Source organism: Elaeis guineensis, chromosome 11 (assembly GCF_000442705.2).
Source record: "Elaeis guineensis isolate ETL-2024a chromosome 11, EG11, whole genome shotgun sequence".
Lineage (NCBI taxonomy): Eukaryota > Viridiplantae > Streptophyta > Magnoliopsida > Arecales > Arecaceae > Elaeis > Elaeis guineensis.
This window is the reverse complement of record NC_026003.2, coordinates 119,321,414-119,393,502: the sequence shown is the minus strand read 5'-3', so window position 1 is coordinate 119,393,502 and position 72,089 is coordinate 119,321,414. Positions and strand designations below refer to the sequence as shown.

The window sequence follows — 72,089 nt, the reverse complement described above, 5'->3', positions numbered from 1 at the left end:
GATCTGGTTATTTGCAACCAGGCTCGTGTATAAATCAATGTCCCATGTACCATCTTCAGGGGCCTGTGTTGTTTATTATTTTTTGCCTGCCTTTCTTTGAGATCATAAAAATTTAGATAATATTGATGTCTGCTTGTTTAAAATATGCAGTTGATCCATGTCATCATTATTCTACATTATTGCATTGATTAAAAATTAATGACATGACCATATAGTTTTCTGGATGTTGTCGTGTATAACATCAGATGTGATTGCTTCTCTTGGACATAGCTATTTTTCTATTTATCAGTTTATACCTTTATACTGTTCTTTATGGATTTGTGTTACATTCAGTTGTTTTATTGGTGCTACCATCTACTTTTGGTATCATATAAAATATGGGTGTATTGTATGATAGTGTTCTAGTACACAGCAATTTTTGCCTATGTAGGAATAGAGTTTATGTTCAGAGAGCTCATATTTATAATCAAGAAATCTAAGCATTTGATTCTTGCTAGAGTTATAAAGCATATATAAAGTTATAAAAGATGGGATAATAAAACTGATTGTCGAACTCTTGTGACCTGCTGAAGCTCTCTATATGCCATTAACTGTTCCCGATTTCCTGCATTTGTTTTTGCATGAAAGTATGCGTACAAATTTTGTCGTCAACTAAGCTCTCTGGCCAGATTCATACAGGATCACATCATGTTTTACAGAACGCCACCTTTTTGTCTCACCTTGGATAAATGTGGTGCATGTTTTGCAAAATCCTTTTTGCTATTGATTCAATAAGAGCAGGAAATTTTGGTCTTTCTCATGTTAACCATATAATTGTCTCTTTGCTGTCTGCTAGTGCATACTCACATTTTTTTTTAGTTATTGCATTAGCTTATTTGTTCACCAATTATATGTCACATATTCTTTATTCTTGTTTGGCATTAGTTCAAGGCAGTCTATTGCTGTTCAACACCAACTAGCTTTGTTTGGTAATGTATGTTTCATTTGAAAGCAGATCATTTTCTCCCAATATAAGCTGAAACTACCACAGAAATTGGACATTTCAAGCAAGATGTGGGATTTGAGTTTGACAACATTTGGTGATTAAGTGCTCCTTACTTTGATTGCACAGATGAGCATGCTTTTTTTTTTTTTTGAATGCTAAACTGGCAATGGAAAAAAAGAAAGTACTCTATTTTTAGCAATAATTATCTGTTATCCATATTGTACAAATAAATGCCAATCATCCAACTCCCAGTGTCTAAACTTATGCCCTCTAATTTCATATGCTAAAAGGTTATTATATCAAATACTATCTCAGTGGAGATGGTGTTACATGATTTTATAATGCTTATAGTGGACTGGCTTGCAGAGTTCCTACATTGCATCTTTCAAATATTTAGCCCACAAAGTAGTCAATAATTCCTTTAAAAATGTTCAAATTACAATATCTGTTGGGAGAGGTTGATATCCTGATTGATAGCTCTCAGAATCGGTGAAAATACCCAAACAATATTATACCCAATACCTTGCTAAACATGGTCTTGGTTCATATGCCTTAATTTGGAGCCACATTGAATTTAGTCTCTCATGAAGCCTCTGAAGGACCTCAAAGGTCCCCAATTTAGCAGACACTAACAGAAACAGGGATGGTGAACAATCCATGTATCTATCATGTCAGCTGATGTGAAGACTAGCATCCTAAAAGCAGCCTCGTTATTATTAAGACTAGCATGGTATTTACCATAGATTTTCAAACTCGAAGGCTTTAGTAACCTGATAAAATTTGAAAGTTCCCTGCATTCTTGCTTTTCTGCCTAGTTGATTTGTCTTTAGTGAATTCACTATTTTGGTGATATTGGAAAACTTGTAGACCTACCATCTTTGCCAAGAATGGATATAACTGCTCTTATGGATGACCAATATCAGGATGGAAGAATATGGAAGGAGCGAATGTCGTCTGCGAGTGCAAGAATGAGAACCAACTTACCGGTTGTAAAGGAAGGATCGCATCTTGAATCCGAAGCTGGTGGAACGAAGCCCCACTCTAACCCCCCACCTAAACGGACCATATTGCCATCCATAAGTGCCCCTGAACATAAGATCGTCACTCTGCTGGAAGAATGCAATGCAGCTGAAAATCTGACTGCTCGCGAATAAGCTTACAAGCGTTAAAACTTGTATTTCTTCATGCACACTTTTATCTTTTCCCTCTTATTCTTGACATTGTTTTATATTTCTCCTTCCCTCCTGTGTTCACTTGACTATAAGCTATATTATAGTAGAAGATGAATACATGAGAAATGTATAATACAGTTGCCTTGTTGAAGTTTTTTAACTACAAGAGATATATGGATTGCAGAAATTTCCAAGATTCTTGTCTTGATGCTCTTACAATGGAGATTTTAGGATTCTTGTGCTATGGAATTGTGACATTAGTATATGCATTATACTGAATTTGTTGTGGGCAAAAAAAAAAAAAGCATGGTCCATTTGCTGTCGATATCATTTCTGCATGCTGCAGCATGCCTTGCGATAAGACCTGGGGACTGTTCCGAAGGTGCAGAACCTGTGGTCTTCGCCTGGCTACTCTGCTTGAGCTGCCTGGAGAAATTGGTGGTGGCTGAACATTTAGCGTGAAAATTTAATTCATAAATGAGTCCTACTTCAACTTGAAGAGGGAGGCTATAGCATCCTGCCATGTGGACGGAATTCCATCTCGACTTCAGAAACAATGAAACCAAACCCCCACAAAACCGAGGTCAGGCTCGTGGTCGCGTTCATCGCCGCACTTGGTCTTCTTCCTGCGAGTGGAGAGGTCGAGGGATTTGTCAATGTCCTCGATGATGGTGACAGACTTGGAGGTGGTGGAGACGGGAAGGCGGCGGAAGTGGGAGTAGGAAGGGTGGCGGTGAGCTCGAGGTCGTTGAGTTGGACTTAGCGGGTTGGCAATGCTGGCTGCTAGGCAACCAAGCACGGCTGATGTAGACGTAGTGGTGGTGGTGGGATGCGAAGCGGAGGCGGCCAAAGTGAAGGCGGTTTTCGAGGGCGGAGTCAATGGCGAGGGTGTTGAAGGTGGAAGGGTGGCCAATGGGGATGGAGGGCCAAAGGCGGTGGAGGCCATTCGCCCGCTATACCGGCGCGTTTGATGTAGAAGCGGCTTTCATAGGCTCGGAGGTAAAGACACACTGTCACATCAAGATGAGTCCAGGATCGAGATGCGAGCAACGCTCAAAGAGGAGTCAAGTAGAGTTTCGCCAAGGGGACGAGATTTTTGAATATGGGCAAAGCACTCGGCTGCATTCTCCATCTTAGGTTGTATTTGAGGCATTATCAGGTAGTAATAATTTAGATTATTTGATAATTTAAATTATTTATAATTTGAATAAATTATCAATTATATTAATTATTATATTTAATACATATAGAAAATATTATAGTAAAATTATTAGAAATTTTAATTGACTTATTTAGTATGACATCAAATTTTTAAAGTTTCTTTATTATTAATTTAGTATTTTAAAATATTTATTTAATTTTTTAATGATAAAAATTATTGTATGAAAAAAATTATTTTTGATTAAATAATTAAATTATTTAATTTTTATTATTTTTTAATATTTATTATTATTTTTATTTTTATTATTTTTTATATTTTTTTCCTTCCTTCTTCTTCTCCTGCACTTCACACCTTCTCCTTCTCCCGCACTTCACACCTCGACCCCCTCACCCCACCTCCGGTCATCGCGCCTCCGGCACCACCTCTTGATCATCCGTGTCTCCTCCCACCCTCGTGCATTGCCCTCTGCCCCCTGACGAACGTACACCCTGCACCCCCCATGGCCGCCTCCATCGTTGCCCTCACTCACCCGCACTGGCACCCTCACCCACCCCACCAGAGATCGTGCCGATGGAAGAAGGCGGCGAGGGTCAGAAAGAGATAGCCGGCCGACTGTCTCCTCTTTCCACGCACGGTCATCCTCTTGAGACCATCGGATCTTAATAGACCGGTGGTTTTCCCTTGATTGCCGATGGCTGTCGTCAAGGAGACGACGGTAGCCCATCGATCAGTTGGTTTCTGGCTGCCGCCAGTCGGATTTTGTAGACGAAGGTGCTAGCTTTGGCCCCCCTCTTTTCGCTGCCCATCGTGAGGAAGAAGACAGTGGATGGGTGGTGGCGATGGGAAGGACGATGGCTGTTGCCCAACTATGCAACCCAAGAGGGGGGTGAATTGGGTTTCTAAAAATTTTAAATTTAACTTACAACTATGAAGATTATTTAACAATGAGCAAAAAAAATATGGAGAGTGTAATTTATGCAAGGTGTAGAAGTTGGATGCAAGAATGCAAGAGAATAAAGAAATTTAAAAGGAGAGCAAGTAAGCACAATACAAACAAGAAGATTTATAGTGGTTCGGTGCCAACCTTGCACCTACATCCACTCTTCAAGTTCCTACTTGAGAATTCAAATCCACTAAACTGTATTCAACCTGAATACAATCGTCAGAACCTCCGACTCTAGCTATCCCAAGCTAGAACACTTATTTTTCGAGTACAAGCCAACCTAATACAATCCGATTCAAGGTTCGGATCAACATTTTCACGTTTTGGAATCCTTCCAAAACAAAAACAATAACTCAAAAAGGAGTATTACAGTTAATTACACAGAAATACAGATGAAGCTCTTTTGATGAGCAAATAAAGCTTTAAATACACTTTACACAATTAGAAGGAAGCTCTTTCTGATTTTCTCAAGGTGGTTGGAGACTTGAATGAGCTCTTAAGGAGTTGGTGAACTTGAATTAAAAGCTTCTTGAACTCTTTAAGTGGGCTCTTGCTTAGGGTTAAAAAGAATGCTTGAAGAACCTTTTCAAATTTCTTTCTTATATTTGATTCCCTCCTTTAAGTCCCTTTATATAACTTTAAATAATGATGGAGAGTAATCTAGGCTGAAATAAAGCCGTTAGAGCACATTAAATGAGCATTAAATGCAATTGAAACGGGTTAAAAACTAGCCGTTGCGGAACTTTTCCGTCGCAGGGGTCGACTCATAGGGTCGACTCATGCTCATGGGTCGACTCATAGGGTCGACCTCTGTGGAAAAGAGCAGAAAATGACTGTTCTGTAATTTTGACCTGCAGAGCAGCAGAGGTCGACTCATAGGATCGACTCATGCTAAGGGGTCGACCCATGGGATCGACTCACAGAGTGTGCCAGCCAAAATTTTCGCGTGTCGTTCAGCCCTTTTAGCCATGAGTCGACTCATGAGGTCGACTCAAAAATAAAAATTTGATTTTCTTACAAAATACACTTCCAAAAATATTGAAATTGCCTCCAATAGATTGCACATCTTTTGTTCTTGCTCTTGAGGCTTCCGAATCAGGTCTTGATAAAATTATGATTTTGCCCCTGAAATGCAATAAGTCTTTTTCCAAGCCAAAATCATTAGTAACCCCCTCAAATGCTTTGTAATCATCAAAATCAATTCAAGGAGTAACAATCTCTCCCTTTTTGATGATGATAAAATACTTGAACAAAAGCATATATAAAGTATTGAACATGAATTTCAAACTTATGAAGATGCATCACTTAAATATTATAGTCAAGTATTTGAACGAAATGCAACATAAGCAGTTTGAAGACAGATTTGAAATTTGCTTATAAGTGCATTTGTCTGGAAAGAAAAAGCTGATTTTGATTCTTTGGCATATGACACATGTGCCTATTTGCTTAACAATTTACTTATTGCTCATTCTTTATTGCTTATTTCTCAATCTTGATTTATTGCTTATTGTTCAATCTTTATTGCTCTTATTGCTCAATCTCGATTTTGAATCTCTACTCCCCCTTTTTGACAGCATCAATTGAGATTCTCTGCTTCTTTTTTAAAAGAATATATTTTCTCTATTCCTTCTTTTTGATGGGATCAATTTTACTTCTTTAGCTTCCTTCTTTGATTGCTTGTTTCTTTATTGCTTATTATTTTACTCCTCCTCAATATAGCAAACGTAAAAGATATACCAATTTGCTCATTTAAAAGATATTGCTATTCAAATATTTCACAGCACAAATCTCAAATTAAAAGTAATTCAATTTGATCACATTCAGAAATATTCATTGAAAGTCAAAGTATATATATATATATATATATATATATATATATATATATATATATATATATATATATATATATCCAAAAGATAACTGAATACATAGATGTTTCAATACATAAGTGATAAGTGTTAACTTAGAGTACAAAAGATATGGATAGAAACTATCTAAGATATATATATATATATCCAAAAGATGACTGAATACATAGATGTTTCAATACATAAGTGTTAACTTAGAGTACAAAAGATATGGATAGAAACTATCTAATATATATATATATATATATATATATATATATATATATATATATATATATATATATATATATCCAAAAGATGACTGAATACATAGATGTTTCAATACATAAGTGTTAACTTAGAGTACAAAAGATATGGATAGAAATTATCTAAGAGTCAATCAGTCAACATTATATTATATGGCCTACAAGATAGATCCTAAACAAAAACTAAAGAAAGGACAGACTACACTGGATCTAATAGATATCATGGCTGGACGGATCGGAGTCTGATGAATCAGAGATGGGATGAGGAGATGAAGGATCATGTCCACGAGCTCGACCTCGATCGCGTCTGCCTCTGCCACAGGTAGAGGTGCCAGCACGAGTGGAGGGGTGAGAAGATCCTGAAGGCTGAGAAGCAAAGGACTGAGCTACGAGTGAGAGTCTGATGGTGTCCAGAAGGTTCAGAGCTCTTGAAACAGATTGCATCAGGGCACTGAACTGAGTAGAAGCATATTCACTAGAGCCCCTGATCTCTCTCCTCAGGAAGTCAAAACCACTCTCTAAGACTCTTCGTAGTCTGGCCGCCTTCGCAGATAGGTCTGAGACCTCAGTAATGTCCTCATGCGGCTGTGGATGGGCTAGAACTAACACTTGCCCCTGCAAGTCAAATACTCTGTCAGTCAGTCTCAATATACAACCCTCAAGCTGCTCAATGCGTACCGACTGATCAGCAATCATCTGAAAAACAGTGAAGATGTGAGGGATCAGTGTTTGATCAGATACATCGTGAGATGTCGATCTTTGTCCAAAAGCTGAAGTATCCAACTGACGAGATAGTATGGAAGCTACACGCTGAGATATCATCTCTATCTGATCATCAGCCAATCTGATCTCTGAAGGATGTACTCTACTGTCTGGCTGTTGAACTGAAGTATGCCTCTTCGCGGACTCTGACGGACCAGCCTCGTGATCAGAAATAAACTGAATATCTGGTGAAGCTGCTCTGTGATCACGGAGGGGTGAGGATGGTCCTTCCTCCTCTGCTCTATCCTCAGCTCTCTCTTCTACACCTTTTGTCCAACCACCATCAGTTTTGAAAAATCTCATGCGGTGCAAAGTATGGCGGTTGATAGTGTCGGAGTGAGATAGCCTAGCTACTGTCTCCCCCTCAAAGCTAACTCCAAACCTCCTAAATACTAAAGTGAGAGCCATACCAAAAGGCAAGTGTGCCTTGGACCTATTCAAGATCTCTCTCATAGCCTCAAACATCAATGCCGAGAGGTTCAGGGGGGTTTGAGTAATTACATGATACATAATGCAGATGTCCCGACTAGAGAGAAGATCATGTCTACCACTTCTAGAGAAAAATAACTTAGTTACCATGTGGTGTAGCAGTTTCATCTCAATAGAAAGAATCTTTGCCTCTAATTTATTCAGACTTCCAGTAAAGGTTCTCCCTAGAATAACATTTATTCCTTCCTCTTTACTTGGGAGTTCCATGTTTGTGTACCCCTCACAAGGTAAATGAAGTATCTGCCCTAAAAGCACAGGATCTAGGCTAATGTCTACACCCTTCACAGTGGATTTTACTGTTTCATTGCTGTATCCCAAATTCAGGTAAAATTCTCTAACAAGATCCACATAAGTATTTTCTTTTAAGGAGCAGTAGAATTTCCAACCTTGGTCCTTAATTTTTGATTCGATAATGAACCCTTTTCAAAAAATCTGAAATCAATATTTTTGTCGGGCTCTACCTTCCTATCAGAGAGGGGAACCTTACTAGGACTGATTGGTGACCGGGTTGTAGCCGGAGCTGAAGCAGGAGCAGGGTTTGAAGCAGAAGTGGTCTCGATTGCTGGTCTCTTTCGACGCACACTTTCCTCCAACCTGCGAACTGATTTCCTCCTCTGTGGAAGCTTCATTTTGGGAGTCATTTGCACAGGTAGGACTAGCACGAAATTTAGGAGAGCAAATGTGAGGGAGAAATGAAGGATTTTTAGTGGAAAGATAAGGATTTTGGAGAAGTGGAGTGCCGATTTAGAGAAAACGGGTTGAGTCTAGGGTAGGCTTGAATCGCTCCAAATGAAGAAGGAGAAGGGGAGGAACTTGGTTCCAAGAGGGCGATTTAGAGGGTGAGAGACAGTGGGAGAGAAATCTTGAGAGAAAACTTAGATTTGAGAAAGAAAAGAGGGAGACTTGGGTTGGCTAAGAGAAAACTTAGATTTTTGGTTTGGTGGAAGGAAGAAGGCGGAGAGTTGGGTCGGCTCAAGGAGAGATTTCCAACAAAAAGAGAGTGTCCGAAGGATTTAGTCATTATTACAAGTTTATCCTAGGGTCGATCCTAAGGGCCGACTCATGGCACAGAGAAATTCAGAAAAATAATGAAACAATTTTTAAAAAAAATTGAAACATTAGGAGAAGGATGTCTACCCAAAAATTGATTATGAGAAAGATAATTTTGGACTTTTGATCTCAAAAGAAAAGATGAGAATTAAGCTAAAAGGATTTTTAGTGGTGATACCTTGAAATTAGAGAGACACTTAAGCAGATGGATCAAGGATTCCTAGTTCTCTCCTAATTTCATAAAATCTATCTTCACTTAAGGCCTTGGTAAAGATGTCAGCTAATTATTTTTCAGTACAAATATAGTCAAGAATTATGTCTTTATTTTGGACATATTCTCTTATGAAAGGATGTCTTATTTCAATATGTTTTGACCTAGAATGTTGAATTAAATTTTTAGTGAGATTTATAGCACTAATGTTATCACATCTTATGGGAGTTTCATTAAGTTTGATATCAAAGTCTTCGAGTTATTGCTTAATCCAAAAAATTTGAGCACAACAACTTCCGGCTGCAATGTATTCGGCCTCGGCCGTAGACAGTGCTACCGAATTTTATTTCTTGCTAAACCAAGAGATTATGTTAACTCTAAGAAATTGACAAGTTTCACTAGTACTTTTTCTATCTAATCTACATCCAGCAAAATCGGCATCTGAATATCCTATTAAGTCAATTAATGAGTCCTTAGAATACCATAATCCTAGAGTTTGTGTACCATTTAAGTATCTAAGAATTTTTTTAACTGCATTCAAGTGTGATTCTTTTGGATTTGATTGAAAGCGAGCACACAGGAAAACACTAAACATAATATCAAGTCTACTAGCAGTTAAATATAATAGAGAATCAATCATATCTCTATAAAATTTTAAGTCTACACTTTTACCTTCTTCGTCCTTGTCAAGCTTACATGATGGGCTCATGGGTGTGCCAATTGCTTTGAAGTTCTCCATTCCAAATCTTTAAAGTAATTCTCTTGTGTACTTACTTTGGATGATGGAGATTCCTTCCTTTGTTTGTTTGATTTGGAGTCCGAAGAAGAATATAAGTTCTCCCATCATGCTCATCTCGAACTCCCCCTGCATGAGCTTTACAAAATCTTGACAAAGAGTTTCATTAGTAGACCCAAAAATAATGTCATCAACATATATTTGTATAACTAATATATCATCTTGATTTTTTTTAATCAAAAGGGTTGTGTCTATATTTTCTCTTAAAAAATTATTATTAAGTAAAAATTTGCTTAGCCTTTCATATCAAGCCCTGGGTGCTTATTTCAAACTATATAGAGCTTTATTTAATTTAAAAATATGATTAAAAAAAATATGATTTTTAAAATCTGAAGATTGTTCTACATAAACTTCTTCAGCAATATATTCATTTAAAAAAGTACTTTTGACATCCATTTGGAATAATTTAAATTTCATAAGAAGAGGAGTAACCAAGAAAAATCACTTCATCAAATTTTGCATCAAATTTTTCTAGTTTTTCTTTATCATTGTTTAACATAAAATATCGGCAACCAAAAATATGAAAATATGCAATGTTTGGTTTTCTTCCTTTTCAAAGCTCATAGGGAGTTTTCTTTAAAATTTGTCTACTTAAAGTACGATTTAATATGTAACATACTGTGTTAATTGCTTCCGCCCAAAAGTATCTTGAAAGGTTGCTTTCACACAGCATGGTACGGGTCATTTCTTCAAGGGTTCTATTTTTTCTTTTTACTACCCCATTTTGTTGGGGTATCCTAGGTGTCGAAAAGTTGTGGCCAATTCCTTTTTCATCACAAAATTTTTTAAAATTTTTGTTTTCAAATTTGGTTCTATGATCACTTCGAATATTTTGAATTAAAAAATCTTTCTCATTTGTGACTTTTCGATAAAATTTAGAGAAAATTTGAAAAGTTTCATCCTTGTGTGCCAAAAAAAAAATCTATGTAAAATGAGAGAAATCATCAATAATTATAAAACCATATCGTTTTTCTCCTAGACTAGTAGTTCTAGTAGGTCTAAATAAATCCATGTGCAATAGTTCTAATGGCCTAGAAGTTGAAAAAATATTTTTAGATTTGAATGAAACTCTTGTTTGTTTACCTAGTTGGCATGCATCACAAATTCTATCCTTTTCAAAGTTCAATTTGGATAAACCAATAACCAATTCCTTCTTAATGAGTTTTGAAAGTGAATGCATGCTAATATGTGCAAGCCTATGATGCCAAAGCCAACTAGTCTCATTAATCTTGGCATTCAAGGATACTAGACATTGCATGTTTATTTTGGATAGATCATTCAAATCTACCATATAAACATTATCATGTCTATGCCCAACAAATTTAATGCCTTCATTAACAGGACTAGTTACAATGCAAACAGAAGATTCAAAAATAACTTTGTATCCTTTATCACAAAATTGACTGATGCTTAATTAATTATGTTTTAAACCATCTACTAATAAAATATTTTCAATATACTTAGAGGGAGTGATACTAATGTTACCTATACCGATGATCTTTCCTTTGTCATTATCTCCAAAGGTGATCATCCCTCCATTTTTAGCATCAAGTATGATGAATTAAGATTCATCACCAGTCATGTGTCTCGAGCATCCGCTATCAAGATACCATTTTCGGTTTGCTCCTTGGGATGCTAGACACACCTGCAAGCATAAGTCAAATTTTTACTTTAGGTACCCAAGCTTTCTTGGATCCTTTTTGGTTAGTCATAATGGTTTCTTTTGGAACCCATATTTTTTTAGCATTAGAATTTACAGATTTGTTAGAGAGACAAGTGTATGACTTATGATCTATTTTACCACATTTGAAGCAGGTAATGTTTGAAAACTTATTGTTTGAAGAGTTTACATAGATATTTTTTAGAAATTTTTATTTCTTTAAGGGGTTGTAACTAAGACCAGCCTTGTCATAAACGGCCTTTTGATTTTTAAGAATCATATTAAGTTTATCAGAACTTAAGGTGAATTTTTCAACTATTGATTTTAGCTTGGCAATTTCATTCTTTAAGTTCAAATTTTCTTGAAACAGGACAAATTTTTCATTTGAAATGCTCTCATTTTGTTTTAGTAAAGATTGATTCTTTGATTTTAACTCTTTGTTCTTTACCCCTAGCTTCTTTAGTTCATCAATTAAATCATAAAAAGCTTCATGAAGTTCTTCAAAGGTAAAGTCAATAGAAGTTGCAGAATTTACCTCATTTTTCATGTACCATAAGGCACAAGTTGGCTTGTTCATTTGAGTCTTCTTCTTCGGAGCTTGACTTATCACTTCCACTCTAAGTAGCCATCATGGCTTTCTTCTTGTACTTCTTGGGACCCTTCTTCAGTTGTGGGCATTCAGACTTAAAGTGTCCCGGTTTCTTGCATTCATAGTAAATAAGAGGTTGGTCTTTATCCTTTTTTTTGCTATGTTTCACTTTTATGGGTGGCTTCTTCCTCATTCCTTATTTTTTTTTCCTCAAAAATTTCTTAAACCTTCTAGTAATGAGAGCCATTTCTTCATCCTGCTCTTCATTTTTCGTATCATCAGTTTCTTCATCAAGTTGAGCCATGGATTTGAGGGTGATTGTCCTCTTCTTTTTGACTTCTTCTTCTTGATATTGTTTCATGCTCAGCTCATGTGTCATCAGTGATCCTAAAAGCTCTTCCAAGGGTAGGATGTTCAGATCCTTGGCTTCTTGGATAGCGGTCACTTTGGCTTCCCAAGTTCTTGGTAAGAACCTAAGAATCTTTCTCACGAGATCACTATTAGAATAAGACTTACCAAGACTTTTTAGACCATTTATAATATCAGTAAAATGAGTAAATATTTCAGTTATAGTTTTATCATGCTCTATTTTAAAAAGTTCATATTTATGTACTAGCATGTTAATTTTGGATTCCTTCACTTGATTAGTTTCTTTATGAGTTACTTCTAATCTATCCTATATTTCTTTAGCAGACATGCATGTTGAAATACGATTGAATTCATTTGCATCTAGGGCACAATACAAAATATTCATGGCTTTAGCATTTAGTTGAGCCATTTTCTTATCAACCTCATCCCATTCTTTTTCGGATTTGGTTGATTCCACACCATCAATTATTTTAGTGGGTGTGTGTAGTCCATTTACTATGATACTCCACATATCATAGTCAAGAGCTTGAATAAAGATTTTTATTCGAGCTTTCCAATAGGTATAGTTTAACCCATTGAAAAGTGGAGGTCGATTTGTGGACTGCCTCTCGGCTAGAGAAGTGCCAACTTAAGTTGTCATAGATCTTTAGCTCTTTGATGGTTAAATCAAAGTAGGGCTAGAGCACCGGGCTCTGATACCACTTGTTGCCCAGCTATGCAACCCAAGAGGGGGGATGAATTGGGTTTCTAAAAATTTTAAACTTAACTTACAACTATGAAGATTATTTAATAATGAGCAAAATAAGTATGGAGAGTGTAATTTATGCAAGGTATAGAAGTTGGATGCAAGAATGCAAGAGGATAAAGAAATTTAAAAGGAGAGCAAGTAAGCACAACACAAACAAGAAGATTTATAGTGGTTCGGTGCCAACCTTGCACCTACATCCACTCTCGAAGCTCCTACTTGGGAATTCAAATCCATTAAACTGTATTAAATCTGAATACAATCGTCGGAACCTCCGACTCTAGCTATCCCAAGCTAGAACACTTATTTCTCGGGTACAAGCCAACCCAATACAATTCAATTCAAGGTTCGGATCACCTTTTCCACGTTTTGGAACCCTTCCAAAACAAAAACAACAACTCAAAAAGAAGTATTACAGTTAATTGTACAGAAATACAGATGAAGCTCCTTTGATGAGCGAATAAAGCTTTAAATACACTTTACACAATTAGAAGGAAGCTCTTTCTGATTTCCTCAAGGTGGTTAGAGACTTGAATGAGCTCTTGAGGAGTTGGTGAACTTGAATTAAAAGCTTCTTGAACTCTTTAAGTGGGCTCTTGCTTAGGGTTGAAAAGAATGCTTAAAGAACCTTTTCAAATCTCTTTCTTATATTTGATTCCCTCCTTTAAGTTCTTTTATATAACTTCAAATAATGGTGGAGAGTAATCTAGGCTGAAATAGAACCGTTAGAGTACATTAAATGAGCATTAAATACAATTGAAACAGGTTAAAAACTAGCCGTTGCGGAACTTTTTCGTTGCAGGGGTCGACTCATAGGGTCGACTCATGCTCATGGGTCAACTCATGGGGTCAACCTCTGTGGAAAAGAGCAGAAAATGACTGTTCTGTAATTTTGGCCTGCAGAGCAGTAAAGGTCGACTCATAGGATCGACTCATGCTAAGGGATCGACCCATGGAGTCGACTCACAGAGTGTGCCAGCCAAAATTTTCGCGTGCCGTTCAGCCCCTTTAGCCATGAGTCGACTCATGGGGTCGACTCAAAAATAGAAACCTGATTTTCTTACAAAATACACTTTCAAAAATATTGAAATTACCTCCAATAGATTGCACATCTTTTGTTCTTGCTCTTGAGGCTTCTGAATCAGATCTTGATAAAATTATGATTTTGCCCCTGAAATGCAATTAGTCTTTTTCTAAGCCAAAATCATTAGTAACCCCCTCAAATACTTTGTAATCATCAAAATCAATTCAAAGAGCAACAATGACGGTATAGGAGGCGACCCTACCGTTGGAGGCATAGGCGAGCGACGGGTGGTGCCGCATGGGGAGGGGGAGGGGAGGAGGGCAGTTTCGTCCAAAAATTTTATTACAAAATTAACAAAGTAGTGGTAATCTGGATAGCCACATCACCTCTTAATAATCCAGATTACCTCTAATCTGAATTATCAATTCAAAAAGCATACCAAACGTGGTAATCTAATGGGACCCTTTAAATTGCTAGCAATCTGGATAAACAAATGCAACCTTAAGGTTGCGTTTGGTCATTGGACAATTTATCAGATCGCCGGCAATTTAAAATGAATCCATCAAATTATTATATTTGATATATTTTTTAGATGGCAATCCAGATTATCTTGACAATCTACATTGTCTCTCACAAGATAATCAAGATAGTCTTCCAGAAGGGTGGCTATCCAGTTTTATCGGATGTCTCTAAAGAGACGAGAGATAGCTATCCAGATTATCACTTATTCGATAATATTGTAAAAAAAATTTTGGATAAAATTATTCCTAAAAATAATTACACAAAATCTATCTCTCCGATCATGGTGGCATCACCGACGAAGGCCAATCCCACCATAACCTCTCCCTTTCTCCTTCCCAATGAGCTCCTCTCATTCCTCCCACAATCACCAAAACAGCGATAATGACGAATAGGAGCACGAGCTCCTCGCAAACTCCAAACCTCTAAGGAGAAGGTCCTCAAGTAAGAGTCCGAGGTCCTTCCATACCGCACCGCTGCCTCTCTGCTCTCTCTCCCAGCTCTCCATCGCTTACACCCCGTGCCTCGTTAGCCCCTCCATTCGGATCTGAGACCCTCCATCCCAATAGGCTCCTTCCATTCCTCCCATGGCCATGAAGATGGTGACGACGACGAAGAGTGTGAGCTCCTCACAAACTCCAAGACCTCTAAGTAGAAAGTTCTTAAGTAAGAGCCTGAGATCCTCCCATGCCACGCCGTTGCCTCTCTACTCTCCCCCAAGCTCCCCATCGCCAACACCCTATGCCTCCTTGACCCCTATGTCCGGGTTTAGGACCCTCCCTACATCCTAATGGCTCCTCCAATTCTTCTCACGTCCGCAAAGATGGTGACGACAATGACGACGATGAAAAGGAATGAAGACTCCTTGCAAACTCCAAGACCTCTAAGGAGAAGATCTTCGAGCAAGAGCCCGAGGTTCTCCCATATCATGCTGCTGCCTCTCTGCTCTCCACCCCCAGCACCCCACACCTCCTTGACCCCTCTCTTTGAGTCTGAGACTCCTACAACATCCTTCTCCCCCCATCTCTATCTGCATCTGCGATCTCATCTAAAGGCCACAAGGACTAGGCCACAGAAGTGCTCTTCATTACTCATGACAAGTGCGAGGCTAGCTTACGATTGGATCTGATCGGTGAGTGATAGCCGACAGCAGGGATAATCTCCAAAAAGAAGCGTTAAGCTAGGATTTTAACCGTATTCAAGATGTGAGATTTATTTTCATGTAGTACACATCGCCGTTGGATCAGATGAAAGCTACTGTGATCTTTATTTGTACCAAATATACAGTAATTTGATTTAAAAATATTTTAAAAATTTGATTTCACATTATTGATAATCTAAATTTTTAATAATTTTATTACAATGTTATTTACATATATCAAACATAGTAATCAATATTATTAATAATTTAATAATAATAATCCATCTCAAAAGCAACCCACGATGCCTTCTAAAATTGCCTGATGCATCAAATGCAACCTAAATTCTTTTTTTCATTAGCTTAGAGGGGATTTAAATATCAACCTATTCTTACCTGATTTTGGTGGTTGTATTGGCCCAAACCTCAATCTCCACGCAAGTTTGGATCCAGCCATCCACACGAGTGCTAAGGAACGCTTTCTCCCACTTGGCTTTGCCCCTTCTTTTCATAGAGAGGACAGAAAGAGGGAGAGGACACGGAGGATCAACGAGCAGCAGGGCATCCAAGCAACTGACGCAGCATTCAAATTGGCAGAAGCATCAAAGAAAATTAGCACATGAAAATTTATTTGTAGCCCAGAGGTTATGGTGTAACACCAGTTTAAATTGCCCTATTGGTAACTAACGAGTAATTACCAATTATACAACGATCACATTTCACCAAAATCGCCCAAGGGGTACAAAGAAATATATGAATGAGAGGCAGATTCTCACCTGCTACGCTAAAACAACTATCCGATATAGTGATCAAGGTGTAGCCAAAAAAACTCAATTGAAAAGAACAAAATTAAATCAAGAACCTTCCTCAGCAGCAGCAAGCTTTCTTCTCTGCTGATGCTCTGCAACTTTGTAATCGACCACCTCTCGGAACAAGCCTGGGTTAAGTTCACAGTCTTTACTTCCATAAACAGCAGCTTGGACGCTGGCCATCAGTTTAGCAATTTCTCTACCAGAGAACCCCTCAGTCTTAACTGCTGCTTCCCTGATCACATCATCAGTAATGTTTTTGATCTCTATTTTCTGCTGCTGGCGCCGAAACAAGTTGAACCAACTAGGTTTGCTGTCCCCAGCCTTTGCGATGTATTTGTCCAGATAAAGCTTGAGCAATTTAAACCGTTCCTCTTCCCCAGGTAGAGGGAATTCGAGGACCTCATCTATACGGTCTGCAACAGCAGAGTCAAGGTCGCCAGGCCTGTTGGTGGCAAGGGCAAGCACGATGTCCTTGGATTGGTCCCCTGTGCGGAAAAGGAGAGCATTAAGAGCACTCCGTTGGGCTTCACTCATGTATGTCTTGTTGCGCCTAGAGAAATGAAGGTATGTTACACAGCTCAGTTTATTCTTTTCTGGCATCTACCAGCACATTCATGTAAAGAATAGCATATATAAATTTACTATATAATAATGATATTATTATATGCAGACTGTCACCTAGAAATTTTAGTGGGCAAGGTCACCATGCATGCACCATGACTAATGACAAATGACAACATATTTTAGCTCACAACAGGATATCAATAAGTTTTTTGATCTAGCAATATTTTGATCATGCAATGTTCAAATATGTAGATCACTTACTCGCACAAAAATGCATCTGCTTCATCGATGAACAGAAGCAAACCCCTGTTAGATTTCTTGGCCCAATCAAATAATTGATGTATCTTGGTCACAGCCTGTGAGCCCAATGGTGCAACATCTCCACCAGTCATCAGTGCATAATCTAGACCCTAGCAATCGTCAGAACAATCAGTCAGAGCACAGTAACTAATGTTTTGCTTGCTTTCATAATTAATAATTACAGCATTGGATGGTCACTTACAGATTTACGAGATAATTCTCTAGCAGCCATAGTTTTTCCCGTACCAGGAGGGCCATAGAAGAGCATGTTACGAAATGGGGCCTGATGGGCTTTCGTATTAGCAGTTGCACTGGCAAGCTGCTCGATTCTTTTTTGAAGGGAAGGGTTCAGAATAACATCACCAAAAGCATTTCCATTTTTTCCTGGATTGTTTCCTTTAATCATTTTGTGTGATGCTGAGCTCATGGCACGAGAGAAAAAACCAGACCAAGGATACTTCCCCCTGGATGATTCTCTGATCAGAGATGGTTGGCCCAAAATCCGATCAACATATCCCCAAACCACTCTAGCACCTTCTCTGGTGAGGAAAAAGACATGAAAGGCATCAATCAGATAATTTTCTGCAAATATAAAGGCACCTACAAGAAGTTTTAAAAAAAATAAAAATAAAAGCCTAATCATTATAAGACTATTGAGACATGCTGCCAGTTTGTGTAACAGGGTTGAGGTTACAGTCTAACCAAAATGTTTTTGAGATCTAACCTTGTGATTGTATGTTTCATTCTGAATGAAAAGGTAGGTCATTCTACCATCTGGATACATCTGTTTTTTTTTGTTTTAATAATCAGAGGTACGTAATCATAACCAAGGGTATATAATAACATTAAACATTAGATAAATGGGTGCTGGCTCAGCTTCAGAATTTAAAGACTAGCCCTGATTACAGATGCTTTAAGGTTTCAAACTTCCCCCTTCATCTATCACCACCAACTAAACAAAAAGTCAATTATTACACTCAATGTAGACAGACGAACAGAAGGCTGTCAATTTTTAAGACTAGTTTGGTTTCTACCTCCACACAGACAAACAACTCCTTAAAACCTACATAGTACACCCATTACACTAGATTTACTATTACTTCATATGAATACTTTATGAGTACTATGCATAATGAAGAGAAAAATGAGGATGGCTGACTCACCTTCAGCATCAGCCCTTGTGATTCTTCAAATTCTCACTGAATCTAACTATATGCAGTAAACAACCAAGGCAAATCTAGAACTCATTCTTTCTTACTGATACACATGGTATCTAGATAATACATCAAGACAACAATACATAACACAAATGTCAAATGTTTTTCCGAGTTGAATTGTCAGCAGGCAGATGATATACCATTTTATAAGCCTTATGCCCAGTATCAGCGTCAGCTTTAAAACCCTTCTCACCTAATTCCGATCAGGGACATAGATACAACCATGGGATCTTCAAGTCACGCAGGGAAACTTCGATATTGTAATTAAAATTAGTGTCATAATGCATGATTGGACTGAAAGATGCACATATACCAACAGAAAGACCTAATTATTTTTTCCCCTTTTAATCCTTTTGGATGTGTACAGAATCTTCTTTCACCCAACAATGCAATCCATACCATACATTCATTTTTGCCAGCACTAGCATATTCGGCAGCACTAAGCTAAGCTAAACCTTCTGGATAATTGGCAAAGTGAAGCATATAAAAAGGTGTCAAAAAATAGAGGAAGGTCAGTATAAAGGCAATATCATGTCTCAAGATGCTATTACTATCTTGAATTTACTGGCCATAAAATGAACTCAAAAATATAACTGCAAAGTAAATATAAATGTCTGCTGACACTCCAGTAATGACAATATAAGTACACGATAAACAAGACCAATAAGCTGGAACAGATCTGCACATAATGGATGAGCAATTCACCAACTAATCTTCCATTTAATCTTCCGCAGACAATAGATTTGTTCATGGCGGTATGATATTTTTAAACATAATGCAAAAAAAGAAAAAACTACAAAATATAAAAGGATAATAGTGTATGGATCGACATCTAATAACTTCAGCTTAAGCAGAACTAACTAGCCTGATTGGATTTGATTGGTTTGGCTCTGTTAACTGGTTCTTCCTTCCAAAATTCACTAGATCTTTTCTCACCTCTTCCATCCAAATTTAATTATGGCTCCTCTTTCACCAAAAACAATCTTCAACACCCTAAGCATTTCTCTGTTTAGTGTCATCTTCAGTTTTCACTAGTTATGATAAAACACACAAAAACAGCCTCGTGTATGATCTCTCTTTTCTTTTTTTCTTTTTTCCAGTACATCATGTGTAGCCGGTTCATGCACATGTATCCAACATAACCTGCCTAATTGCATTTTCTAGAACTTTCACCAAGACATCAGCATCGACAAATCTAAGAAGTGCATATCCATCTTATCAACCTTTTTTGATACAACTAATGTCATCCAAGCATATACCATGGTCGTCTTAATTTCATAAACCAACCTACCATCCATAAGATGACCTATGGTTGACTAATGCTGTTGCCCTATTGCAACCTTATGCTCATGTCACGCCATGAGTAGCTCACATGTCTTGCTGCTTATTCAAATATGATCTAATGACAGCATAATATCTCTTATGGAAGCCTTCTTCTAAGCAACATGAAAAGTTAGGCTGCTTATCATATAGCTTCCAAAGGTTCACAAAAATTATAGGCTGCATGGGATAGGTCAGCAACCCAGTTGGAGTTGAAACAACACTGAATTGACAAAGCCCTTTAAGTTTAACTTCTACAGTAATCAGCCAATCTGTCTTCACAAAATGCAGTCCAAAACCAATGTTTGACCTAAAATAGTTAGGCTTATTGAAATATATTGGATTTGAACGTGGACCGTGACACAGGTCCATTGCCAGTGTTAACTTGATCCTCAGGTCCATACAGCAAAAAAGGTGTATCAGAATAAGTATCTTATCTAAATTTTACAAAATATAAACTTTTAATGTTCAAATTGATAGAAATGTAAAGGATAAAGATGCTAAAATTCTAATTCATACCTACACACATTGAAAAAATAGCCATGTACAAGAATGTAATGAAAGAGGATCTTTTAAAAACATTAGAAAATATATGTTTTAACATTTTTCCTATTGAAAAGTATCTTTACACTTAAGAGGGGCTAAATACTAATTACTCAGCTTTGGCTGAGTCTCTGTCAAAAATTTGATTTCTATGTCCATGACCATGTAACTTAAATATTGTATAGAATATTTTTTGCCCACAAAATTAAAGGTTGGCTCAATCCTAGGATTGTACTTGATGGATCAGTCCTACAGAGAAGATGAACTTGAACCAAAAACATGGCTGCCATTAAAAATCCATGAGAAAGTGCAGTTCATATCCCTTAAAATCATTATTATTCTTGGTAAGTACCTTTTGAGGGTATGCTTCCCGCTGAAGAAGGAAATCAGTTCTTTTAATCTTTGTTGCCATAGTATTTGCCAATACCCTCTAGCATCATAATTAAACATGATAATGCCCATAGATGAGTAATATCCATTGACAAACAAACACATTCTGGTAATTGCATAAACACTCCCAGTACCATTAAAATGATTTTTTAAATTGTTATATTTATGACCAAGTCTAGAGGCTCAACACCTTTAAACTTCTTGTTCTTCTTGAAATTAGGTAACAATGGCTATAAGAAGACATCACAGAACCACCAAGAGATACTCAATGCATGGAAATCAAACTCAAGCAGGATAAGAACTACATTTAAAATACAAGAGGGTTACATGAATAAAAAATGTCATGAAAAATAAATATCATCATATTTATATACCAGGTTGTGGCATTTACCGTCCACCATCATATAGCATTTATTTAGTGTTTCTTGCTCATTATGAAGTCCATGTAGTGCACAAGATGATTTCTTGAGGAAAAAGATCTACCAACAATAGAGTAGAAAAGCAACAATAAATAACTCTCAAAGAACAAAGGAGCATAAAACTAGAAGTTTTATTCAATTCGAGATACTTTTTATAATAGTTAGGCATCCTTGTTTATACTTGTAGGATCCCTTGAACCTTCCTATAAATATGTCCACATAGTTACTCGCAAATAAGAAAAAAATAAGAATATTACCTATATTATGCTTCTTGATAAGATCTATGACCCGTCTTGACCATCGATTGATTGGATAATATCTCTGACTCATCTTGATATGGATTGATTGAATAATATTTCTAACTCATCTTAATGCCATTTGATTAAATAAGATCCTTGATTGATCTTAACATCGCTTGATTGGATAAGATCTCCAAGTAATTAGTAGCAATCTTCTAGAACTGACTTAGGCTCAAACCCACAGTCCAACCCTTTTGTTCCTCTGACCAGTCTTTGACATGTATTAGTTTAAGTACATATTGACCAAGTTATTGAAATGTGAATGATTCCCCTAGGTTAGAGAAAACTCACCTTCAAGTTGAAAGCCTTGTATTTCTCCAAAGAAGCAGAAAGAGCACCATCAACTCGACTTACTAACATCCAAGAATATTTGGTGGCTTGCTTGTTCTTCCAAACAAGTATTGAATATAGGATATGATCCATGTTGATGGATAGTTCTTTAAGCATCAGTTCAATTGGATCTTTTGGTGCAATTGCTGGAACTTGAGCTGAAGCCGGCTCCTCATCCTCATCTCCATATAAGTCCAGCATGATGAACCAAGATGTAGACACACTCAGCTGCCAACATATTCTACTCTATGCGCTCTCTACCAAGGTTGTGGGTTTTGACCTACTAAAAAACTTGTAGAAGGAAGATGCAGATTTTGGAGCTATCTCGGTTTCCTTCAAGCATGGAGGTACTCCTAACTTCCCTTTTACCAATGGTTTTCTCTACTTTGAAACTTAAGTTTGCATCCTAAATTATTCCATGAGAAAGAAGATCATCCAAGAACTACAACTCTGGAGGACTTGGAGATCATTTTGGACATGACATAACCATGGCCATGGGAAAAAAGGAAAAAGGTATCATTGGCCCTAATTGCAGTGTGATGCGATCCAATCTGTGATCAGATGTCAAATCTGCCAAACAACTCAAGATTGTGTGCAAAACACGTGTCGCCATAACCGTTTATATATTCATGCAATTTCATAGGTCGAAGTGCGCATAGACTTCATTCTTAGCTTGCCTAGAACATGAAGCGGGTTTAACTCTATATTTGTAGTAGTGGATAGATTTAGCAAGATGGCTCACTTCATCCCCTGGCAGAAGATGATGGATGCTCGATGCGTGGCAGATTTACACTTCATAAAGGTAGTTCAATTGTAGAAGTTCCCAAGACTACGGCTTCAAAATGTGACATTAGATTTATGAGTCACTATTACAGGATGTTGTGGTGAAATTGGGGGCAACATTGCAATTTAGCAGTGCTTACCATCCTCAAATGGATGGCCAAACCAAGATGGTCAATAGAAGCCCTGGGAATTTACTCAGATGCCTTGAACGAGACAGGCTGACAATTTGGGACTTGACTCTTCCTCAAACCAAGTTTGCTTACGATAGCTCGCATAACTACTTTAATAGCTAGAATCTAAGATCATGTATGCACGAGACACCAAACAGCATGTTCAATTTGGTGCCAGCACCAAATACCAAGTCAGTCAACTATGATGCAAAAGACTTGGTGGATCAATATCAAAAACATCCATGACAAAGTTTGGAAGCAGCTAAAGGAATCTAACAGCAAGCATAAAAAAGTTGTTGGTGCATAACACTGGCACAAAGTTTTCAAAGAGTGTAGCCTTATGATGGCCTGCCTTCAGAGGGAAAAATTTCCTATTGAAACCTACAACAAGCTAAAATAACGAACAATTGGCCCTTGCAAAATTTTATGGAAGGTCAATGACAACACCTAATCACATGGGGCTTCCTAAGGAATATGATATCTCTGCTACTTTTAGTGCTGCAGATCTTTTTGACTTCCATGGAGATGAGAACAATAAGATGGCTCCAGCTCAACTGCCAGCAATTACACCAAAAGATCTACTTGAATAGATACTTAAAGATACACTGGACCACATCCTATGTTCAAAACTTGGTTAGGTGGAAGACAAACCAACCATTGAAGATTCTTGGATGTCATAAGCTGATTTGATGAAGCTCTTCCTAGCTTTGTTGGAGAAATGACGGACCTTCAACTCTAGGGTGAGTTCAGTCCAATCCATGAGGAAGCATACACATGTCATGGACTTGGCTGACATGTACTTAAAGTCTTAAACCAATCTATATCAAAACGTGACCAAAGTAACAAAAAGGTTCAACATCAAATTTGAAACCTAAGTCAGTTTTGAAAAGATGCTACATATTAGGAAATAATTCTTAAGATCTTATTTAATCAAGCAACATCAAGATGAGTCATCGATCGTATCCATTCAAATGATATCAACACGAATCAAATATCTTATCTAATCAACCAACATCAAGATAAGTCAAAAATCTTACCAAGTATATTATAGGGAATATTCTCACTTTTTCCTTGTTCACAAGAAAAAAATGTGGGTAATTCAAGGGATCCTACAATTATAAATAAGGATGCCTAGCCATTGTAAGGAGCATCTTGAATTGAATAAAATTTCTGGTTGCATTCTCCATTGTTCTGTAAAAGTTCTCTATTGTTATTTCTTCTTCATCCTATCTTGCTCCTCCATTATTGGGTTAATCAAGGAAAAACATCACTGTGTGCCCTATTTTAGTATCAGAGCATGCGTTGTAGCATATGCATTAGTGGATCCCTTTATTGCCATTTGATCTCATCGTATCTTCTTTTCTACATGCAGTGCCTTGCGATAGGCATCATTCACGTGCTCCATAATGTGATTAGAGATCTCATCATAGATTGGAAACCCCTAAAACATTGAGATAATGGACTACATGAGTTTCTTCATCTTCATGCTGGCATGCCAAAGCGTAGAGTTTGAAAAACTTCTCCATGTAGTTGATGATGCTTCTTTCACCTTAAGCTTCATAAAAGATTGAAAAAGTGAATGAGAGTGATCTAACCAAAGTGACTTGTTGATGCTTTGCCAACTTTGGTCAATCAATGATCTTCCAATGCTTAATCAAGATGTTGGATATTTTCTCACCATATAGATGCATAACCTTATAACTTCAAGGCCACGATCTTCACCTTCTAGTTGTTTGGGACACCCATAGCTTCAAAGAACATCTCGATGGTGGTGGTTCAATCAAGGAAGTCATTTGGATTGAGCCTCCCCATAAAACTCAGGAAGCTTGGCTTTAATGCTAAAGAGCCTTTTACAATCCTGCGAGACTCTCTCATCAAGCGGGGGAAGATGAACCGACCTTGATTTAGAGTGCGATTGTAGAAAGGGTTGATGCCCCAGAAGATGCATCCAATGTCACATAATCCTCCTGATACGATCCTCTAAGACTGTGATCATGGCCAACCGCATGATCACGCACCACATAATTATGCTATCTATTCTCGCAACTGATGGATCTCCAGTTTTCTTGGATCGATCTCCAGCTAGGCCATTACAATTTACAAGTGCTTTGTTTAGTGAACCATTTATTCAAATATCAATGTAAAACATCATAGACAAATCATCCCCGCTTGGATACAAAAAATAGTGCACGTGATGATCTTTCTCCTTGAGAAAAAGGGTCTACCCACCAATGGAGTAGCAAGATATAAGAACCAACCATCAAGAACTCTTATAGAACAATGGAGAATAGAATTAGAAAATTTATTCAATTCAAGATGCTCTTTATAATAGCTAGGCACCCCTATTTATGGTTGTGGAGCTCCTTGAACCTTCTCACAAGTATATTCACATTTGTTTCTCACAAATAAGCAAAAGACAAGATCCATAACTCATCTTGATGTCAGTTGATTGGATAAGATCTCTGACTCACCTTAACATTAGTTGATTAAATAAGATCTCTAGTATTATTTCCTAATATATAATAGCCTTCTATAACTGACTTGAACTCAATGTCAAATCTATTTGTTCCTTTGGTCAACCTTTGATATACATTGGTTCAAGTACATATTAGTTAAGTACATGACATGTGTATCCCCATGTATACAAAAACCTTCATCTATCATTTCAAACTTTGAACTTCCCATTCGCATTCCAAATTGTTATAGATTAAAGATCATATTCTAATTTAGCTTCAATGCTTGAAAGTTGTGCCTTTGATAGCAAAAGGTTAAAGCAAGGTCTGCAATACCAGTGCATACCACCCCATACTAGACATTACCATACCATACCGATATTGAACCAATACTTAGTACCAAGAGCATACCAAGTGTTTGTATTGTGAACCAACCCCTATATCAGGTGTATCGACATTGTACCAACATGGTATTGATATAGGTTCCAGTACCACGGTTGTGAACCTTGCCATGAAGGGTTGCTCCCTAGTTGCATGAGCATAAACCAAAGAGCCAATGAGGCTCTTTCTATACCCAATTACCAGCCCTAAGATTTCAAAGTATCTCTAGCACAAAATTACATGGCATTAATCCCACATAATTGGGATAAGACTAGTTAACTAAGATAAAGGTCAATGACTCCATAGCTACAATACTTTCTTGATTAAATCTTTATTAAAGCCTTCTTTATTCTGCTATCTAAGTTAATCATTCACATTCATGATGGCTATGCTTATTGTATATCTTAAGCTATTCTTGGCCTTTTAGTATGGAGTACAACTATTTTATCTTCTCTACACGTAAGACATTTAATATGATGTTAAGTCGGTATTGTTAGATTTTTAATCTCTTAACTTTTATTAAATTAATCACATGGGATGAAGCAGTATGGAAAGACTTAATATCACTACATCTTTTAGAAAGCCTGGCCCTAAACACAGTGGGATGGAGAAAAAAATTCATGCAGCTGATCTTAACTGGTTTAGAATCAAGGCTTAGCTGAGCTGAGGTAACTTCTACTAAACTGGAGCATACAAGCACCAAGTCCGATACAGATATTGAATACTGACTTTATAAACACCAAAATGCATTTAATGCATTCAGATGCAAGAATAAGGGCAACAAATGGAGAACCTTCCAAATTTATGTCAGTGCCATACCTTGTAGTGTAAATCCCTGCAGCAAGTGCTGTTACACCACCAACAGCTACGACCAACTTGTTTTGATCAGTGAGTATTGCTCGCAAACCACCTATGAAAAAATAAGAAAAGAAAAGAAGAAGAAGAAGAAGAAACCATGAATAAACCATTACTGAATTTGAAAGCTCAGAGTTGGTCAGAATCCCAATAATCTAGAAAGCATGATTTTTATGCACATAAACAGAAGCTTGAGATTGAAATAGTTATTCAAAAATGTATAAATACTAACCCAACGGGCAACAGAATAGCCCACTTATATATGACTTGAACATGTAAAAGTTGACGATGCATGATTCTAATCAACTCGGGAGAGGAAATATTAAGCAGGGAAGAGAAAAAAAAACACTAGCTTCCCAAGAATCGATGCTGAATGTTAATCTGCTACTACTATTGACTAAATAAAGGCTGTTGCATACATAGATGTGGCAAGAAATGAAATAGGATCATTTTGGGAAACCACCATGTACAGTTCAGTATAGCTTAATATTACTAGTCATTCTTGGGCAGCTTCACTTATCTTGTATAAACAATATATGAAAGCCGGTCAATCAGCAACTCATTGAATTCAAGAATCATCTTAGCTATCCTCATTTAGTGCTCAAGCAACAACATGCTACATTATTAAACAGAGAGAAACGAGTGTGCAACATGTTACAGTCAAATATTTAATGAAAAAACAGAAGAAATTGTCTTTCATAACCCAGGAAATCCTTTGGCAATTATTTGCATGAAATGAAAAACTAAATCAATTTTGTGCCAGTATTTGCAGTGTCAATCATATGCTTGAGTCGTTGTAGGAGATACACCAAAGGCAGCTTGAGTCCAGCAGGAATTCAATTCAGCCTGGGTTCTGGGGCCTGATCCAGGCCCAAAGCCCCTCTTACCTCGTCCCAGCACGATCCAACAGATCTCAGGCAGGCTGGGGTCAGTTATTAGCTACTTACAGCCATTGAATATGCTTTTTATATGCACGACAACACAACACTTCAATAATCCATGATCCATGACTCCAAAAATGGTACTCAGGAAGAGTTATGGCAGTCATTGAATAGCTACTTACAGCATAGAAAACTATTGAAGTTTGCTTTGATGCTCATTTTAATCAAGCTCAAACAATAACATGTCGACGATGTTAATCTTGCCATGCTCCTCCTTTAGCATACTATATATTAATTAAAAACCATCAGTTACACAAAGTTTCCATCTGACATGATGATTTGGACTTTGTAGTCCAGCACGATAGACATATTTCCATAAAATACATGGGAGAATAAGCATGTATGTCAATATGCAAGTCACTGTTTAAGTTTTAGTTGTTGTCAATCATAAGAGTATAACCATGCCATCGAGCGACACCCATATTTGTCTCATACATCGCAACAAAAAATCTATGGCTCTTCACTAATTCAATTAACAAAAACTGACAGCTTAGCGGCATGCATGCAAATCTTAATCATGAATTACCACTGTGTCTAAATTTAGAAATGAATTAGTGTAACCAATCAAATATAAACTCGTTATGACAGGCACAAAGACCTGGAACATTTTTTTATAGTAAAAAATTAGCATTGAATAAATGTGTTACTAGGTTAGCACCTCCTATATGTTCAAATGTTGTGTTAATTGCTGATACCCATTTCTCCCTCTCTGCATTGGCTCGCTCAACCAGCATCCTCCTATTTACCTCTTCAGCCAATTTGGCTTCATGTGCTCTTCCTTCTGCTTCTGCTAAAGCCTTAACTCTGATTGTTTCACGTTCTATCTCTGCTTTCTCCTTCTCTGTCTGTCTTCGCTGGGCTTGAATATCTTCCTCAGTAGCACGTCGTATTTGTTCCAACTTGATGGAGGATTCCTCTTGCATTTTCACAAGTTCTTGATTTCTTGCTCGTTGACTTTCATGCTCTGCCTGCAAATAACAATGAGAAGCTAACGAACTTATGCAAGAAAAGGGAAAAAAGAAACTACCTATAGTCGAAATGATATGAGGCATACCTGCATCCTTTTTCTGGCCAATTCATCCTCATAGCGAGCCATTTGTGCCTTCGTTTGTGCCTGATGTTGAGTTAGTTTTTTCTGCTCTTCATAGATCACACGCTGCCTGTCCTGCAAGACAGTATAATATCAGATTTAGCCACTCAATAACCCACATCATCCCAAATTTTAATCTAATACATTCCAATTTGAGCGTCAAAGAAAAGGAATAGCCGGGTTGGAGTGAGTACATGCATGTGCGGAACTCTCTCCTTCTCTCTTGGGGTGGTGTGAGCATGCACATGAGTGCACCATGGGGAAGGGGAGGGGGTTGGGTTTTACTGGATCCCAGAACCACCAATGTTATAAACAGTTATAACTGGATAAAGAATGACAATTGCAATTGGTCTAACAAATATTAACTGAGATTTATATTTATAATTCAAATGACATCATTGAGAGGGGAATAGGTGACTGAAAACAAAGAATTTAGAACCTAATTGCCATCATTGTTGTTTTTGTATTTTGTTTCTCTGCAAATTAGTGCAATGCCGCATTCAGATTGATGCCAAAGACAGCATTTTTCCACAAAACTTCTGCTGTTCCTTGTTTTTATTTTCATTCTTTTTTGAGAGAAATAAAATTTTTACTCCAAAAGCTTTAAAGATTTTACAAACAATTTCAAAAAATAAAAGGGTATGATGCTCAGTCTAGTTCATTTTTCTTCTTGAGTTTTTTGAAAACAAAAACAGAAAAGAAAAGCAATACGAAACGGGCCTTTAGAAATTTATAATTGGGAAAGAAAAATAAAAAGAAAAACATTGATACGACTAAATCTTACCGTCTCGTGCTGAGCTTTCATTGCGTCAAACTCCGCCTTCTTTGCAGCTAACTCCGCCTTCCTTGTTTCCTCTTGGTGCTTTAATAGGTCAAATACCTAACCCCCACCGACAAGGGGGCACAAAAAATTTAAAAAAACAAAGGCCAATTTGAGATCTCCTGCTCTACACAACCAACAAAAAGGCAGCAGATCAGTACCAGGATTGAACCTTTTTCGCCTGAGACGACTTCTCGATCTCCCGGATGGCCTTTGCTCCCCTCTCCAGCGCTTCGGGATCAAACCCCGTCGCCGTGGTACGAGGATTGTCATTCCGAACCCTAGTTTCCTCCTTCGGCGCGACCTCGGGCAGAGGGGGGCCTGTCCCGGGAATCGCCTGCGGCGGAGGCGCCACCGGAGTGGAGGAGGAGGATGAGCCGGGAAAGTGGAAGAAGCCGTCGGCGTAGACGTGCTCCGCCGCCAGCGCCAACGAGGCCAGGGCTCCGGCCGCCGCTACTACCCGAGCACTAGTCATTATTCTTCCGACGTAGCGAGGCGGCAAGAAGAGAATTCGAAGGAAGGCTTTGGAGAAGAAAAACCCTAAGTTGGAGGGTTTTGTTGGAGGGGATGCTAGGAATTAGAAGGGCGAGGGGTTTGGAGGAAAGGCTGTAGGGTTTAAGGGATGGGAGTTGTTGCATAATAGCCGTTGATCTTAATCACGTGTGGCGGCTGTCTGTTCGACGTGTCTTGCCGCCTAAGAACGAGCGATGGGCTAGGCTTTCACTTGGCTGCTATAGCTGGACCTAACCCGACCCAAAATTCTCGGGCTCAGATGCAGAGAAAAGTCCATTAGCCATTGGGTCGGGTAAGGGCTGGAAAAGATGTCGGATCAGAAAATGCTGGCTTTTATTGTGCGTCTGAGAAATCCTTTGTGCACCACCTTCAATGGAGAAAAAGTATACCACTTCTCTCGATTGGGCGACGTAGCATAATCAATAAAGAGATAGAAAATTTATGCAGCCCAATAAGCCAAAAAAAAATTATTTATTCATTGCTTCATCATTCCTAACAAATCGATTGTCTCTCCTTTCAACTCTAACACATATTTTTTCAATTCTGAATTTTCTCTTTTATACTTTTAATGATTGTAAAAAAATCTTTTTATCTTAGCTTTCAAATCCTGCGCTTCATCTTTTTTTTTAAAAAGAGCTACTTTAGCTTGATCTTTTATTTTCAGATCAATTTATGCAAAATAATCATAATACAATTCATTTTAGAAACAACAATAAGTATGTACAAAGAGCATAATCAAACAAGCGACATTATAACTATAAGATCGATCAGAGTTATCTGACAGTTTTGACAATCTCTGAATCTTCTTTTAAAATTGTTATCGCTACATGAAATCTATAATTTAAATAAGAGACCATACTTATACTATCCTATGCTATCATTTTTTCCTATCAAGTCAATGCTGTAGTTTGGAGACTCGCACATTGATCTTTCAACATTCCTCAAATCTTTATTTTCAAAAAGACTTTGAATTAATACCTCAGTTGCTGCTTTCTGATCGTCATATGAGAGGAGAAAAATAAGAATAAAAAATTTTAATAAGACAAAAAAGAAAGATAAAATCATATAGATGATGAATTAAAAAGATAAAAAATAATTTAATTTTAGTTGAGAAATACCATATCAAAAACATCTATCACATCATTTCGTATTGTATATCATATCATCTATCACATTATTTTTGTCACGATAATTAGATGATAGTAATGACTATAAAAAAAATTGAAATATATTAAAAGTTATACGAATCAAAGTTCGAAATAAACATGAAACCCTCAAAATATGTAGAATTTTTAAAATAATTAAATAAAAAAAATACAATGCTGGATCGGCTCAATGGAGCGATGCCACGTTTCCAAGGGCAATGGGAACATGCAATTCAAGAAAACGTTTCGCGATCCTCAAAAGGCTGTCTCCTATTTACCCCCCAACAGCTAAAACATGCCGGGCCAATGGTTCACCGGGGGTCCATCCATCAGACGGTAAATCCTTGAAGACAACCCCGACATAAAAAGCCGGCGCTCGGTCGGATGGACGTTTTCCAGTTTCCTCCCTTCTTCGCCGAAGAGAACGCAAGCCTTTGGGTTTTTCCAAAAAAGGAAAAGGGGAAAAAAGAGGGAAGGCGAGGGAAAGAAGCGAGGAAAAGCCAAAAAGCCAAGCTAGGGTCTAAAGATTTCGTCCCGAATCGTCTCGATCTCTTCTCTGGGGCGGGGCGGAGGTCGATCCATTCATGGCGGGGGCACTCCAATACTTAGAATCGCAGCGGAACGCCCAGCCGGACCTTGCCGAGTGGTACAGTTCCCTGGCCGACCTGTACCAGGGGAAGCTCTGGCACCAGCTCACCCTCAAGCTTGAGCAGTTCGTGGCCCTAGCCGTCGTTCAGGTCCGTTCCTTCTCCCTAACTTCTTGTTTTTTCTTTTTTCGACGGTTTATGGATTATTCTTTAGTTGCGTTAGTTGTTTTCAGTCCAAAGGATCACGGGAAACCTTCCAAAGGTTAGTTTTTGAGATGGTGGGGAACAGAACTATCTTGTGGACAAGGTGCTGTTGTTCCTAAAGACATTCCATTGTCTCTGACCAATTCAATCATTGATACTGTTCTGATTGTTAGATGAAAGGTACTCTATATGTAAGTTTTTGGAACCTGTACTAGATTAGTTGTTAGTTTTTTCTACATGTAGTTCTACAATGGGGTTGTCCGTAATTATTGTTCCATGTCCTTGTAGGAGAATCAGTGTCTTGGCTGTTTGATGTTTAGTTTATCCTTCATAGGATCCGAGCACTAATACTACAATAGAATGGCAGGCTTCCTGTTCACTATTCATGGAATTGCCTATACCTGAAAAGAAAAAAAAAAATCCTATGAATATGGCCTAAGTCTGACATATGCTATCCTTAAATATTCATTTGACATGAATTAATTACCTGAATTACTCATGGATACTTCATCTATGAGAAGCTGAAGAGAATCTTCCTTTTCATACTTTTTTTGGTAAATTGCTTCTCATATTTTAAATAGATTTAACATGTGATAATATTGAGCTAAAGATTAAACAACATTTGCTTTATAATGTTTTAGAAAGAGCAGCATTGGCTGTGCAGGTGCCATCTGTCATGTTTTGTGAGGTGGATGGTATGAATATATGAATTGGTGCCTAACATTGCCGAGTTCATAATTCCTCATCTTTTGCCAAAATTCGAGCTAGGGCGCACCAACAAAAAAAAAGAATTTAGGTTCGTTACTATCTGCACATTGTGGCCTGAAATCTTATATGGAGCCCAGCACTTTTTTTTTTTAAATGTCTAGGTCCTTGGGTTGCGTGGGCTGGATCAGCCCATTGACAGCCTTATCCTTAACCATCCAATGTGGACAATTTAATTTCTATGTGCTTTGATTTTTGAGTCTTAACCATCCTTAACCTAGTTTATGTTCGACTATGTTACTTGGACACTTCATTTTCAGCTATCCAGAAGTTTTGACACTTTTGGATACTTTGACATGGCAGGACATAATATGACACAGGTGGACACTCCACTTTGAAGGGTCCTATTGACATCAACGAAAAATGTCTGACATTTTGCACTTTTTTTGAAGTGTCATATAGACTCTTACTTTTAAGTGTTGAATACTTTCAGTGTTCTTAAGTTTTGCTTGACACTTCGAGCAAAGTGTTCCTGAGATGTTCAATACAAAGTTATCAAGATTATATGGACACCTTAAGTGGAATATTGTTATGTTTTAAATATAAATAAATCATAGTCTGTTATCAATCTAAGCATGTTAGCATATCTTAAATGAACCTAACAAATAAATTAAACAACATGCAAACTCATGGTTGTTCTGTTAGTTTATTTGTTAAATAGCATTTATAATTCTAGTTTCTTTTCTTTTTGAATAAGCATCAAAAGAAACAAACAAACTACAAAAACAAATATATATAGGGGACAGCTATTTTCTTTCCAAGGAACAACCAGCTTCGTTGTTCCCACCTGTAAATGACAAGGATACCTTGCATGGAAGTAGTTTTGTCATTTGACAAGTACAATCAATATGCTAAAAAATAAAAAGTGAAACAAGCAATGTAGGAAAACTGCATTCATTGCATTTGCCAAATAACAAAACCAGCCACCTATTTTGTGCAATGAATAGGGGTGCTTTTGTCATTTATGAATGGAAACGACCAGCTTGATTGTTCCCTGGAACTAATTAACCTTCTCTATATATAGTTGGATTACATACTTTATGCTAATTTCTTGAAGGAGTTAATGATCTTAAAATCAATGATAGGCCATCTGAATTGAAGATCCAGACCATTGAACTTGATCTATGCAAAAAAAAAGTCTAAAGCCAAAATTCGTATATCTTTGTGGACCTAACCTTTGCATCGTGTTGGTGCAAAAATGAATGGTGTCTATTGTACTAGTGTGGTAAAATATACGATAGAATATATAATTGAAAATCCACTTTATAGATCATCAGCTACACATCTTAAAATTTAAATCGATTTAAATTCACTAGTTTGTGTTTGTTAGATCATAGTAAAATATAATATCATGTTATTAGATCCATCTACCTTGACATCTACTCGATGATTAGGTTAGAGACCTCCAAAATACATATCTGGTTTCTAGGTTTTTTCTTAATAGTGGAGATCATGTTCAGTAGTTTGGATCTTGAATTTGGATGGTCCGTCATTGATTTTGAATCCTAGCTCCTTCGTCGAGTTAACATATAGTCCAACTCTATGTGCGTGTGTCTGTGTGATGTCCCCATGCCTAGATTTTTGGAGGTTTGTCATGTCTGATACTTGAGGATGCCTGGCATCTATGTCGAGTGTCTAAGTAACACTACTTTTGGGAGAGGTTGGGGAGATATTCTGACACTTGGTATTTGGGAGGCTATATTGCAAGATAAATGTTAAAGCATCCATTATGTTTTTTTCCTAAAAGAGTGTGCTGAATGTCAACTAAATCTCGATTAAGGGCCTTCTCATGGTTGCCTGGTAGGATTCCTTGTGTATCTCATTACTTTTCGGATTATTGCCATTTGTTTCTTCTGTATGATGTGAGTTGATATAGTCTGTTGATTAGTCAAGAACCCTGTGTTGATATGTGCTAAATTCAGAATGATCTACTTTCTCATGGTTCCTTGGAGTTCAGGACACACATAGAATTATCTTGCCAGATCTTATGGATGCATATATGTGCCTTTTCTTCCTTCTACATTATGTGCTGTAAATGATTTGTTGGTCAGTCTAGAAGTCTTTGTTGATCTGTGCTTAACTCAGATTGATGGACTTTCTCATGATTCCTTGGAGTTCAGGACATACAGAATTGTCTTGCCTGATCTTATGGATACATACATGTGCCTTTTGTTCCTTCTACATTTTGTGCTGTAAATGATTTGTTGGTTAGTCTAGATGTTTTTGTTGATCTGTGCTTAACTCAGAATTATGGCCTTCGCATGGTTGTTCATTGCTTTTTGTTTGTTGACTGGTTGAACAATCTATGCTTAAGAAGTATCCATGGAGAGGAGTTGGTGGTTTGCCTTGGTATCATATTCATTTGATGATTAATGATGGCTGACTCCATTTTTTGGGCATGTTGCTTTGCAAAATCTTTAAGGGATTGCTTGACTGGTAACTTATCCTTAAAATATATCTTATCTAGTTAACAATCAGGACTTAATGGATTAGAGAAAAGAACTTAATAGATTATGGAAACTTTGGAGTGCAGAATCCCTAAAAGAAAGAGATAATGGAGATCACCTTTCAAAAGGAATTCGGCATCTCTATGTTTTGGGGATTGTGTGCTTCGAGCTTGGACTTCGACCATGAGAAACTTATCTAATGGACAACGTATGCCGGCATCCAAATTCCAAACAGCCGCTAAGGTAGAATGGAGAAGGCATGTCTATATGTTCTTTTTCTTTGAGATGTCAATTTAATACTTACACAAGGATTGGTTATATTCATGGGCTTGTGTACCACCTTGAACTGCTCGGCTCAGGGTGTATTATACCATACCAAGTCAGAGTCGGTACAAAAATCATATTTGGGTTGTTACAACCAAGGTGAACCGGTGTGTGTACCGACCTATATCGAGATGTACTGAGATAAAAAGTGAGAAAAATAGCTTAAAAGCTGTCTTGGTATGCGGTGCATACTGTACCATACTGATCCATATTGTACTGAACCGATAAGGTGCTGGTACGATACCTGCTATTGAGATTGCAGATGTTGGTTATGCTTCTTCAGTCATGCCTGGCATTTGTTCCAGTTTACAGTAGTGAAGATGTTGTAAGCAAAATGTGCTCAGTAACTAGAGTTAGGCAGATCATCACATATCATGACTTCAGATATTTTGTGGCATTGTCTGTGTCATTTGTGGCTGTATAAATTCTATTTTACTAAGCAATACCCTAAGATTGAGGCGCTTTAAGCTGGGGCCTGCTTGTAATATGAGTCTTCAAGCCTGATGATCGCTCATGCGGCTATAAAAGTTCCATGTATTTCCACAAATGCTAATATGTCAACTTTTTCAAAAACTATATAATCATACTGTTGTGGATAGGATAAAAGTGAATAACAATCTCTTCTTTTTCCCTATCTATAATTTTGGCTTACCATCATGTTGTTATGCAAAAAGCAGCCGCTATGTGTTGGTACTCAAGGTACCCCACAGTGCTTACGTCTTAAGACTGCCGCTTAGATGCCTGCCTATATAATTTGTGTTAAAAAATATTAAAATGTAAATAAATTATAATAATAGATAAAGATTAGAAATTCTAGAATAGCTCAGTCAAAAATAGAAAAAAAAAATTGTAGAGAGAAAGGGATGTATATCCAAGGCTTGGGTCACTTGGGCACCCAACATCTGACCTATCCATATAGGAAGGCAGCCTATGCCATATGCAGAGCGGTCGTGGGGCTGCATACATATATGCAGCTGCATAGATAACTTACTAAAAGAGTGTGACATACAGCTGCATGGATAACTTACTAAAAGAGTGTGATTATGTCATGGTGACTTACTAAAAGAGTGTTCTTCCTCTTCTCGCACTTAACAACTGTGTGATCTTCCCCATAAGATATTTTGTGCAGACATCCAAACAGGCCCTTACTTTAACAGACAACAGAGTTTATTATGATTTTTTCACTTCTTTTTACTTTAACGATACTTGCTGCTTGTGAAATAAAGCTCAAGGTCCGTTTACAAGCTTTTATTATCTATTCCACCAAAATTTCTTGTTATTTTTTGATTTAGTCTCTCACTTAGGAGTTGTTGAAAGCGAATTGTTTAATCTTGTAATGCTTGTGGTCCTTAACTAATTTTTTTTCCTATTTTGCATATTCAGGATTTGGCATTTGACCTTTTCCTTTCTGCTTTGCTGGGTGATAACATGTATAACTTTGGGGAATTGCTCGCCCATCCAATTGTAAGTGGAAGTTTTACATAAACATTACATTATTTTTATGGCAAATATCAAACCATTAATTGTTTATATTGTGTCACAGAAACTTGTTTAATTCTTTGCTGTAAAGAAAAAAGAATTCGGTTGATAGTGCTGTATGAAGCAATGCATCTGGACTTCTTGAGTTTTTAGTTGCATTTTTATTATTTTTGTTTGGGCAAGAGGGAATTTGTTCTTGGTTTAGAGGAATTTTGTTCTAGTTTATCTTATACTCCCATGTTAATTTGTAGTTTCCTTTTGCTTGTGTTTATTTTTCCTCCTTATATGTTACTTGTATCAAAGAACGCGTGTTTAGATCAACGTTCTGCCTGGGTCTTGCATTGACAATGAAGAAATTCTACTCTATCCGGATACTGCATTGAAGTGAAGGAATTTTACTCATGTACCTATTTAGATCCACGTTCTACCTGGGTCTTGCATTGACAATGAAGAAATTTTACTTTATCTGGATACTGCATTGACAAGAAGGAATTTTACTTGTGTACCTATATTTGTTGATGTGGATTTTCTTTTTGTTGTTTAAAGTCACATAAGGCTAGATCCTTCTTTATCACAAATGGGTAGAATTGTAATACCAAGCACGTGTATTTTACTTATGGTTATTGAATGGTAGTACACGTATTGATGTATATATGCATGCAGTGCATGTCATGTGGTAAGAAATATATATTTGATTAATAATAATAATATTATTATTATTATTTTTGTGGGGTGGGGGGGGGTGGGTTTGGACCATGTTTAGGATAGCCTTGGTCCAGTGCTTCCAGGTGTTTTGTTTTTCTTGTGATAATTTTTAAATAATTATTCCAAAACTTCCAAATCACAATCTATTTCAGCCCCTTTTATCTAGGGCTGCAAATAAAATGGAATGAGCAGAAACAAATTTTCAATCCGGTTAAATTTGAATATTTATTCTTTTTCACAACCAAAACAATGAGAAAGTAGAAGGAAAGAGATTTCAGATCCGATTAGATCTGAATATTTATCCTTTTTTACGGCCAAAACAGCGAGATGGTAGAAGGAAAGAGGACTGATTGAACAAAGGTGACGAAGAATAGAGCAGAGAGATAGTAATAGAGGGTAAATTAAGGTTCATTGAACTAGGGCCGGGCTTCACCCCAGCCGATGGCCAGTTTGGTATGGTACTGGTACGTACCGGACTGACCTTAGCTCTACCAAAACTGAGATATCCAGGATGATGTGTGGCTGGTTTACTTGAATACTGGTGATTGGCAATTCTTATTGATTTTTTCCCTTTTTGGTAAGGAATTCTTTGATTTGTTTGGATTAATTGGATTACCTGATAGATTAAGTTGTGTTCAAATTTTAAGTTGAAGAAGAGTTTATCTGGGAGGAAGGGGGCCAAACCTGTTTCTTTTTCTTCTCTTAAGCTGTTTAGATAGTTGCAAAATGTTCTGTTAAAGGGGGAGCAAATATACAAACCTTGTAAGTATCACCATCAAAAAAAGTCCATGACTGCATATGATCTTGATTGCCTATATACTTTCTGACATGCCCAACTCTGGCTTCCTGTAATTTGTGATCCCAGCAAAATTGATAATTTATCTGATTAGGTTTTCTTACAAATAATTCTCTGCCGTCTGTTGCTAATGATAGCCGTATCGACCACTTATTTACCCATTTTGTTATGTAATACACTCATTTATTATTCTCCTCATCCAAGTCTAGGCCTAATGCTTGGGCTAGCTTTTGATTCAATGTGCCTTGTTGATCCAACATGCATTATTTTCCACATTACCATTATTCAGCTACCACATAGTTATTGTTTTTAACCTTGCCATTGTTTTATTATGCTTCTATATCAAAGTTCTAATGTCTAGAATTTTCACCTTGTATGCATCACTGTCTGAATCTGTAAACACATTTTTTTTATAATATTGAATGGCCATAGAAGGTGCAATTATCTCGAAGCATTGAAAAAGTTCAAAGTGAAATGGGAGCTCTTGCTTGGTTGTTGGATTTTATTTGTTCTTTAGTCTTCAATGGAGTCTGAGGAAAGATAAAATTCCGCTAGTATTGACTTTAGAATAAACCCTTTTCCTTTTTAGGCAGCAAGTCTAGATTTTGGTGGAAACACCAAATATGACAAGGAAAGGAAGGAACATTTGAAAGTCTTCAGTGTGTCCTATTTTCTATTCTACGACGAAAAGTACAATAATGGGTTTCTTTGAAGACAATCTGGTGTATATTTTGTTGGTAAAATGTTAATTTCTTTCTTTACTTATTGCTTGTGATATTCTCTTCTTTGTTTTATGAGTTGATGCACTTAGTCTTTTATGAGCCTTTTTGCTTTTTATCTCCCACTAAATAACTCCGAATTCAAATATACCACTTACAGTTAGATATGTTGAGCTTATAATATGTTTTGCAGATCAGTAGTCTTCTTGGAACCAAAGTGGAGTGGCTTTACCATATACTTCAGGCATTCAACGGTGGCAATCTGAAACGCTATCAAGAACTCTGCGATGTCCATAGTGCTGCTTTGAGTGCACAGCCTGCATTAGAATGAGAAGAAGCTAATTGAAAAAATCAATATTCTTTGTTTGATGGAAATCATCTTTAGGTTAAGATCTGCTAGGCAGTGCCAAATATGCTTGTGATACAGTTTTTCTTCAGCACAATACAGGGACCTCAAGTTTTATGCTCATGTTTTTCAATTTTTTTTAATTTTATTGATTTAATTTTTTTACATTGCTGCATGATTTGCATGTTGCAATCTTGTTCATTGCAGCCGACCATCTGAAGATCGAACAATTCCATTAAGTGTTGTTGCCAAACAAACTAGACTTTCCATTGAAGATGTGGAATATCTTCTAATGAAAAGCCTCTCCGCAAGTAATACTTTCTGCATTTATCTTTGTTGACTAAGGAGGGAGATCTGCCCGAATGGTCATTCTGTAAACTCTCAAAATGAAGGATCAATCTTTCGAAATTCTTCTCAACAAGGAAGAGTCTAGAAAATGGGGTACGTGACTTTCAAAAGGGGGAGTCATCTTCACTCCAAGGCACATATTAGCCCAAGAGCAAAAGGAAATGCAGTCTGATTAAATTGATTATATATTAATCGTTTTCATCATTCTGATGTTAGATATATCCTACCTGAATTGTCGTTGCCCTTGCATAGTATGGGAAAAATGCAGTATGTGTATTTTATTTTTTCTTGCCACTTCATGACATTGTATTAATGCTTCAAAATCCTATGCAGGTTCATCTTATTGAAGGCATGATAGATCAAGTTGAGGGCACAGTTCATGTCTCATGGGTGCAGCCTAGGGTTTTGGGGATTTCACAGATCAAATCCTTATGTAGTCGACTGGACACATGGGCAGGCAAGGTGCATGCAGCTTTGTTGTCAGTCGAAGCAGAGATACCTGATCTAGTGGCATCGTGATGTGTTCTGTAGCCTCACCTTTACAAGCTCTTTGTAATAGCTTTTGCCACAGAAGGAAGCAAAGGAAACTTTCCTGCGGCCGTTGTCTGGATCCTCTTATTTTGATGTCTTGAAGAAATTTTTGTGCACAAGGGGTGGCGGTTGAAAGCTGACCTGAAGCCTGTATTTTTTAAAATTTTTCAGACTAGTCTTGGAACTTGAAATATGCTTACAGAGACAAAGGACCATATGTTTTAGGTTAGTGGAAGCTTCCAAATTCAGATCATCTATTTTCCTTTTGTGATTCAGCAATGATGCATGTCGGTCACTTGTGCAAGAAAATACTGCTCGCTTTCTCACATTGCTGTTATCTTAATAATTATTTGGATCATCATTTTTGTTCCTTGTCTCTGTGCTTAACAATGAGAATTGACTTTGGATTTTAGCTGCCAGTTCAGTTGAATAAAATTAATCTGGTTTGCAACCTTGTCATCCATCTTTATCATGGATTATGGAGATGGAATCTAGTAGTGGATATGGCATTGTCAAATGAAATTGTAAGAAAACATCTCGGTCATGTTTTACTGCACATGGCATTCCCAAGATACCTATCTTTTTGAGTCAACTTATGGGTTGGTCATTTCTGCGCAGTCCAAAAGATGATATTTCACATGTTAGGGCTTTGGAATGTTTTCATTAAGAAGAGAATGCCAACCATGCGAATATTCAAGAAGAATCATAGACCAAAATTTTTCATATTGAGCTAGGGGTGGTAATTTACTTTACCCCATCGGTCATCTTACTTGAACGAGACAAGCTTTATTGGACCTGTAGTGGGATGGGGCTGGATGCCGATCATGAAAAAACTCATCTCAAACCCAATATGATGTACATAACTTGTTACAGCAAGTATAAAAGTGGAGCACATGTAGATTCATACAATCACAGGATAGAGAAGATAAGAAAAAATGGATATAGAATTTATATAGTTCGGTTGTAAAGTCTACGTTCACAAATAAGACATCAGAAAAAAAAAATTATTATGATGAAAAAAGAGATATAATCACTCAGAACTCTTCAAATGCTAACCGCAGTCTAATTTGATTTTTCAAACTTCTCACCAAAAAACTTCTCACTACAGACCTCTCAAAAAATTTCATTCAGATCATAACATGAGTTTTTCGGATCAGATTATAATTCGAGCTCATAAAAAATATTCAAAATTCAAGTCATATTAACGTAACTTTTCACGAATCTTTTTTCGAAGAAAAAAAAAATTTTGCATATAAAAATAATTAAGTTTTGTAACTTCAACTTATTGGATATGTTCCACTCCATCCCATCTAACTCTATAACCTACCTTATCTTAATGCTCTAGCCATCTGTGCAAGTATGGAGTAGGTACAGCGAACGGGGAACCCATTCATATCGGATCCATTGCCATCCTTATGTTGAGAAGTTGTACTCAGTTATACTCCAATATGTACCCACTTATAAAAATAGCACATACATATATAAGTGTATTTTGAGATAGTTGATGTTACTTTATGTAGGGACAATATAACTATGTAGGAGAACCATCATAAGTGTAAGTGTGTGTGGACCTTGCATGAGTCTGTGCAGGACTAGAAGTTAAAAGCTATATGGTCAAAGAACCACATGTTAAAGTTCAGTTAAAGAAAGACCCGGATGTACATTCCCCGAACAAATAAGCCACCAAAGAAAGTCTCACGTGATTCTTACCGGAAAAAAAAAAAAAAAGAAAGTCTCACGTGATCGTCCCTCCCAATGGCTGGTCTTGTTAAGAAAGATATATCATGGCCATGCACGTTAGCCATCCAAGCAATTGTGAAACACATCAAGATCTGTCAAACTTTGTGACAGCTAAAGAAGTGATGACTTGTAGATTCAATATTTCGATTGTGTCATCTGGATGGGCAAGGTTGCGACGATGAAAAACTTTAGCAAAAGGGAGCCTAGCAACTGCCTATCGACAACAAAATGTATGAATTTTGTTGCGGTCAATCCCCTCATCGCCTGGTCGTCGGGAACGAGTGTCTGCAAAAGAAAGTCCATACTGACCGGAGACGGCTCCGATGGGGACCCTCCGACGGTCAAGTCAGAGAGGAGACTAGGCAACAGTGAAATGAAAGCAGAGAGCTCAACGAGAGAGAGAGAGAGGAGGGAGTTCAGGGGTTTCGAGTCGACCTCTAGCACTGTTACCTTCCCCGATATATATAGTGGAGCATGGTATGGCGCCGTCATTAATGGCGCGGACAATTGAAGTATTGTCAACTCATTGAGGACTGTCAGAGCCGTCGTGAGGGTATCAAATCGCTGTGGGGCTGTCAAATCGCTAGGGTTGACCATGCCTTAGATGGGATAATGCCCCTAGGCGGCAGTGCCGCATGCCATTGTCAGGGCTGACAGTCTCTGGCAGTAGTACGGCGATTGGAGGAGCCGACCGACCATAGGTCGGTAGCCAGCTGAGGGGCGTCGGGTGAAGATCCGAGCCCCTCCGACAGTCAGTCGGGCGCGTTGCAGGAGTCGGACATCGGACTCCATGGTGCAGTCGGTCGGGAGAGCGGAAAAGATCTGTCCGACCGACGTATCCTCGGTCGGTCGATAACCGCCGATCGGTCGGTAACGGCTCCCGTCGGTCGGTCGGCAAAGTCGGGCATGGAACATGTAGGCCCGATGATGAGTCGGCATGAGTGGGGTCGGTCGGCATTCCCCAACAGTTGCCCCCCTCCACTCCTGAGTCGGATGGCGCGCTGGCCAATGTCTTTGTTTGGGGCAGCAGTGTCGGGCGAAAGGAGTAGATTACAAGCGTGTCAAGTTCCGACCGTCCCGTGGGCTGGTATGACGACCGTACCTTGGGTTGACATGATGACGGGCGCCTCGTGAATGTCGGACGATTCGCTGGCGTCAGATGTCCTATCGGTGTCAGACGTCCCGTCCCATCGGGAAGGGAAACCGTCGTTCCCGCTGCCCCTTCGGGGATACGAAACGTCATGGCCTCTGTGCCACGTGGTAGGTGGCCATTGGGACGGGCCCGTTGGAGCGGATGGAGGTGACGTGGCTCGATCTGAGGATGGGTGTGTTGAACCGTCGGGCCGACGGACGGCCCGGATAACGCCACGTGGCGTGATCTGGGTATCCCTCGTTGGTCGTGCCTTCATCTCGACCGTCAGGGGATACTATATATACAGGGTCACCCATACCCAGATTTTTACCCCCCTCACTTTGCTGTCGAGACTCTGCGCGTGTAGTTCCCCGTTCCAGGTACTCTGTTTTCCTTCTTCTCAGGGGTCTTCTCTTTTTCTTCTAGGGGCCTTCCCCATCTTTATCGTCTCCCTCCTTGTTTTCCGCCCTTCGTTCAGGTCCATGGCCAGAACATCCCCACGAGGAGTTCGGTCGGGAGAGCCGACTGACGACCCTCGGTCGACCCCAGAGGTGGAGGTCTCTTCACTTTCGGGGCCGAACGTCGATCGGCTCCGGGAGCAATATTGCATCCCGGAGCAGTTTCGGCTGTTCGCCCCTGGTGCCAATGGTCGGGTTAATAGCCCTCCTGAGGGCCAGGTGGCCTTCTATGTTGAGGACCTCCGGGCCGGTCTTCGCTTCCCGGTCCCGGAGTTCATCCAGAATATGCTCGACTATTACGGGCTATGTCCGGCTCAACTCGCACCGAACTCAGTTCGGCTAATAGTCAGTTTTGCTTTGTTGTGTCGGCTTTTGCCGACTGTCCCTCGGATTTTCCTCTTCCGAGCCTTCTTCGTCCTCCGACCCCACCCTAAAGCCCGAGGGTGGTGGTACTTTAATCCTCGGAATGGGCTTTCTTTCATCACTGGTCTTCCGTCGTCCATTCATGGATGGAAGAACCAGTTCTTTTTTGTATCTTCTTCTACTCCATGGGGGTTTCCTGCTCGTTGAGAGAATCCCCGAACCCAACTGAACGAGAACAGTCGGGTGGAAGCTGAGGACCGAGAAGACTTCCACCGGCTGAAGGATATTTCGGTGCCGAAGCAGAGGGAGCTCGTCACCGAGCAGGCGCTGTATGACGCCGGTCTCAGCCTGGTCCCTCGCTTGGGTTGGTTCCCTGTCTTCCTTCCTCTTTTCTTTTTTCTTTTCCTTTATGGTGCTGACCACTTGTCGTCGTTTTGCAGATATGCCGTCGAGGTCAAGACTGACGGCAGCCGATGTACGTCAGTACGCCGTTCGGAAGAGGCCGGCACAAGGGGTCGGTCCATCGCGGCCTCCCAAGCGACCTCAGGTGGCTCCGCCAAGCGAGCCGACCAGGTCGGAGGCGGAGCCTGTTATCGCACTGTCGGTGCCGACAGTGCTCGTCGAAGTCCCGTCCGAGGGACCGTCGGGGGAGGGCACTGCCACGCCCGAAAGAAGGGCGGCCGAGGAATCGGTCGATGGCGCGCCGGCTGCTCAGCCGGTGGAGGAGGATCGAGAGGAGGCGCGCGAGCCTGAGCAACCCGCGCTTGCTACTGCTGCGCCTTCGGTGGATACTCGGTCGGGCTCCAGCTTGCCGTCCTTCTCCGACGTCAGGGCCTGGATGTCCGGTCGAGGGAAGGCCCCGATGGCATCCGACGACGAAGAAAGGTCGGTCGGTGGTGGGGGGTCGACCGACCTCCCACTTTCCGAAGGTGCGTCGGGCCTGGCCAACCACGACTTGGCCAGGAGGCTGTGCCAGGCGCTCCTTCTCCCAGCCGACATCGAGGCGATGAAGAATTAGCGTATCTCCGACATGCTGTCTTCATTCTACCTGATGATGATCCGGATGAGTCTCTCTCTTCTTTATTTCCATTATTGTTTCTGTGAGTTCGATCTTCTGACGGTCGGTCTTGTTTTATGCAGCTGGTCTACAACATATCCGAGCTAGAGGTCGGATATCGAAAGTTCGATGACCTGCGCGCGGCTTGGAGGGACAAGGTCGCGGCTACCGAAGCCGACAGGGTCATCTTGGTCGACCAGCTGCAGCAGTCGGTCGACCAGGAGGGCCGACTTGAGGGGGAGGTCTCCCGGCTCACGGAGGAGGTCTCCCGACTCACAGGAGCCTTGGCGACATCGGAATCAGAGCTGCAGTCGGCCCGGGACGACGCGAAGAAGAAGTCCCGGACCGTCCGTCAGCTTCGGGACGAGCGGGACAGCTTCGCCAAGGAGCTGAAGACCGAACGCGAGCAGCTCTGAGTAAGTCTCGGAAACCTCGCTAAGGCCGAAGAAGGTCTATCCATCGCCCAGGCCGATGCAGACATCGCGAAGGCAGAAGCGGAGTCGGCGAAGGAGGCCATGGGTCGGGCTGTTGAAGACTTCCGCGACTTGGAAGAGTACCGGGAAGAGCTTCTGGAGAGCGGCTTCCTTTCGTACCGGGTGGGGTACGAGGACGCTCGGAGCTTGATCTCAACGGCGTTGTTTTGTCGGAGTCGGAGGCCCCAGCTATGGAGGAGACAGCCGACCCAGCATCGAAAGGCCTCACCACCAGGGCGAAAGCCGAAGAAGACGCAGAGCGAGCCACCGAAGATCAAGCGGCCCCGACTGCCGAAGCCAGAGCAGGTTCGCCGACCGTCCCGGGCCGTCGTCCAGTGGAGGAGGCCGACTCTGAAGACTAGTCGATTTTTTTCATTTCTTTTTGCTTCGGCTTATCATACTTGTAGTCGAGCTTCGGCCCAGTTTGTAAACTTGTCTTGATCTTCAATGAAATCGAAGTCAAAATTTTTAGACTTGAACCTCTTTCCTCCGCATGTCTTTCTTTTTTTTCATGTGTTGTGGAATGCATTTGAACACATAAGTCGCTAGTCCGATAGACCAGTTAGGATGTTCGGTAATGCGTGCCGCCACAATGGCAGAGCAAGTCCCGACTTTGGATCGGTCTTCCGACGGTTGAGGGCTTAAGTCGGGCATCCTTCGCCCGGTTGTGAGTCGGGCGTATTCGTTGAGTCGAAAGTCGACCGACCGTCGGATAAGACTTGGCAGTCGGATATCTTTCGATGCATTCAATCGAATGTCGTCCGGCGTGTTTATTCGGGGAAGCGATGATAAGTCGGATCCCAATACCCTTACGTCAGGCACTTACGCCGCGCCGTGTGATAGACGGTGGTAAGCCGAATATCCTTCGACCGGCCGTAGCTTGGTCGGTGAGTAATGAATGCGACAGTGGTCGCGACGTGTGATAGATGGTGGCAAGCCGAATATCCTTCGATCGGCCGTGGCTCGGTCGGTAAGTTGCGACAGCAGTCGGGCAGGCATTTTGCCTTTCTTTGGTCGGGGCTCAGTCGGCAAATTAGCCGATCGTTTGGCCCGAAACTTCGACCGTAGAAGGAGTGTTAACTCCCGTTGTCATGGACGGTTCGGCCCTTGTGTGCGTCCGATACATCATCGGCGATCAGACCGTTGGTTCCATGCGGACATTAAGTCCGAGTCGAGACGTCGGGACTCGTCCTTCTTGGCGAGAGCCGATCATCAGTCGAAGAGTTAAGACTCCGAAATTTGAAATTGGATTTGTATTTCGAATGAACAGGTACAAAGTTCATCGGTGATACAACTTCAGGTTGTCAGCATTCCAGATCCGGGGAATGGGTTTCCCTTCCAGGGTTTTCAGTCGGTAAGCCCTTGGCCCGTAGGTGTCTGCTACCATGTAGGGCCCTTCCCAATTTGGAGCTAGCTTCCCTTGGCCTAGGGGCTTCGAGACTTCTGCCTTTCTTAGGACTAGGTCCCCGGGCCTGAAGAGCTTTGGTCTGACCTTGGCGTTGTAATATCGGGCTACCTTCTGTCGGTATGAAGCCATGCGAAGTTGGGCCTCGCTCCGAAGTTTGGGGAGGAGATCTAGGTCGGCTCTCCGACAATCAGAGTTGTTCGGCTCTTGATACTGCTCGACCCTAGTTGACGGCAGTCCGATTTCGAGTGGTATCATCGCCTCCATCCCATAGGCCAAACTGAAAGGCGACTCCCCGGTCGGAATGCGGGGGGTCATTCGGTAAGCCCACAGGACGGAGTTCAACTCATCGACCCAGAGGCCTTTGGCTTCATTCAGTCGGATTTTAAGCCCATGTAGTATGGTCCGGTTGGTCATCTCGACCTCGCCATTGGACTGTGGGTGCCCGACTGAAGTCAGTCGGTGCATGATGTGAAACATCGCGCAGAAGTCTCTGAAGTCCTGGTTGTCGAACTGTCGCCCATTGTCGATGATAATGGTATGCGGTAGCCCGAACCTGAAGATGATGGACTTCTGAACAAAATCCTCCATCTTCCGCTCGGTAATCTGCGCCAGGGGTTCGACCTCCACCCACTTGGTGAAGTAGTCGATGGCAATGACTATGAACTTCCTTTGACCTGATGTCGGAGGGAAGGGACCGAGAATGTCGACCCCCCACTGAGCGAAGGGCCATGGGGCAACAATAGGAGTGATTTGGCTGGCTGGTCGGTGTTGCACGTTGGCGTACTTCTGGCATGGTTCGCACTTCCGGACCAACTCAGCCGCATCCTTCCTCATGGTGGGCCAGTAGTAACCCTGCCGCAGGACCTTGTAAGCCAATGACTTGCCCCCCAAGTGACTCTCGCAGATCCCTTCGTGCACTTCTCTGAGTGCGTAATCTGCATCGGTCGGTTCCAAGCACCTGAGCAAGGGAAGAGAGAACGACCTTTTGTAGAGTCGGCCATCCATGATCATGTATTGGGAGGCCGACCATTAGAGCCACCTGGCCTCTGCAGGATATTCGGGGCTGATCTCGTCGGCCAGGTATCGAACAATCGGATCCATCCAGCTTGGTTCGGCCGTTAGTTGTAGCACCTCTTCGACCTTGTCGATGCTCAGTTGCTCGAGATTCTCCAGAACGTCTGGCCTAAAAAGTCAAAAGCTGAAGTCGCCAGTCTGGAGAGTGCGTCGGCCCGGACGTTCTCCGACCTAGGGATATGGGAGATCTCGAAATATCCGAGGCGTGCCACGAGATCCTTCACCTTCTGGAGATATTTCGTCATAGCTGGGTCTCGCACCTCGAATTCGCCTTTGACCTGCCCCATGATTAGTTGAGAATCGGAGAACACCCGAAGGCTGTCGACCTCAAGTTCCCTTGCCATCCTCAAGCCGGCGAGGAGTGCTTCGTACTCGGCTTGGTTATTGGAGGCTTTGAAGTCGAATCGGAGGGCATACTCGGTGACTACCCTATCCGAGTTGGTGAGCAGAAATCCAGCCCCGCTCCCCTGAGCGTTTGAAACTCCGTCGATGTGCAGTACCCAGGTGGACACCGGATCAGGCTCAAAGACCGTCGCTCCTCCGGGGTTCTCGTGTTCCGATCTTCAATCAGTCGTCGGGCATTCTGCGGTGAAGTCGGCCAGGACCTGGGCCTTTAAGGCAGGTCGCGGTCGGTACTGTATGTCGAACTCACTGAGCTTCATTGCCCACTTCGCCAGTCGTCCCGATGTGTCGGGTCGGTGCAATATCGCCCTCAGGGGCTGATTGGTGAGGATCATAATGGCATGCACCTGGAAGTATGGGCGGAGTCGTTCTGCAGAGACGGTCAGGGCGAAAATCATCTTTTCCGTCTCCGAATACCGAACTTCAGCACCGTGGAGCACTTTGCTGGTATAGTAGATAGGTTGATGGGTTCGGCTCCCGTTCTCTCAGACGAGCACCGAACTAACCACCTCGAGGGAAGTAGCCAAATAGAGGTACAGCGTCTCTCCGTCCTTCGGCTTCACAAGCAGTGGAGGAGAAGCCAGGTACTCCTTCAAATCTTCGAAGGTCCGTCGGCACTCGTTCGACCAAGAGAAACCCTTCACTTGCCTCAGAGTCTTGAAGAACGAGAGGTATCTTTCAGCCGACCGGGAGATGAACCGACTGAGGGCGATGATCTTCCCATTCAACTGCTAGACTTCCTTCTTGGTGTTCGGGTGCCGCATGTCGATGATTGCTTTGATTTTCTCGGGGTTGGCCTCGATTCCACGCTGAGAAATGAGGAACCCGAGGAACTTCTCCGAGGTCACTCCAAAAGCATACTTAGTTGGATTCAGCTTCATTCGGTGTTGTCGTAGAGTGCAGAAATCTTCTCCGAGATCTCGAACGTGATCTGCAGTCCGTGCACTCTTCACCAGCATGTCGTCCACATATACTTTCATATTGCAGCCGATCTGGTCTTTGAAGACCTTATTGACGAGTCGTTGGTAGGTAGCTCCAGCATTTTTCAGTCCAAAGAGCATCACTCTGTAGCAGTAGAGGCCCTTGGGGGTCACGAAGGCGGTGTGCTCCTCGTCTTTAGGCACTATCCGGATCTGGTTGTACCCGGTGAAGGCATCCATGAAGCTGAGCAGTCGATAACCGAACGTCGCATCCACTAGCTGGTCGATCTTTGGAAGTGAAAAGCTGTCCTTCGGACAGGCCCGATTCAAGTCGGTGTAGTCGATGCAAATCCTCCACTTTCCATTGGCTTTCTTCACCATGACAACATTGGCGAGCCAATCGGGATATGTAGTTTCTTTGATGAAGCCTGCCTCGAGTAGCTTGTCCACCTCTTCGTCGATGGCCTTCTGTCTTTCAGGAACAAAAGACCTTTTCTTCTGCCTCACCGGTCTCATCGTCGGGTCGATGTTGAGTCGGTGCGTTATTGTCTCCGGGGAGATGCCTGACATATCTGCTACCGACCAAGCGAATATGTCGGCATTGGCCTTCAGCAGTTCTGTCAACCGTTGTCGTTCCGGGTCGGGTAGCTGAGACCCGACCCATACCTGTCGGTCGGGATCCTTTGCTATCGAGATGGGGACGAGCTGCTCGGCCGGTGAACTCCGTTCTTCCTCCTCCCGTTGGTCTAGCTTGTCGATCGTTAGGGAGCCCTTCAACTTGTTGGTTTGAGCGGAGATCTGGAAGCATCGACGGGCGAGCTGTTGGTCTCCGCGCATCTCTCCGACTCCATTTTTGGTCGGAAACTGAATCAGAAGATGGTACGTCGAGACGATCGCTTTGAGGACGTTTAGCCCGGGTCTTCCGAGTATGGTGTTGTAGGCCGAAGACACCTGGACGACCATGAAAGTCAAATGGACTGTGCTTTGTCGTGGTTCGGTACCAACCGTCATGGGCAGAGTCACTTCTCCTTCCGTTGTGACAGCATCCCCAGCGAAGCCTATCAAGGGCGTAGAGATATTCTTGAGTTGGTCTGTCGACAGTCGCATCCGGAAGAAAGTCGAGTAAAACAAAACGTTCGTTGAACTTTCATTATCTACAAAGATTCTTTTTACATCATAGTTCTCTATTGTTGCCGAGACAACAACAGCGTCGTCGTGGGGAGTTTAGATGCCCCGGACATCATCTTCTGCAAAGGTAATTACGTCATCAGGGTGCGGCTTCTTCGTCGGCTCCCCTCCAGCAGACGTCCCCGGGCCCAGTCGTTTAGAAATCATATTGATAACCCCGACCGTAGGTTGGTTATTCGTTGCCTCTTCAATCGGCTGGGGTCGTCGGTCGGCGACAGGTTGAGTCGGCGGGTTCCTCTAGAATTTATCGAGATATCCTCGATGGATGAGAGCTTCGACCTCATCCTTGAGCAGGATGCATTGCTCGGTATTGTGGCCGTGGCCCCGATGGAATCGGCAGTACTTCCGTCGGTCGAGGCCTTTTGCCTTCAAAGGTGGAGGCCGTCGCAGGTACTCTTTCCCTTCGATCTCCATCAAAATCTGCGCACGAGGGGCAGAGAGGGAAGTGTAGGAGTCGTACCTAGGGCGTATCGACCTTGGGCTCCGCCGTCGGGGCGACCTCTGGCTCCGCTGTGGGGGTGAGACCCGACTGTCAGTCGGGGGCCCGCTGGACGCGGCAGGGTCCCGACCCTTCCTTCGCTTTTCCTTCGGGCCCTTGAAATCAGTCAAGCACCGGTCGGAGGCTCCTTCGTCTGCGTGCATGTACTTGTACGCGCGCTCCAACAGTTCGACATACGTCTGAGGGAGGGTCTTGTCCAGGCTGTAGGTGAATCGGGATGCCCTCAGCCCGCGCTTCATGGCCGAGATGGCCATGTCTTCGTTGAGGTCCCGGACCTCGAGTGTGGCCGCGTTGAATCACGTCACAAAGTGTCGGAGCATCTCATTTTCTCCCTACTTGAGGAAGAAAAAGCTGTCCGAAGTTCGTGGCGGCTTCCGGCTAGTGCTGAAGTGGGCGATGAAGGAGTGCTCAAGCTGTCCGAAGGTGTGGATACTTCCCGATCGAAGATCAGAGTACCAGGCTCTAGCGGCTTTGCGGAGCGTGCCGGGAAAACCGATGCAAAGGAGAGCGTCGGTTGCCCCTTGAATCGTCATGAGAGCTTTGTAGCTCTCCAGGTGGTCGATTGGGTCGGTGGAGCCGTCATAAGGCTCCACGTGCGGCATCTTGAACCGACTGAGGATCGGTTCGTCGAGGATGAGTCGGGAGAGAGGTTGGGCGGTCTGGAAGTCGACGTCGTTTGAAGACTTCTGTCCGTCCACCTGCAGCTGCACGAGCCGACGGTCGATTTTCTCGAACCTGCATTCGTAGTCGTCGGTCCGTCGGTGCTGGGGGACCCTAGGGGTGGAGTCTCCAGAAGAATCCGAGAGAGAGGCGGACAGCGTTCGCGGTCGCTTCTCCTTCCTGGCTCATTCTAGCTGGGAGGGAGAATGCCGTCGGGACCGATGGGTGTCGCACCGCGGCCGCCCCTCCTCCTCTCGGTAGAAGCACTGTGGTTGGTGCTCCTACGGAGGCGATGGAGACCGATGCGGACGTTGGCGGCTACTCTTGGAGGGCATCGGACGTGCCACCGGTTGCCCGATCGGTGATGGCGGCGGTCGGACCGGTTGTTGCAGAAGACTTTTAACCACGTCCATCAGCACGGTCATCTACCGCACGATCGTCGGGATCTGCGCCTCCATGGTCACCGCAGGGTGCGGAGAGCTAGGTTCCGCCGCGGAGGGTGGAGGAGAGGCCTCTTCCCCACGGGAAGAGCGCCTCGCCGATCCGGTGACCCTCGAACGCTGAGCTCTTATCTTCATCATCTTGAGAGGTCTTTGAAGCTCTAGGGAGCTTGCTATCTTTTCTCTGTCGTGTTCCCCTACCTGGCGCGCCAATCTGTTGCGGCCAATCCCCTCATCGCCAGGTCGTCGGGAACGAGCGCCTGCAAAAGAAAGTCTACACTGATCGGAGGCGGCTCCGGCGGGGACCCTCCGACGGTCAAGTCAGAGAGGAGACTAGGCAACAGTGAAATGAAAGCAGAGAGCTCAACGAGAGAGAGAGAGAAGAGGGAGTTCAGAGGTTTCGAGTCGACCTTTAGCACTGTTGCCTTCCCCGATATATATAGTGGAGCATGGTATGGCGCCGTCATTAATGGCACGGACAATTGAAGTATTGTCAACTCACTGAGGACTGTCAGAGCCGTCGTGAGGGTGTCAAATCGCCATGGGGCTGTCAAATCGCTAGGGTTGACCATGCCTTAGTTGGGATAATGCCCCTAGGCGGCAGTGCCGCATGCCGTTGTCAGGGCTGACAGTCTCTGGCAGTAGTACGGCGATTGGAGGAGCCGACCGACCATAGGTCGGTGGTCAGCTGAGGGGCGTCAGGTGAAGATCCGGGCCCCTCCGACAGTCAGTCGGGCGCGTTGCAGGAGTCGGACATCGGACTCCATGGTGCAGTCGATCGGGAGAGCGGAAAAGGTCTGCCCGACCGATGTATCCTCGGTCGGTCGATAGCCGCCGATCGGTCGGTAACGGCTCCCGTCGGTCGATCGGTAAAGTCGGACGTTGAATATGGAGGCCCGATGATGAGTCGGCATGAGTGGGATCGGTCGGCATTCTCCAACAAATTTAGGATCAAATTCTCTCTTTAATTGGTGGTATCGAAAAACTGGAACCAAGTCCTGACTTCATCAGATCCATTAATGATTGCTTAAATAGTAATTGACCGACAAATATAGCTGTTTCTGTGGTATCTCTAATGACTGCTTATCTTGCAACAAGACAGCAATTGACCAACAAATATGGGTGCTTTTGTATGGTGTGATATCTCTTCATCGTTTGCGCGCACACACACTCGCACACAAAACCCGAAATACCGTAAAGTAAAACCGAAATATGGCAAAATAAAACAGAAACTTAAGAACATTATTACCTTTTTTCAAAAGGAAAAATAAAATATTATTGCTTACTTGAAAAGAAAATTACAAACACACAATCGCTCTCCTTGGTAAGTCCAAACATATACTGACCTAAGCCCTGAGCTGACTCAAAAAACCAACACTTATTACCTGAATCAATCAGTCAAAAAGACGTAACCTATCCTCTCTCTCTGTTTCTTTTTTTTTTTGGTTGTTGTTGTGTGTAACAATGGAGGAAGTGAAGGCTTTTCCCAGCGCTGCTGAAGGCCGTAAGTCTAAACTTGACCCGCTTAAAATCCAGTCAAATTAACCCACGCTTAGCTCTATCCTAACGAGAAACAGGTTCGTTCAGATTGGGGCAGTAATGAGCCGCCTTTCCTCCTAGTACTTGATCTCCATGAGCAAGGCACGCACTATGAGCTCGGTCAGAGTCCCGTCCTCCAAGAATCGGGCCGCTTGCTCAAGCTCGAACAAGGCCTCAGGGTCGATGTTGACGAACTTCTCCTCCCACATGCCGATCTCCCTCCGCGCAACGATGTCGTCACCTTTGCCGTCTCCCTTCCAGGAGGTGGTTGGCCGGGTGGTCCAGTACTCCACCACCTTGGCCAGCGTCTGGGCTTTCACACCGGCGACTGGAATGCAGTGGGGGCAGCTCCCGTCCTCCATCATCCTCTTGACGGTCTCCGACGACATGGCCGCTTTCGCTTCCACAACGAAATCTTTGCCGTCCACGCTCCTCAGTCTTATCATCTTCTTCTTGGCTCTCGCCGCCATGGTTCTCTTCATGATCTCTCTTTTTTCAGTCAAACCCACATCTCGCTCCATCAGTATGGCCGTGGCCCGCGACGTGAGCTCGATCAGAGGCCAATCCAACAACCAATAGGCCGCATGGCGAAGCTCGAACAAAGCCTCGGGGTCCATGCTGGCCAACTCCTCCTCATCCCACATGCCGACCTCCCGCCGCACAACGCCGTCGTCGCCTTTGCCGTCTCCCTTCGTGGTGGCGGTTGGACGGGTGGTCCAGAACTCCACCACCTTAGCCAACGTCTGGGCTTTCAGGCCGGCGACTGGAATGCACTGGGGGGAGCCCCCGTCCTCCATCATCGTCTTGATGTTCTCCGCCGACATGGCCGCTTTCGCTTCTACAACGAAATCTTTGCCGTCCACGCTCCTCAGTCTTATCATCTTCTTGGCACTCGCCGCCATGCTAATGATGCTTGACACACACACTCTCTCTCTCTCCGTGGATGCGTTATCTGGCGGACTCGAGGGGTTTATATAGAGTGGGCTGCATGGGGAGAACTCCGTTGAAGTCCTAATCCTAGCAGGAGTGCGTTCGGGCTCCCAAATCCGGGTAGAAATCGGAAACCCAAGTCCCAACCCTACGAGGAGCGCGTTCGGGCTCCCAGATCTTGGTAGAAATCGGAGAGCAAATTCGGATTTGAAAAAATGCCCACATTCTTAGGTCCCATGCTCCCACTTTTCCTTCGAGCGGTCCGTACGATGCCGCACGATGGAGAGGAAAAGGGCGTGCACTAAATAACATGGAGAGCACCCCGGGGTCTCTCACTGCTCACCTGCCGCACGGTTCGCATGCTATATAACAAGAAAACATGGGCTGACGAAATCCAGGAACCATCCGATTATAAAGTACCGATCCTGTAAAAAATCGGAACCAATTTAATGACCATAATTTTCGAACAAAATTTGGATTTGTCTTACATCGATCTGATTCCACTTGATTTGACTTCAGCTCCAGGCAAACCATAACTAATCCATGACGAAATAAATACATATCATGCTTTTGCTCATGGTCGACAACCATAAATTATATATCAGTCTGTGACTGATATATCACTTTCAATATAATTAATTAAAAATATTTTATTTTAATTTTTTTATTTTTTTAATCATATAAATTATATTTATCTTTTCGATATTAGACTAATTACAAATTTTCTCCCGTTTATGATTGGCCAAACATCATGCTGCACTTCAGTTCGAGACTGATCCAGTACATACCACATTTCTTGCATGCATGGCCGATCAGTCCAAATATCGTCCTATACTCCATCCATTATATTAAAGACATAATTTGATTTTCGATATTAGATTAGTCACAATTATAGTTCAGTCCATGACAGACAAAAAATAATACCATCCCTTAGTTCGAGATTGACCCCAGCATATATATTATGTTTTTTAGATGACACTAACCGAAATGCCGCATACACCTCATCAATTTTGTTAAATCATGACTTTCCTTATTCAATATGATATCTATATTCAAACACCAATTATCATGAACCATGTGATATCAATATGTCAACATATGATGCACAAGTCGGTAAATAAATAAAATACACAATCATACAGATACAATTATTAGTAAAAATTTTGCATAATCATGTAAATGATTGTATCAAAAAATCTTTATCTCTATTGATAATAAACTTACCATACTAAGTATCAATTTACATCTTGATTTACGAATCGAGGTATTAAGAAATTTGCTCAACGCTCTCGTCCCAAAAATTATCCTTCTAGAGAATCAAATTAAATATCAAAAAAAAAACCCATAGCATAGAAATTATCTATCTAGAACTCTCTAGCTAAGTTGGGGTTCATCAAGGCTCTAGCATTAAGTCTCTAAATCCTTCTTCCACAAATCCTCTAATTAAAGAGATAAAAATAAAAGACACAAGATAGAGAGAGAGAAGAAAACAACGCTTCTCCCTTCTTCTTTCTCAATTGGGAATTGTTTTCTTTCTACCCCTCTTCCTCTCAAGCTTCCAAGCAAAGAAAACCTAGGACTGGCGACCCATGGTGGTGCTTGTCGATAGCCATGGTGGCGACCCCAACCATGGCCACAGCCGGCAATGGTCGGTGAAGCAAAACAAAAGGAAAAAGAGACCAAAAGAGAGATATTTTGACCCAACACATTATAAAAATTCAGAGTTTTACTAACGATCTTTTAACGATGAACTACAAATTTAGTCACCAAAAACCTATATTAAGTGATGAAAATAAAAAATAATTATAATAAACTATTTTGATTAATATCTTTAATGGCATACGAAATGAGATTTTTATTATAAAATGTTTATCTTTTATGATTATCTTTTATTTTATCTTAAAAAATTCATCATATATATACGCTATGTTTTTACTTGTGGTTGGCAACCACATCTCAACCCACAGCTGACATCGTAAATACTATATTTCACAGTTGCTCGCTAGTTCACATATCTTATAATTAAATTTGGTTCATCATCTTGATTTGATTTGAATACTGGACTAGTCATAACTATACTCCAGCTCGTGGTAGGTCATACACATACAATGCTTCCGCCTATGGCTGCACTACAAGAAAAGAGTGTTTTTGCGATGAAATTATTTGCGATGAAAATTTTTTCATCAATAATAAGAGTATTTACGATGAAATAATAAATTTATTATCAATAATAAAATATTTATGATGAAAATAATTTTTTATTACAAATAATTATATATTAGCGACAGAAAAATTTTTTTGTTATAAATATCCAAAATTTATGACGAATATTTTCATCATAAATAATAAGATATTTATTTTAATTTTAAAATTTTGAATATTCATGATGAAAAAATTTTCATCGTAAATTATTTAAGTATTTATGATAAAAAATATTTTTTCATCAAAAATAATATTATTTCCAACAAAAAATTTTCATAGCTAATATTTAAAAAAAATAAAAAAAATTAAAATTTTAAAAATTATAGATTATTTATGATAAAAATTTTACATCATAAATAATTTAATATTCATGATGTAAAACTATTTCTGTCATGAATATTAAATTATTTATGATAAAAAATTATCATCAATAATATTTCAAAAAAAAATAAAAAATTTTAAAAATTTATAAATTATAAATTATTTATGATAAAAATTTTACATCATAAATAATTTAGTATTTATGATGAAAAAAAATTTTCATCGTAAATACAAATTATTTATGATGAAAATTTTTTGTTGCTAATATTTCAAAAAGAAATCAAAAATTTTAAAAATTTTAAAATTATACATTATTTATGATAAAAATTTTACATCATAAATAATTAAGTATTCATGATGGAAAAGATTTTTCATCATAAATACTTAATTATTTATGATAAAAAAATTTCATCACTAATATGTTAATAAAAAATTAAAAATTTAAAAAATTTAAAAATTATAGATTATTTACGATGAATGTTTTACATTGTAAATAATTTAATATTCATAATGAAAATAATTTTTCATCGTAAATACTAAATTCATTATGGTGAAAAATTTTTATTGCTAATATTTCAAAAAAAATTAAAATTTTAAAAAATTTAAAAATTAAAGATTATTTATGATGAAAATTTTACATCATAAATAATTAGGTATTCATAATAAAAAAAATTTTCATTGTAAATACTAAATTATTTATGATGAAAAATTTTTATCGCTAATATTTAAAAAAATATTAAAAATATTAAGAATTCAAAAATTAAAGAATATTTATGATGAAAATATATTTTCATCATAAATATCAGATTATTTACTATAAAAATATTTTTATCACTAATATTTCAAAATTAATTTAAAATTTTGAAAAATATAAAAATTAAAGATTATTTGTGATAAAAAAATTTCATCATAAATAATGCGATATTTGCGATGAAAATTTATTTTCCATCATAAATAGTCAATATTATGAAAAAAATAAAAAATTTAAAAAAATAAAAATTACAGATTATTTACGATGAAATAGAAAAATATCGTAATAATTAAAAAAAATCAAAAATTAAAAAAAATTACTTTTGATACTGAAAAAATAAGTCTCCCAGTATCCAGACTTTGTTGGATGATGCAACAAAATTTTTTACCCACAATCGAATCTACCGTCTATAAGATCCAAGAGCAAACTGCCTCAGAAAATTAAACGCAAAAAATTTGATTCAAAAAAAATATCAATTTTCGATTGTATAAAAAGCAAAACTTTATCAACTATTCGATGGACTAAATTGTGTCTTTTACTTCTAAATTATTCTAAAAAAATTTGGTCAACAATCTTTTGTGATAATAAAATTCTATAATATCTTTAACAGAAAAACATAACTTCTTGAACGCGATCCTTAATCTACTGCAGATGATGCGCTATAACAATCGATCCCTGAAATCATCAATTGATGTCGATCCTCCATCAAAAAAATTAAACTCTATATAGAAACTAAGGCGAGCAAATCACCTAAAAATTGATCTAAACAAGATATCTATCAAACCATAACAACACGATCAAAATTTAATTCACGTGTAACAAGGATTGTTAGTTAACATCTGCAATATATCTGCAATGTAACAAAAATTTTTAATGCAACTTGCATGTTATTCACTGTTTGGTGAGAAAATTTTTTTTTTTTGTGGATGGTTCAAAATCATAAAATTTTTTAATGCATACGCTTCAAACGTATCGTGGTGTATTGAAAACAACGACGGTAATATCTCTAGCATGAAAAGTCATGACTCCTATGTGATGATGCAACATTTGCTTTTTGTGGTCATATGTGGCTATTTGCATGGTAATGTTCAAACTATATTGATTGAGTTGGAAGTGTTCTTTTGAGAATTGTGTTATCAAAAATTAAAGATTAACTTACTTAAGAGATTTGAGAAGGATATTGTACTTATTCTTTGTAAGTTAGAAAAAAAAATTTTACCATCATTTTTTGATGTTATGATGCATCTGGCTATTCATCTTCCAAAAAAAAACTCTTTTGGTCGAACCGATACATTATCGATGGATGTATCCTATTGAAAGGTAAAAAAATTATACGCACTTTGTCATATCAATTATAAGATGTAAATATATTTCTAAAATTTAAATTTATTTTTATTTATAAATTTTTATGTATCCTAAAAAAGTATGTGTGCAATAAAGCACGGCCTAAAATATCTGTAGTGGAAGCATATGTAGCTACGGAGTGTGTCACATTCTGCTCGATGTATCTTGATGATATTGAAATAAGATTCAATCGTATAGATCATAATGCAGATCGTGAATGGGATGACAATAAATCGATATTGTCTATATTTAAACAAATGATTGTACTTATTGGTGTAAGGAGATATGAATTTTTGGACGTGAACGAGCTATCCAAGGCATATTTTTATGTTCTAAATAATTATAAAGAAATTAAATATTTTATTGAGTAAGTACCATCTTAGCATACTATTTAATGTTCTAAGTAATTTTTTCACATCGATGTAAAATTAAAAATCATGACTTGTTGCAGTGAGCACAAGAGTATGCTATATACAGAGAATAATACAAATACTGATGATCAATATAAGAGAAAATTTATAAAATAATTTGGTGATCTTGTAAGTTGTATTAGCAATATATTATTTATAATAATTATAAAAATTATTATTTGAATCAATATAATTTTTTATGTTATAGTGTAGATGAAATATAAGTATTTCAATAAAGAAGTGGGTGCGATCGATAAATTGTACGATTTAGCATGTGGTCCCGATCGAAGGATTAATACTACGCTTCCTGTATTATTGAAATAATGAGATTTTACACAAGGAAACTTGAGATGCAACGACGGATCCAGAATAGTGGGATTGCTGCAATAGGATATGAAGGAGAAGAAGAGATTGAATATTATGGTGTACTGATAGATATCATAGAACTAAAGTATAAGTCCAATAATTCTGTATTCTTGTTTCAGTATGAATGGTGGGATATTAGTAATAAAAAGATTGGTATACATATCGATCTATATTTTATTAGTATAAATTTTGCACGAATATGGTACCAGAATGAGTCGTATATATTAGCAACTCAAGCGAAACAAATAATATATTTGAAAGATCTAAAGTATCGAGGTAATTGACATGTTGTACAAAAAATAACATCAAAAGGCATATATGACATACCAATCCGATTAGAGATGGATGAAAATTTGGATTCACATGAAGAAAAAGCTTTTCAGCAGGAAGAACAAATATTAATCGAGCTTCTTGTTGATGAAGAACTTGTAACGACACCTTTGAATTAGGCTGATCTACCATCCAATGAAGTTAAGCAGATTTTATATTTAATCTTGATGAGTCAGAAGGTGATGATCAGTTCATAAATGACGATGAGATAGAAGACGACACATATATCGATTATTGTGATTCGGAGGAGGATTTACACATCGAGAAAGATACGAATATTGATGAGTAGATTTATATTCTTTGTTTAATCTTCTCTTGCAATAATGGTATGCGATATAATTCTATTTATTAGAATATAATTTATTTTCTGTTATTATTGTTTCATATTATATTCATTTATATGTTAAGAATTCAAATATGGCACCAGGAGACAGACGACGACGTTCGCGTTCACAGTCTACTCCGAAGGCTGAGGTGCCTTCATCGATTTCCACTATCACACCGGCTCCATCGCTAGAGGGTTCTGTACTGGCAGGTCCTAGTGAGGTAGATCCGAGTGGTATTATTATATTTTTTATGTAATAAAATTTGATTTTTTTTATGTGGATAGCTATCATACTAATGATTTATTTATTATTATTTCAGGCTAATCTTCATCAGTAGTGAAGCGAGGATGAGGTCCATCGAAGAACCTTACTTTAGAGCATTGGAGACACGAGCACCCAGAACAGCATCTTCGTATTGAGATACCATGTTGATGTGTCAGTCAAACTCTAGCAGCCTCACTGTGAGCAGTAGTGTCATCTCAAGTCAAAGGATCAGTCATACAACTGCAGCATCGAGAAAGTCATTAACGAGTGAGCAGACATCCATGTGACTTTTCGTATTGATCACGCTCAGTACTAGTTATTCTCTAACAACCACCTGCACTCTCGCTCCAGTGTCTCTACACTACAGACTCGAGATCCATCTGTCCGAAAGAAACGATATGTGCACTGATCTATCCGGATCAATCACCATCCCCAAAATAATCCTATGACCAGGAGTAATTTAGGAATTAACCATCAATGACATATGTCTTAAATTCTCAACTCTTTGAGAATATGTATTATCATCTTGTTAATCCCTTGGATGATTCATGGACACATAAACATGAATGATAATATAACTGTCCAATAAGTACAAAATTATGTTCTAAAAATAAGAAATGTATCAGTCAAGATTGGTTTCTAGGATATATATTCAATAGATGATAGAGTAGATGGCACAGATGGAGCGGACGATACAGCTGATGAGACAGTAGCAGGTCGGTTCGAGCTCTTCGAGCGCTCCCCTTCCCCAGCTCATTCTCCTTCTGTAGATGCCGACACTTGACGACCTCTTTATGTAGTTTTTTATTTTTATTTCAAGTCTCTTATAATTTTAATTTAATATAATAAAATAATAAAATTTATCTATGAATTTATTATGTAAATTTTTTATTTTAAATTTATAAAAAATATTATAAATATAAATTAAAAGTATATATTTATAAATTATTTTAAAAAAATATGTGTAAATTATTAGCGACGAAATTATTATCGATGAAATATTGATCATAAAAAAATATTAGCAAAAAAAAATTGATTGTAAATAAAATTTTAAATAAATTTAAAAATACTAAAATTTTATATTAAATTAATAGTGATAAAAATATTTTTATCATAAATAATTAATATTTTATTAGTGATAAAAATTTATGTTGGAAATTGTTATATTTACAACATAAGCTTTATGTCGCTAATATTGTTTAAATTTGATTTACAAAAAATTTGTTATTAAATTAATAGCGATCAAAATAGTTTCATTGCTAATAACCACATTGGCAATGAAAAATTTACGTTGCTAATATTTTTATAAATTTTATTTTTATAAATTTTTTTAATTAAAGAAATAGCGACAAAAAATTTTCATCACAAATAATCATATTTGCAATGAAAATTTTTTATCGCTAAAATTTTTTAAAAATTTAATTTTTATAAAAATTTTTAATTAAATTAATAGTGCATAAAAATATTTTTATCGTTATTAATTTATTATTTATTAGTAATATTAAATTTCATCATAAATATTTTTTTATGCCTAAAATTTTTCATCGTAAATAGTTTTTGAAAAAATTAATTTTTTTAACGATAAAAATTTTTCATCGGTAATATTGATTATTTATGATGAAATTTTTTTATCATAAAATATTATGAACGATGCGATTATTTACGACAAACTATTAGCGATGAAAATTTCATCGCTAATAACTATTAGCGATGAAAATAGGTTATTAGCGATGAATTTTTTTCATCGCTAATAACCTATTTTGTTGTAGTGCCGGCAATCATAAATTATATCTGTGTCTGTGGTTGATATGCCATATTTCGTATACGGCCAATTAGAAATAAACCCCTGATTTCAACTTTTAGTTATACAAATTATATTTATTTTTTCGGTATTAGACTAATTACAACCATACTCCAGCCTATAGTAGGTTAAACACAATACTACACCTCAATCCAGTAAAAATCCCTCACATTTACACCAGCATGAACATGAAATATCTTTACGATAATATTGACTAATAGTAAAATTAATATTTATATAACAATAATTTGAATAATGCTCAATATATCAACATGTATGCTATAAAACTCACATATATGAGTCATGCTAATATACACATCAAGTCTAACCAAACAACAATTTAGTTGCATACATATCACCACTTCAAAGGTTGATGAGATTGCTGGACATGCCAAATATAAGAGAAATCTCTCAATTTACGATTTTCATGATCCCACATGGTTTGTCAATTCAATCCAAATATCTCATGTCATCGTCATGCTTGTGAAGAATTTGAGAAAAAATATATAATATTATTAATTGCTTAAAAGAAAATTACAAACGAACAAGCATTTATCCCTTTAGTTAGTCCTAACGTAAATTAACCTAAGTCCTAACGTAAACCGGCAAAAAAATTACAAACGGTGAAAAGAAGTGAAGTGATCGATCAAAAAATATATTAAAAAATAAAATAATAAAAATAATAAAAGATAATATAAAATAGGATGAAGAAAAAATAAATAGTTTGTTATCATTATACGTGCACTGCCGTTCGTGTGTGAGAGCCAGGTCGAGTTAGCGTGCGCACGTGAAATATAAAATCCACATCCCCTCGAGACCCCAAAGCAAAGGAAAGGAAGGAAAGGTAGTTTATAAGCACCAAATATAAATTATTCCTTCCCAATGTGAGACTAAAACAAGATAGGATCTATAAAGAATTTAAAAGGGAATGAAAATTTTAAATTTTTCCTTCAAAAATTCAAACATTAAATATGTTTCTATAGAGTGGCCTGGAAAGGACTTCGTTGAAGTCTCCGTATTCCTACGAGGAGTGCATTCAGGCTCCCAAATCTGGGTAGAATCGAATACTGAAGTCCCAACCCTATCAGGTGTAGAAGTGACCATTAAAGAAGTCCTTGATTGATGTCAGCAAATTTGGATATGAAACAATATCCATATTCTTAGGATTCCAAACTTTCTTGCTGGTGGTCCGTTTGAAGATGCAAAACGAAAAGGAAAAGGGCAACTCTAATAGATAATGACGCAACCTCTGTCCTAAGATTACATTGTGGGATCGTTGTGATTTTCTTGTCGTAAACATGCTCATGCTTTCATGGGCAATGCTGTTTTACCAAAAGTTCGTTAGTTGGGTGTCAGCCCGTTTACTCATTTTTAGCAAACTTATTGAGGATAGAAAAGAAGGCCATCCGATGCATAAGGCTCTCGTCATTATGGGATCTAATACCAAGAGGATCTGTTGATCAGAGCATGTAGCAATAACTAACATATATGGAAAACTTCAGCAGTTGGTAGCCCATAGTCACTGCCCATAGCCATCAAAATATATAGATTTAGGATGTGTTTTCTCTATTTAATTGGTGGTGTTGAAAAAAATTTTGCACCGACCAAATTTATGAAAAAATCCAGAGCCCAAAAGGACTATGACCTGCAGGTCCATCAACAAGGCTCTTCAACGACCCAAGGTCGGCCACCACCTTCTCTGATGATTCAAAATCAGCAACTATTTTTGTCGATTAATCCTCCGAGGCTATCCAACTAGAGTCTTGCTCGCCGACAGTGACTTGGCGACCCCTACACATCATCACTGATGACTCCTCATTGGCCGATCAATCATGCATCACGGAGCAAATCTTGATAATGGCACAAAGCAACCAACCTCTAGTCATCGGCGACCAATCCTCGTCTTAACAGTATTTAGGTTGGTAACTCCATTCAAAATACGACACTCATCCGGCAATAACTGTCACTGGATCGATAAGGCAACCACAATCACTAAATTTCGAAAATATCAAATAATAATCTCGTATGAGATCGTGTGGGATCGTGCTAACCAACTTACTAACTGAAGCTCCAACTCTCCGCTACAAAGGAGATCAAAAGAGAACCTCCAAAAGGTATGTAATAACTCTGCCTTTCATGCTTCTCATTCTGTTGGATGAGATTTTGACTTGAGCGTCGGAGGGTCCTCGCTAGAGCACCTTCAGTTTCGACTTTTTTGCAGGTTGCATGCCTCGAAGGCCCACCTTATTATCAACTCCGGTGCCCTGAAATCGAGCGATTTCTTACACCAATAGGTGGTATTGTAAAATCTATTGGGTTCTATCTGTGTGGAGGCCCAATAAATGGTGGGCCACGTGAGGGTTAAAAGAGAGAGCACCCTCTCTTTCACTCTCTCTCTCGATCTCTCTTATTCATGCACGCAGACATGCGAGCACCGCCCAAGAGAAAAGAAAAAGGAGATTTTTGTTGGTTGTGACCTCTTGGTTCCCATCAAAATGGTGATTCAACTTCGATTGGTTTGAAATTTTGTAGGCGTGTTCTCTACATATGGTTCTCTACATCCAACGATTTGATTGCTATCGAGTAACCTCTAACCTATATTTTTATTTGACACTGGACTGTAGATTTGGTGTTTTGTGGTTTGTATGATCTCTGGAGTTTTGAAAAAAACTGTGTATCTCACTGATTATAATGAAAGTTTTTCTCCTTAACTTGGTCCTATGATTTTTTCTGTTTTCGAATTTTTCACATAAAAAATTTCTGGTGCTCTCTTGTGTGGTTTGATTTGTCTTCATTATTGGTGCAGATTATTATTGATTGTTTGTGATAATTGTATAGAAATCATTTAATCTCACAAGAAAAAAAAATCAACTTGCTTGTGTTTTTCCTAACAAACTGATATCAGAGTAGGTTCGGCTACAGTGATCTTATGTGACTTGATGGAGGATAGTGACGTAGGCACCATATTGAAATTAATCCAGTCAAACTATTCGATCTGGAAGCCAAGGATGGAGGATTATTTATACTGTAGAGATCTATATGAGCCCATTGAAGGAGACAGCATAAAACCAGAAGGCATGTCAAAGAGAGAGTGGCAGGTTATGCACAGGAAAGCTATTGGATTGATCAGGCAATGGATTGACAACAGTATATTCCATCATTTTGAGACTAATGTCAACTTGCTCTAAACAAAATTAGAGGAGTTGAAAGAGAGAAAGAGTCCACAGAATAAGATATTTTTGATGAAAAAGCTAGTCAACTTGAAGTATATGGAAGGTCGTTCAGTGACTAAACATCTCAGTGAGTTTTTGGACTTGATGAATCAATTGACAAGTGTTAAAATAACCTTTGATAATGAAGTACAGGCATTGCTTCTATTGAGTTCTATATCTGACAGTTGGGAAACACTTGTTGTATCACTTAGCAACTCTGCCTTTAAAAGTTTTTTGACATTGAATATGGTGAAGGACAGCATGTATGATGAAGAAATAAGATGCATAAAGTAAGAAATCTCCAGCCATTCTAAGGCACTTGTTACAAAGAGACGAGAGAGCAGTAACAGCAAGGCTCCTCAGCATCGTAACAATAGTAGAGGAAGATCATAAGGAAGGAAGAACATTAAATGCTTCTGTTGTAGCAAAACAGGGTACTACAAGAATAAATGCAGAAAACTCAAAAGAGAGAAGATAAGAAAAAGAGGTGAAAAAAAAGATGACAAAGAGAATGGTACAATAGTAGTAGCTTCAGATAGTGATGTGTTTGTTATCTGTGATGATTTATAATCAACCTCATATGTCAGGACTCTATTTGGATAGTTGATTCAGTTACTTCATATTATGTCACATCACGACGTGATTTCTTTACATCCTATGTGAAAGGTAACTATGGCCAAATGAGAATGAAAAATAATAGTGTCTCCAAGATTATAGGCATGAGAGATGTGTTGCTAGAGACCAGTATAGGGGGTATGCTACTGCTGAAGAATGTTAGACATATGCCAGACATTTGTCTCAACTTAATTTCTACAGGTTGCCTTGATGAAGAAGGTTACTGTAGTGTCTTTCTTGAAAGGAGATGGAAGCTCACTAAAGGCTTATTGATAAAAGTCAGAGGCAAGAAGTTAGATACTCTCTACAGGACAGAAGTCATGATATATAAAGGAGAAGTGCATGCTCTTGAAGACTCCTCCATTGAGCTGTGGCACAAGAGGCTTGGTCACACGAGCAAAAAAGGCCTAGAACTCCTTACAAAGAGCAACTCCTATCAAATTTGAAAGGTACTGATCTACCATCATATACTTATTGTTTGTTTGGCAAACAACATAGGCATGCATTTCATAGATTACATCCTCATAGATGTTAGAGTATTTTTGATTTGATTCATACTGATGTCTTTCTATGAATACTAAAAGTCTTGGTGGCGCTACTTATTTTGTTACCTTTCTTGATGACTACTCTAGAAAGGTTTAGGCATATCTTTTGAGATCTAAAGATTAGATGATAAATATATTTAAGTATTTTTATGCAAGTGCTGAAAGAAGGATAGCAAAACAATTGAAGCATATTCATGCTGATAATGGAGGCGAATACAAAGGTCCTTTTGAGAAGTATTGCAAAGATCTTGATATTAAGCTTGAGAAGACTATTCCAAAGACATCTTGACACAATGGGATGGCAGAAAGGAAGAATAGAATAATTGAATAAAGGATACGATGTATGCTTTCATATGCTAAGCTACCTAACTCATTTTGGGGTGAGGCAATGAGTACTGCAGTCAAGTTAATTAACCTTTCTATTTTAGCTCCATTGGATGGTGACGTACCAGATAGAGTGTGAACAGAGAAAGATATTTAATATAGACACTTGAGAATGTTTGGCTACCGGGCATTTATTTATGTTCCTAAAGATGAGTGATCCAAGCTTGATAGCAAGACAAGATGATGTATCTTCTTAGGTTATGGACACGAAGAATTTGGCTATAAACTGTAGGATCCAGTTGATAAGAAGATGATCAGAAGCAGAGATATTGTCTTCATGGAAGATCAAACTATTGAGGATATTAAACAGATTAAGAAAAAGCAGTCATTTAGAGATGATCTCAGTAACACAGATATAGTCCCTTCACCTGTAGATAACAAAAGGAAGATACAGAGAGATCACCATAAACCAATAGATGCTGAGATTCCTGTGGAGTTATACCTATATCTGATGAGTCTCCTACAGCTGATGAAGTAGTCCCTGAGTAGCTTGATGAGCAAGTACCTACAGAGCCAGCACCTTTGAAGAGATTTAGTAGGGAGAGACAGACTTCTACGAGATATTCTACTCATGAGTACGTGTTGTTGACTGATGGGAGAGAACTAGAAAGCTATCAGGAAGCTACTTTAAGTTAGCAAAGGGAAGAATGGATAAAAGTCATACAAGAGGAGATGTAAAGTTTGTATGACAATATCACACATTTGAGCTAGTGGAACTACCTAAGAATAAGAAAGCACTCAAGAACAAATGAGTGTTCAGACTGAAGAATGAAGAGAATAGCTTACAATCAAGGTATAATGCCAGATTAGTTATGAAGGACTTTGGTTAGAAGTAGGATATTGATTTTGAGAAGATCTTCTCATCTGCAGTAAAGATGTCTTCCATCAGAGTTGTGCTCAGATTAGTTGCTATCTTAAATCTAGATATTGATTAGCTTGATGTAAAGACAGCCTTTCTCTATGGTAATCTGGAGGAAGAGGTATATATGGAGCAATTAGAAGAGTTCAAGATCAAAGATATGGAGCATCTTTTATGCAGGTTGAAGAAGAGCTTGTATAGTCTAAAGCAAGCACCTCAATAGTGGTACAGAAAGTTTGAGTCATTTATGATAGACCACGGATATACGAAAATCTCTTCTGATCATTGTATTTTTGTTAAAAGATTTAATGATGATGATTTTACCATACTTCTGCTTTATGTTGATGACATATTGATTGTAGGTCATGACAGAAAGAAAATGACAAACTAAAAAAGAAGATGAGTAAGTCTTTTGCAATGAAAGACTTAAGACCAGCCAAGTATATTCTTGATATGAGAATTTTTCGTGATAGAAAATAAAGAAGGTTATGTCTTTCTCAGGAGAAATATATCGAGAAAGTCCTTAATAGGTTTAACATGAGCAAGACGAAACCAGTGAGCTCTTCACTCGCAGACCCTTTTAAGTTAAGCTCTCAGCAATGTCCTACTAGCAGAGAAGAGAAGGAGAAGATGAAAAAAATGTCTTATGCATCTGCAGTGGCAGCTTAATGTATGCTATAATTTTCATCAGGCTTGATATTGTTCATGCAGTTGGTGTGGTCGGTAAATTTCTCTCTAACCCACATAAACGGCATTGGAAAGCAGTGAAGTGGATATTTAGGTATCTTAAAGGAACATCTGGCATTTATTTATACTTTGGAATTGATAAACCAATGTTATATGATTAAAGTGATGCAGATTGGGCTAGAGATATTGACTTCAGAAAATCCATTTCAAGCTATCTGATTATTTTTGTAGGAGAAGCTGTGTCATGACAATCCAAATTATAGAAATGTATTACCTTGTCAGCCATAGAAGCAGAATACATTACTGTGACTGAAGCTTGTAAGGAAGTATCCTGGATGAGAAAATTTCTATGAAAACTGAGACTAAAACAGAAAGGATTCACAGTTTACGGTAACAGTTAGAATGCCTACCTCAGTAAAAATCTAATTTTTCATTTTCATTCCAAGCATATTGAGATTTATTATCATTGGATCCGTGATATTTTGGAAAACAAATTGTTATCTCTTGAAAAAATCCATATCGATAGAAATGGATTAGACATATAGACAAAAATATTGTCAAGAGATAAGACAGAGGTGTGCAGATAGATAGCAAATTTGGTGAAGCCCCCACATCAGTCAGAAGGGAGAGATTTGTTGAGTCTTGCCCATGTAGAGGCCTAATAAATGGTGGGCCACAAGAGGGTTAAAAAATAGAGCGCCCTCTCTTTCGCTCTCTCTCTCTCTCTCTCTCAATCTCTCTTATTCATGCATGCAGACATGCGAGCGCCATCCAAGAGAAAAGAAAGAAAAGAGATTTTCATTGGTTGCGATCACTTATTTTCGATCGAAATGGTGATTCAACTCTGATTGGTCTAAAATTTTGTAGGCATGTTCCTTGTATATGATTCTCCACATCCAACGGTTTGATTATTATCGGATAATCTTTAATCTAATTTTTTTTTTGATACTGATTGTTAGATTTTTCGGGATTGCTGTTTGCTATGGATTTGATGATTTGTGGTCTATGTGATATTTGAAGTTTTCAGAAATACTGTGTATCTCACTAATTATAGTAAAAAAAAATTTTTCTGTCTTGATCTCGTGATTTTTCCTATTTTCTAATTTTTCACGTAAAAAATTTTTGGTGTTCTCTTGTATGATTTGATTTGTTTTTGTTATTGACGTCAGTAATCATTATTGATTATTTATGATAATTATATAAAAATTATTTAATCTCATAAAAAAATCAATTTATTTGTATTTTTTTTTTATCAAATCAGCACTAATCCTGACTTCATCATGATCCACTAATGATTGCTTATCTTGCAACAACAAAACAGCAATTGACCAACGGGTATGGCTTTTTGTATGGTATGGCATCTCTTTATCATTCACATGTACAAAAACAAACGATACACTGCAAAGTAAAAACAGAAACTTGAGAATATTACTATTTTTTTCTTTTTAGAAGAAGAAAATATTATTAATTACTGAAAAAAAAAAATTACAAACAGACAACCACTCCTCCCTAGCAAGTCCACCTAAGTCCCGAGCCAGTTCAAAAAACCAACACTCATTAATTACCTGAATCAATCAGTCACAAAGACTTCACAATCACCTATCCTCTCTCTCTTTGTTTTCTTTTTTTTTTTTTTTTTCTTTTTTTTTTCCTGTAAAAAAAAAAAAGGGAAGTGAAGGCTTTTCCCAGCGCTGCTGAAGGCCGTAAGTCTAAACTTGACCCGCTTAAAATCCAGTCAAATTAACCCACGCTTAGCTCTATCCTAGCGAGAAACAGGTTCGTTCAGATTGGGGCAGTAATGAGCCGCCTTTCCTCCTAGTACTTGATCTCCATGAGCAAGGCACGCACTATGAGCTCGGTCAGAGTCCCGTCCTCCAAGAATCGGGCCGCTTGCTCAAGCTCGAACAAGGCCTCAGGGTCGATGTTGACGAACTTCTCCTCCCACATGCCGATCTCCCTCCGCGCAACGATGTCGTCACCTTTGCCGTCTCCCTTCCAGGAGGTGGTTGGCCGGGTGGTCCAGTACTCCACCACCTTGGCCAGCGTCTGGGCTTTCACACCGGCGACTGGAATGCAGTGGGGGCAGCTCCCGTCCTCCATCATCCTCTTGACGGTCTCCGACGACATGGCCGCTTTCGCTTCCACAACGAAATCTTTGCCGTCCACGCTCCTCAGTCTTATCATCTTCTTCTTGGCTCTCGCCGCCATGGTTCTCTTCATGATCTCTCTTTTTTCAGTCAAACCCACATCTCGCTCCATCAGTATGGCCGTGGCCCGCGACGTGAGCTCGATCAGAGGCCAATCCAACAACCAATAGGCCGCATGGCGAAGCTCGAACAAAGCCTCGGGGTCCATGCTGGCCAACTCCTCCTCATCCCACATGCCGACCTCCCGCCGCACAACGCCGTCGTCGCCTTTGCCGTCTCCCTTCGTGGTGGCGGTTGGACGGGTGGTCCAGAACTCCACCACCTTAGCCAACGTCTGGGCTTTCAGGCCGGCGACTGGAATGCACTGGGGGGAGCCCCCGTCCTCCATCATCGTCTTGATGTTCTCCGCCGACATGGCCGCTTTCGCTTCTACAACGAAATCTTTGCCGTCCACGCTCCTCAGTCTTATCATCTTCTTGGCACTCGCCGCCATGCTAATGATGCTTGACACACACACTCTCTCTCTCTCCGTGGATGCGTTATCTGGCGGACTCGAGGGGTTTATATAGAGTGGGCTGCATGGGGAGAACTCCGTTGAAGTCCTAATCCTAGCAGGAGTGCGTTCGGGCTCCCAAATCCGGGTAGAAATCGGAAACCCAAGTCCCAACCCTACGAGGAGCGCGTTCGGGCTCCCAGATCTTGGTAGAAATCGGAGAGCAAATTCGGATTTGAAAAAATGCCCACATTCTTAGGTCCCATGCTCCCACTTTTCCTTCGAGCGGTCCGTACGATGCCGCACGATGGAGAGGAAAAGGGCGTGCACTAAATAACATGGAGAGCACCCCGGGGTCTCTCACTGCTCACCTGCCGCACGGTTCGCATGCTATATAACAAGAAAACATGGGCTGACGAAATCCAG

General features: G+C 39.5%; 2 protein-coding genes and 1 pseudogene across 2 annotated transcripts in view; 2 read left to right on the top strand and 1 right to left on the bottom strand.

The window, feature by feature from the left end:
* LOC105053807 (uncharacterized) overlaps window positions 1–2,353 on the top strand; it is a 4,101-nt gene extending 1,748 nt beyond the window's left edge. Inside the window, exon 4 of the mRNA XM_073245507.1 lies at window positions 1,909–2,353. Coding sequence (XP_073101608.1) covers window positions 1,909–2,139 — 231 coding nt within the window. The 3' untranslated portion in view covers window positions 2,140–2,353. The remainder of the gene's footprint in view (window positions 1–1,908) is intronic.
* A 13,976-nt stretch (window positions 2,354–16,329) lies between these two features.
* LOC105053808 (uncharacterized) lies at window positions 16,330–30,016 on the bottom strand. Its single transcript, XM_010935101.3, has 8 exons — window positions 29,587–30,016; window positions 29,379–29,474; window positions 28,559–28,669; window positions 28,163–28,472; window positions 26,528–26,618; window positions 17,606–17,942; window positions 17,365–17,513; window positions 16,330–17,089 (listed from the first exon to the last, which is right to left on the bottom strand). The coding sequence occupies exons 1-8, from the start codon at window positions 29,887–29,889 to the stop codon at window positions 16,582–16,584; spliced, it is 1,905 nt and encodes a 634-aa protein (XP_010933403.1). The 5' UTR covers window positions 29,890–30,016; the 3' UTR covers window positions 16,330–16,581.
* Window positions 30,017–31,420: 1,404 nt separating this feature from the next.
* On the top strand, window positions 31,421–40,695 carry LOC105053809 (26S proteasome non-ATPase regulatory subunit 13 homolog B-like; annotated as a pseudogene).
* The last annotated feature ends 31,394 nt before the right edge of the window (window positions 40,696–72,089 follow it).

Excerpts from the sequence above, each read along its gene's own strand:
- LOC105053808 (XM_010935101.3), bottom strand. The coding sequence starts at position 29,889 with ATGACTAGTGCTCGGGTAGTAGCGGCGGCCGGAGCCCTGGCCTCGTTG. Across the intron at positions 29,475-29,586 it reads AGTCGTCTCAGGCGAAAAAG|GTATTTGACCTATTAAAGCA; the intron begins GTTCAATCCTGG and ends GGTGGGGGTTAG. Across the intron at positions 17,090-17,364 it reads GCAGATGCATTTTTGTGCGA|GCGCAACAAGACATACATGA; the intron begins GTAAGTGATCTA and ends TCATTTCTCTAG.